Consider the following 72,089-nt stretch of genomic DNA (forward strand, 5'->3'; position numbering starts at 1 on the left):
TCTGCTTTCAAATTCTCCTCCGTGATCACTTCTGATAGTGGAAACGTATCCCTTTTCACGTTGGACCTTCTTACAGAAAACTTCAAAATTTCTTAGGGCTCTATCTTTATGACTTAGAAAAATAACCCATGTAAATCGAGAAAAATCATCCACAATAACAAAAGCGTATTTTCTACCACCTATACTAGCAGTTCTGGTTGGACCAAACAAATCCATATGCAATAGTTGAAGTGGTTTAGTAGTAGAAATAATGTTTTTGATTTTGAAAGATGAGCGAGTTTGTTTTCCTAGTTGACATGCATCACAAATATGATCTTTTGAAAAATCTAGCTTTGGAAGACCAATGACAAGATCATGTTTAGAAAGATTTTGGATAGTATGCATGCTAGCATGTCCAAGCTTTCTATGCCAAACCCAAGGGTCATCGATCACAGAAGCAAGACAAATTTGATTGCCAAGACTATCTATATTACTGATAGTGTAGACATTTCTGTCTCTGTTACCTGAAAGAATAACTTTACCTGATATATCTTCTATAAACCATCCATGTTTCTTAAAACGAACCTCATAGTCATTGTCACATAATTGACTGATACTGAGAAGATTGTAACTAAGTTCATCAACCAGGTTAGAGGAACTTTTCCAACTCCAATAACATTTCCTTTTGATTTATCTCCGAAGGTAACTGTTCCTCCATCTAGTTTGGTGACTATTTTGAATAATTGTTTGTCACCAGTCATATGTCTGGAACACGTGCTATCAAGATACCATTTTTCTTTTCGATTCTTCTTGCGGTGTTCCTGCAAAATAAGATTACTTATTTTTAGGTACCTAAGCCTGCTTGGGTCCTGAATGGTTAGATTTCTGAGTCTTAGCTTGAGTTGAGGATTTAGGTCGCCAGACCCATTTTCTGTTGTCCTTGAACCTGCAATGGTTAGAAGTGTGACCACGTTTTCCACAATAAAAACACGACGGTTTATTGGGATTTTCAGAGCCTTTTTCTGCTCTGATTCTGTTCCTGCATTGGTTAGTGTTGTGACCATTTTTACCACAGTAAGAGCATGCATGAAGGTTTCTAGTTCTAATCAAATAGTTATGAAGAGTGGTCGGATTTGATTTGACGGAACTATGACTAGTGGATTTTTGTAATCCATTCAGTTGAAGTTGAAGTTCATTTACTTCCTATTGAAGCATGTCACGCTCAATTTCACACACTTCCAGCTTCAAGGCCCAGTCCTTTTTTTCTCTTTGGATTTTTCTGAGATCATTTAGAACTCTTTCAATATCTGCAAGAGCAATATTAACAAATTCTTGAAGTTCATAACAGTTAGGACAAGTAGGAAGATGTACCTCACTAGTTTTCTAGTCTGCCATAAGACCAAGTTCACCTGAGTCCTCATTGCTATCTTCTTTTATGGCCATGAAACACATATTTGCAATTTCTTCAAGGTCAGATTCTTCTTCATCACTCCATGCTCCAAAAGACTTCTTCTTTTGAAAGTATTTGCTGAGTTTTGTTTTCAATATGGGACAATCAGCTTGAATGTGTCCAGGTTTTCCACATTCATAGCATCTTCCATTATTTTTATCATTTTTATTATTTGTCCTTCCTCTTCTAAAGTTTGATTCCCTCTTTTTCTATATCTGTTCTTCCTCATCATGCTAGCTACAACTTGAGAAAGCATGGCTATGTTTTCATCATGTTCTCCTTCTTCCTTTTCTTCTTCATTTTCTAGTTCAGCCATAGTTGCTTTAAAGTCTACTGCATTCTTCTTTTCTTGTTGAATTTGCATGTCCAGGTGAGTTTTCTCAAAGGCAATTAAATCACCTCTAAGTTCATCATAGGATATTTTGTCAAGGTCTTGACATTCCAGAACAATAACTTTGGGCTGCCAAATTGTGGGTAGACTTCTAAGGATTTTTCTGACCTGTTCTCCGCTTTTTATTGGTCTACCAAAGGATTTTAGATCTCCAATGATTTTGCTGAACCTGGAGAACATTTCTTCCACTGATTCTCCATCCTTCATTTGAAATAGCTCATAGTTACGAACTAGAAGATTGATCCTTATTTCTTTTACCTTGTTAGTTACTTCATATGTGATTTCTAATTTATCCCATATTTCCTTGGCAGTTTCACACCTTGAAATCTTTTCATACTCTTCTCCACTAATAGTTGTAATGACCAGACCGGTCATTTTGAGAATTTAAGTCTCGTCCGGCGGTATAAGGCCCTAAGCAGCTTCATATTATATGTATTGACTTGCGTGCGTGGTTGAATTCGGTTACCGGATTATCCGGAGTAATTTGGGACACTTAGTCCCTAAAATGGAAGCTTAAGTCTTAGGATTTTGACCGTAATCGGAACTGTATGAAGATAACTCCGGAATGGAATTTTGTTGGTTCCGTTAGCTCCGTTGGGTATTTTGGACTTAAGAGCATGTCCGGACTGTAAATTTGAAGTCTGTAGCTGATTTAGGCTTGAAATGGCAAAAACTAAATTTTTAGAGATTTTGACCGGAAGTTGACATTTTGATATCGGGGTCGGAATGTGATTCCGAGAGTTAGAACAGCTCCGTTATGTTATTTGGGACTTGTGTACCAAATTTGACGTCATTCCGGGTTGATTTGATAGGTTTCGACACGGGTTTTAGAAGTTGGAAGATTTGAAAATTTATAAGTTCGATTCGTGGTGCGTTTCGTAGTTTCAACGTTGTTTGATGTGATTTGAGACCTCAGCGGGTCCGTGTTAGTGTATAGAACTTGTTGGTACATTTGGATGGGGTCCCGAGGGCCCCGGGTGTTTTTCGGATGAGTTGTAGATGATTTCCATGGTTTTGGGGAGGTCTGAGATCTGGTGTAATCGCACCTGCAGACCTTGGGCGCAGGTGCGAAGATTGAAGCGCAGGTGCGAGAAGAGTTGGACTTGGCAGTCTCCGCAGGTGCGGAGAATTTGTGCGCATCAACGGACTCGCACGTGCGGAGATGGAAGCGCAGATGCTAGAATTGAGAGTTGGCCTTGGGTCGCAGGTGCGAGGAAGTTCCGCATCTGCGATGTCCGTGGATGTGCAGAAGGCTCGCAGGTGCAGAGACTGTGGGAGTTAGTGACTTCCGCAGGTGCAACGGGTTAGACCGTAGGTGCGGTAGACGCAGGTGCGAGAAATGATCGCAGGTGCGAGGATCACTGGGCAGAAAGGGGTTGAAATCGAGGGTTAGTTCATTTTCACTCCATTTTTTATTTTTAGCTCGGGAGAAGGCGATTCTTTGCGAGACTTTCAGAGGAATCTTGTGGGTAACGATTTCTTACTCGAATTTGGTTTTATTGCATTAATCTATAGTTGTTTCTCCATTTAATTTCGAATTTTCGGGGTTGAAATTGGAAAATATTGGAAGAACTTCTTCAATAAATATTTTGAGTTTTGAAGGGGGATTTGTGGTCGGATTTGAGTAATTCTTATATGGTTGGACTTGGAGTGAATAGGTGTTCGTATTTTGTGATTTTTACCCGATTCTGAGATGTTGGCCTTTTAGAGTTCTTAAGTCCTTATATTCACTGAGTATGAAATTATTATTGATATGATTAAGTTCCTATTTACTAGTTTCACCTCTACATGCTTTAATTTGAATTAATTGCTTCAGAATTCACTCTTATTGCTTATTTGACTCTTATTTGACTTAACTGAAGATTTTACCTCTTCTATTGTCGTGTTATCCTTTCATAACTGCTTATCTTTAATTGGAATTATTATTATCTCATCCTATAATTGTTCAGTCTTAATTGAGGTTATGATTATCTTTCCCCTGTTTATCCTTATTGAATTGTTGAATATCCTTCGTAATTTCTCAACCTTAAAAGAAGTTAGATATCCTACATCTTAGTCGACTTGCTTTATTTAGAATTATTTGACTCGTGTTAGCTTCCCTGTTGCTAAAATGTATATTGTGAGATCGTTGCTACATATTAGTTTTTCCTTTTTTGAGTTGTTCTCTTTACGCCTAGCATTCTTTACTGTGGTTATTTCTTATGAATTAGTTCTACCGTTTCTTTGCGAATTAAAGTTCTTGAGTTGATTTACTTGTCGTACTTTGTATTATTGTCATTGTTGTTGTTGTACTTGTTGTGATGATGCACGAGGTTTCTACCGTGCGGTTGTTATTATTGTGATGCACGAGATTTCTGTCGTGCGGTTGTTATTATGGGGTTGCACGAGGTTTCTTCCGTGCTATTTTTACCATTGTTATTTGCACGTGACAAGGCGGGATATATATATATATATATATATATATATATATATATATATATATATATATATGTGTGGGTTGCGCATGTGGCGAGATAAGGTGGGAATATTATTATGCACGTGTGGCGAGACAAGGCGGGCATTTATGTTACTATTGCACACGTGGCGAGACAAGGTGGGCTGTGTCACGGGTTGATTTGTGACGATTTGTGGCCTGGGGCATTCTTGTTGTTGATATTCGTATAGTGGTATACGTACCTGTGTGAGCATTATCTTGTGAAAGCTGTGAGAAAATATTCTACGTGATGTCCATTCTTTTTCCTTATGCCTAAATTATGGACTATGGTAGTACACTTGCACAAGCATACACATAGTTAAGCACTCTTATCGGATAAGAGGTGTTCTTGATATTGTTGAGCATAGATGCTCACCCTTGTTTACTTGCCTTCTATGTGAGAATGACTCTATTGGCACATGAGTCGTCAGTGCGATTATGAGATGTTATGAGGGCACATGATGCCAAGTGTTAGAGTTCAGGTATTGAGACCCGTAAGTTATGATTTGTCTGAGGTTCGGTACCTCGTGGAGTTGCGGACTAAAACTTGATGTAAAAGCGGCTGTAGTTGCGGAGTTATTTTTTTGTCCTTGCTGTATTTGTGATTCTGGATTTAGGTTGTGTTCCATTTACCTTTCTGTGTCATTTTCATGATATTCCACTGATACTTGTTGTTTCCTTCCTTATTGCCATTACTGTACTGTGAGCCATATTGCATAGTCTTTATGTAGACATCATACTTCTGATGTTCATGTACTTATATCTGTTCAGTTTATTAGACCAGTGGGTGTCTTGACTTGTACTACCAATTTTGGGAATTGTAAGAGTTTCTATTTAAATAATATTGTTTTAATTATTGTTAGGCTTACCTTGTCCCTAAGACTAGGTGCCATCACGATACCCAAATAGAGGGAAAATTGGATCGTGACAAGTTGGTATCAGAGCTCTAGGTTCATAGGTGCTATTAGTCATAAGCGAGTTTAGTAGAGTCTTGCAGGTCGGTACGGAGACGTATGTACTTATCTTAGAGGGGCTACGGAACTATTACGACAATCTCACTTCTTTCATTTCTATCGTGCGAGTTTGTTGATCTCAAAATTTGAACTTTTATCATTCCATTCTCTCGTAGATGGTGAGGACATGAGCTGCAGTTGCTGATAACGTTACCCCCGAAGTAGACGTCACTAGGGGCAGAGGCCGACGAGGAGTACGTGCTGCAGCTAGAGCACCTACCAGAGCAGCAGTTGAGGAGCCGCATGTAGTTCCAGTTGGGGGGCAGGTACCGGAGGCGCCTGTTGTTACCCCGGACTTCAGGAGACCTTAGCATAGTTCTTGAGCTTGTTTGGTACATTGGCTCAGGCGGGGTTAATTCCGGTTGCAGCAGCTACTTCACAGACCGGGGGAGGAACCCAGACTCCCGCCGCCAACACCCCAGAGCAGCGAGTTCATGTTGGTCACGTTCCAGGTGTCATGGCGATACAGACTGTGGTTCTAGTTCAGCCCGTGGTCAGGGCAGCAACATCTGAGGAAGAGCAGCTTAGACTTGCAAGGTTCAAGAAATATGACCCTCCTACATTCAGTGGTTTGGCTTCAGAGAGTGCACAGGATTTTCTGGAGGAGTGTCACCGCATTCTCCGTACCATGGGTATTGTAGAGACGAGCGGGATTGCTTTTACTATGTTCCAGCTCAGAGGAGCGGCTTACCAGTGGTGGCAGGCATATGAGTTGGGTAGCCCAGCCGAGTTAGCTTCACTTACATGGGTTCAGTTTTCAGATATATTCCTGAGAGAGTTTGTACCTCAGTCCCTTCGAGATGCATGGCGCGCGGAGTTTGAGCAGCTGCGCCAGGGCACTATGTCAGTGTATGAGTATGCCGTGAGATTCAATGATTTGGCCAGGCATGCGCCTGCTTTGGTCGCCACAGTTAGAGAGCGTGTCCGTAGATTCATTGAGGGACTCAGGCATGATATTCGGTTCAGCATGGCTCGGGAGTTAGAGTTAGATATTTCGTTTCAGTAGGTGGTAGGGATCGCTCGCCGAGTAGAGGGCATGTGGGACCAGGAGAGAGAAGACAGGTGAGGCCATGAGAGAGAGTACAAGCAAGATTAGGAGAGAGAGGACAGGGAGGTGAGGAGGCCTCGTAGACCAGAGAGATCTACTGGTCCTTATTTTGTAGGCAGGGTACGACATGGTAGAGGTTTTGTGGGTCAGCCAGTTCAGTTTGCACTTCAGGCTTCGCACACTGTTTCAGGTGCTCATGGGTCTCAGAGTACCCGTACCGCACAGTTCTCCCAGCCACGTCAGCAGAGAGGTTGCTTCGAGTGTGGAAACACCAGCCACAAGGTGAGAGATTATCCTAGACTCTGGACATGTGTGTCACAACGGAGTATTCAGGCGAGTAGAGGGCACCCAAGAGGGGAAGGCCCGACCCGTTGATGTGTTTCATATAGTAGGCTTGAGGCCACTGCACCAGATGATGTCATACAGGTATGCTTTTGATTGTTACAGAGGGGCACTATTCGTATTTTGATTCGGTTCTGCTTATCGGGGCGGGTTCCCCTATTTGTTGTCCCACCTATGGGTGAATTCATGACTTAGTATTATGTTTAGGTGTGTACCCCTGTTGGGAGACTGTATGAGTGGTAGCCCATGTCTATCGTTTGCTTCTATTCATTTTTGAAAGTTACGAGACTTGAAGTGAATTCATGTTGTCCATTATGGCGGGTTTGATGTGATTCCTGAGTAAATTGGTTACGATTTGTAATTTGATACTCTACCAGGGTGAGGGTTTAGTAAGTGTTGTAATTTTATTGGCATAATTGAATTAGTGAAAGATTTCCATTGGAATGATGTGTATTCGACTTGTGATTCAGAGTTGAGGGTGAGACCCTCGCGATTCCATGTGATTTGATATGTTTGAGTCGGGCTGTATGCCGCGGTGGAAGTTATATCAGGATGAGATTCTTATGATTTGTTCATGTACTTTGATTTTTCCTTTTGAATTGATTCGTAGTATGATACTGTTAGAGAGTTGTGCCTGTCGGGCTTGTTTGACATTTCCCTTATGTGTTTCTCTTTACATATTCAGTCATTTTCATTCTGTGCCTCTCGAGTTTTAGCTTACGGGGTGTGTGCCCAGTGGTGTTAGTTGTGACTTGTTGATTCGGGTGCATAGTTAAGAGGTATTCGTGTTTCTTGCATCATTGTCAGTGTTGTGGAGGTTTGAACAGGGTTCTAACGGATATGAGGCTAATTGCCGGTGATGGTTTTGATTACGGGCAGCTATTGTGATCAGAAATGTTATTATAGGCCTATGTGTGGTGTGTCTTGTTGTGCGGTCGTACCTTGTAGGTGTAGGCATGAGTTGTTATAACTGGTTGAGACTGATACCGGTTATGGATTTAGAATCGGGTCTTTTGAAGATAAATGGAAGGTGAGAATTTTTGACTTTAAAGCTTATCGGTGTTGGCAGAAAGGATGAACTACAGTTGGGATGGTGTCGTCAGGCTTATGTGGATTGGGGTGACGTGGAGTCGCCCGCGGGTGTATGTTGGATATGTACTTTTCGTGATTCGAAGACTTCGAGGCGATTCTTAGCACGTTCGAGGACGAACGTTTGTTTAAGAGGGGAGGGATATAACGATTCGGCCGGTAGTTTTGAGAATTTAAGTCCCGTCCGGCATCATAAGGCCCTAAGCAGCTTCATATTATGTGTATTGACTTGCGTGCGTGGTTGAATTCGGTTACCAGATGATCTGGAGTGATTTGGGACACTTAGTCCCTAAAACGGAAGCTTAAGTCTTAGGATTTTGATCGTAGTCGGAACTGTATGAAGACGACTCCGGAATGGAGTTCCGTCAGTTTCGTTAGCTCCGTTGGGTGATTTTGGATTTAGGAGCGTGTCCGGACTGTGAATTTGAGGTCTGTAACTGATTTAGGCTTGAAATGGCAAAAACTAAATTTTTGGAGATTTTGACCGGAAGTGAACTTTTTGATATCGGGGTCGGAATGCGATTTTATTTTTCTGGAGAATAAAATGTTAAAATCTAATTTTAATTTATCAAGATTTTAAAATAAATATCATTTGTTAAAAAGATAAAGTTAAGCTACTTTTATAACAAAAGAGACTTAAAATTTAAAAATGACCTCTGAATATTTTGATGTTTCTTTATTTTTTTCTCGGGTTTGAGTCTAATATTAAAACATTTCCGTTTGATATTTATATTTCTTTTTAAGGATGATGATGGAATTTGTTCTTTGTAACCTAATTACATAAGGTTTGTTTTCAAAGTTCATTATAATTATATGTAAGTTAAGTGGACCTCTTCTTGTAAAAAAATAAAAACTTTGTAGTTATTTTAAAATTTCAAATATATTAGTTTATCAAAATATTAAAATAACAATTGTAGTTATAATTTTACATAGTATGGTTGTAGCTCGATTTATTTTTAAATTAATATTACCATGTTAGTTTAAACTTCTAGAAATTTTTACTTGGAATTAAATTTAACTCTTAAAAAGTCAAAACGAAAAAGAACATGCATTGCTGATTTCTAATGATTTTAGGTATTCTATTATCAGTAATATTTGGGAAAAGAATCTAAGAACATGGAAAATTTTAAGTTCCACGTATTAAACTCAAAAAAAAGAAGAAACAATTAAATCCATGCATAAGGATATAAAGTTGGTCAAATAAGGAAAAATATTTTATAAAATAAAATTTATATTAAATTTAAAGTCCTGAATATTAGGAAGTTTTACATGCTCCAAATAAGGAAAGATTTAATAAGCAGAATATTAGTTGATTTTGAAGTCCTAAATATTAGAAAAATAATCAAATGACTAATTTTTTAGTATGAAATCTATTTTTAAAGGGTAAAAAAGGCGAACCGACATTTCGCTAAGGGCTTTCGTGCTTTTAATACAGTATATATTACTATGCAATAACAACAAAATCAATCTAGCTTTAGTGTACGTGCAACCGTTGCACGTGTGGTTAGCGTCAATCAGTAAATATGTGTATATGAAGAACATGTAAATCAAGTTATCAAATGCTAAATTCTAAAATGTCTACATTAAGTTAATATTTTAAAATAAGTAACTTTGTACAGAGAAAAGTATAAGGAGTTGTCATTTATTTGAACGTATACCATAAAGAAAATTAATTAATGACAACTAACTTAGAATATATTTTGTCTTCTAATGTTTCATTCTTATTGTTTTTAATGTTTGTACTTTTAACAGCTTGACTCTTACTACTATATTATAATCTATTTTATTATAAGTTTCGAAAAGAATGACTTGGATTTTTTGTAAATTATTTAAATCAAAGACTTTTTTGGTTAATTAGGATTGTTCTTAATGTTAAAGTAAATTTTTTGTTGTTGATTCAAATCTTAATAATAGCTCATCCCAAGTTTTAAATATTTAATTGTAATTGTAATTTTTGTCCAATAAGAATTTCTCGTTCAATATAATAAAAAATCGTTTAGAATACGCGCATCGCGCGTGTAACCTATCTCAATGAGTGTTTGAGTTATAAAATAAAAATATAAGTTCCTAACAATAGTCATTAATATTGGAATTGTACATATAACTAACTCAATTAAGAAAAAAATATCTCATTAATACCGGAAGTGGATTTTTTGATATCGGGGTCGGAATTTAAGGACTTTTTGATATCGGACTTTTTGGAGAAAGGTGCAGGTAAGAGAATATTCTATGGTCGATCATCTGAACAAAACCCTTGCTCAAATATCCATTTTATCACTGTTGCAAAACTCCGAGGCACATAGGAGTGCCTTGATGAAGGTGTTGAATGAAGCTTATGAACCAAATAACGTCACCAGCAGAGAGATGTACAACATGGTAGGGCAAGTGTTAGAAAGCCACAAGATCACTTTTCATGAAGACGAGCTGCCACCGGAAGGACTAAGTCACAACAGGGCACTACATATCACCGTGCAGTTTGAGGACAAATGCATTGCCAGGGTCCTGATAGATGGGGGTTCGAGTCTCAATATCTGTCCACTAACTACTTTGAAAAGGTTGGGTAAAGGTCTGCATGAGATACGAGCAGGGAGTATGAATGTGAAAGCATTTGATGGGTCTCAAAGGGCCACAATTGGGGAGACCAACCTCAGCTTACAGATGGTCCCGACCTGGTTCGATGTTGAGTTTCAAGTATTGGATATATCTGCTACATACAATCTGTTGTTGGGACGACCGTGGATACATGCCGCTAGGGCCGTGGCTTCTACACTACATCAGGCCGTGAAGTTTGAGTGGAACCATCAGGAAGTGATCATCCATGGGAACGGAAGTAATCCCATTTACACCAATCAAACTGTTCTGGTCGTCGATAATAGAAGGAAGTTGGGTGGAGAAACATACCATCGCATCGAGCGCGTCAACGCAATTGAAAAGGACTAATGGTGGAGCAATAAGATAGAAGGCATATTGGCATGGACAGGGTATGAACCTGGCAAGGGTCTCGGTAAGAATCTCCAGGGGATCACCAAACCAATACAACTAAAGCGTCACGGCCCAACTTTTGGACTTGGGTATGAATACACCTAGCACGAGTATCAGAATTGGTCACCACCGTGGCGTGGTCCTTATTACCCTTTAGAACAATTGGTACCACATTTGCACCAGTCATTTCATCAAGCTAACATGATGTGGGGGTTCGAAGAAGATGAAGTTTTGGTTGGCATAAGGAATTTGTTGCTGGATGATGAAGACATAGATTGCAGTGCAATAATTGAGGATGAGGAGGGCCTTATTATTCAGACCGTGGAGAAGGGAGCTGTTCTCAAGAACTAGACTGTCGCACCATCAAGGGCCCGTCGAGTTCCTGGGTAGCCTGGCAATTAGCATCATATATTTTGAAAGATATTTTATGAGCATCTAAGACATTTTCAGTATTTTGTTTTAAGCATATTTTGTTTTGAAATAATTGCTCGAGTCATCGAGCCGTACTTGTTTGACGTTTTCAAGATTTATCTAATGCATTGTTATTTTTAATATTTATTATTATTCTTTACAATTTTTTTCTCTACAACATTATTATTACCTATCCCGATAAACCTACAACTGTGACATGTAATGAGACAATGCAACATAAGGATAGTGATTCAGAGGATCTAGAGGAGGATGTAATACCCGAGGAAATTGTCAGAGAAGTGAAAAATTTTGAAAACAAGCCTAAATCCAATTTGGATGAGACCAAAATAGTTAATTTGGGAGACTCTGAAACAGTCAAGGAAACGTGTGTAAGCATTCACCTATCACCGTCAGATAAGGAAGAGTACATCCGGTTCTTGAAGGAGTATGAGGATATTTTTGCATGGTCCTATTATGATATGACCAGTTTGAGCACATCCATAATGGCTCATAAACTACCTATCAACCCTATGTGTCCGCCTGTAAAGCAGAAGCTCAGAAAGTTCAAACCAGATATGAATCTGAAAATAAAGGAGGAAGTCACCAAGCAGATCAAAGCCAAGGTTCTCAAAGTGGTTGAATATCCGACCTGGTTGGCTAACATTGTGCCGGTTCCAAAGAAATATGGGAAGGTCAGAGTGTGTGTCGACTATCGGGATTTAAACAGAGCAAGTCCCAAAGATGATTTCCCTTTGCCCAATATATACATACTGATTGACAATCGTGCCAAGCATGAACTTCAATCCTTTGTGGATTGCTTCGCGGGATATCATGAGATCTGGATGGATGAAGAGGATGCCGAAAAGACAGCCTTTATTACACCATGAGGAGTATATTGTTACAAGATGATGCCGTTTGGCCTAAAGAATGCCGGAGCCACCTATACGAGGGCCATGACAACCATTTTTCATGACATGATACACAAGGAGATAGAGGTGTACGTGGATGACATCATCATCAAATCCAAGAGAAGCACATATCATATAGCATATTTGAGGAAATTCTTTGATCGACTTCGAAGGTAAAACCTGAAACTGAATCCCGCAAAATGTGCCTTCGGAGTCCGTGCTGGAAAGTTGTTAGGGTTCATCGTCAGCCGCCGAGGAATTGAGCTAGACCCGTCAAAGGTCAAGGCTATCCAAGATTTACCACCTCCGAAGAACAAGAAAGATGTGATGAGTTTCTTGGGGCGTCTCAATTACATCAGCCGTTTTATAGCATAATCAATTGTGATCTGTAAACCGATTTTCAAAATATTGAAGAAAGACGTTGCAACAAGTTGGACTGAAGAATGCCAGAAAACCTTTGACAAGATCAAGGAATATTTATCCAAACCACCTGTTCTGGTCCCACCAGAACCTGGGAGACCTCTGCTACTCTATTTATTTATACTGGATGGGGCTTTCTGCTGTGTCTTGGGATAATACGATGAGATGGGAAGAAAATAACAGGACATATACTATCTGAGTAAGAAGTTCACACCCTACGAAGCACGGTATTCTTTGCTAGAACGGACTTGCTGCGCTTTGACGTGGATAGCTCAAATGTTGAGGCGCTACTTCTGTGCCTACACCATATATCTCATATCAAGAATGGATCCGCTAAAATACATCTTCCAGAAACCCATGCCTACGGGAAAGTTGGCAAAATGGCAGATACTACTGAGTGAGTTTGACATCATCTATATAACTCAGAACGCGGTCAAGGGACAGCGTTGGCGGATCATTTGGCAGAAAATCCTGTGGATGGAGAATACAAACCATTGAAAACGTATTTTCCCGATGAAGAGGTATCATTCGTAGGAGAAGATATCACCGAAACCTACGACGGTTGGAGAATGTTCTTCGATGGAGCTGCAAACTTCAAAGGAATAGGTATTGGAGTAGTTTTGGTATCAGAGACGGGTCAACACTATACGGTATCCGCAAAACTTAGATTTTTGGAAAATGTTCTTCGATGGAGCTGCAAACTTCAAAGGAGTAGGTATTGGAGTAGTTTTGGTATCAGAGACGGGTCAACACTATCCAGTATCCGCAAAACTTAGATTTCCGTGTACCAATAATATAGCAGAATACGAGGCTTGCATCTTAGGGCTCAAGTTGGCCATTGACATGAACATTCAGGAATTGCTGGTAATTGGTGACTCGTACCTTTTGGTACATCAGGTTCTAGGAGAATGGGCTACAAAGAATACCAAAATACTGTTGTATTTGTACTATGTACAAGAATTAATGAAGAGATTCACAAAGATAGAGTTTAAACATGTTCCGAGAATCCAGAATGAGTTCGCAGATGCATTGGCCACTCTATCTTCCATGATACAACACCCAGACAAGAATTTCATCAACCCTATCCCGGTAGGGATTCATAATCAGCCAGCTTATTATGCTCATGTTGAAGAAGAAGTTGATGGAAATTCGTGGTTTCATGACATCAAAGAATACTTGGCAAAAGGAGAATACTCGGAGCATGCAAATCATACTCAGAAACGCACACTCCGAAGATAATCTAACCACTTCTTCTAAAGCAGAGGAATTCTGTACAAAAGGACTCCAGATCTGGGGTTATTACGGTGTGTCGACGCCAAGGAAGCATCCAAATTGCTTGAAGAGATACATGTCGGAACTTGCGGACCACACATGAATGGCTTCGTCTTAGCTAAGAAGATATTAAGAGCGGGATATTTTTGGATGACTATGGAAACATACTGCATCAGATATGTCCAAAAGTGTCATCAATGCCAAGTACATGCTGATATGATACGAGTGCCACCCAATGAACTAAATGCAACAAGTTCACCTTGGCCTTTCTCCGCTTGGGGGATGGATGGCATCGGTCCAATCAAACCCGCCACTTCAAATGCGCACCGGTTCATTCTAGTAGCCATAGATTATTTCACAAAATGGGTTGAAGCCGCATCTTACAAGGTTGTAACTAAGAAGGTTGTAGCGGACTTCGTGAGAGATCATATTGTTTGTCGATTCAGGGTACCAGAATCAATCATCACCGACAACGCCGCCAACCTTAACAGTGATTTGATGAAATCCATGTGTGAAACCTTCAAGATCAAGCATAAGAATTCCACATCATACATGCCACAAATGAATGGAGTTGTGGAAGCCGCCAATAAGAACATCAAAAAGATATTAAGGAAGATGGTAGATAATCACAAACAATGGCATGAGAAGTTACCATTTGCCCTACTTGGATATCATACCACGGTTCGCACATCAATTGGGGCAACTCCTTATTTGCTGGTCTATGGCACTGAAGTCGTCATTCCCCACGAAGTAGAAATTCCTTCTTTGAGAATCATACAAGAGGATGAACTCAGTGATGCAGAATGGATACATAGTCGCTATGAACAACTGGCTCTCATTGACGGGAAAAGTATGAATGCAGTATGTCATGGGCAACTTTACCAGAACAGAATGTCCAGAGCTTTCAACAAAAGGGTCAGGCCTAGACAATTCACGTCAGGGCAGCTGGTGCTGAAGCGGATCTTCCCGCATCAAGATGAAGCCAAAGGAAAATTTTCACCCAATTGGCAAGGGCCCTACATGGTTCACAGAGTACTAACAGGAAGAGCACTCATACTCGCAGAGATGGACGGAGAATTTTGGCCAAAACCTATCAACTCAGATGCAGTCAAGAGATACTATGTTTAGATTGTTTACATTTCTTCATCTGATGTAACTGAACTATGCTTGGCCTAATTCCTATTTAAGAGGGGATACGTAGGCAGCCCTATGGTTTCGATCACATCTCAATAAAATCTTCATTTTTGCCATGGTCAGAAATTGGGGCAGAATTTTGATGAGAACCCTCAAAATTCTAAAGCAAATCCAGCCAATTTCGTCATACGCAGAACAATCAAAGAATTTCTTTTAAACTGGGGTAGAATTTTGAGAAAAACCCTAAAAATTCTAAAGCAGGGAGGTCGCAATATCTCTAAAATATGTCACGGTCATTGGTTCATCTAACTTAGTTGATATTTCATACTACTATATTTTAAATAACTACATTCATCAAATGCACGCATGTAAAGAGATAGATGTTACCCAGGGTGATTCAAACAGGATCTCAAGACAGGAGCACAAGCAAAGCAAAAGACAAAAGCGCGAACCAACCTTCCTCTACAAAACTCACAATTTTTCTTTGGATATAGGCATAGTAAGACAATAATATCTGCAGACACATCAAGTCACTACCTTCAAGATAGCAGATTATCTATCCCAAGCATCTCCAGCTAAGAAACACTCTACTATCACTCATCATTTTCTTTGCATGAGGCTAAGCCCTGACTCTCTAATTACGTAAGGCTAAGCGTTGCCTTTCCTTACATCGAGACTAAGCATTGTCTCCTATTTTGCAAGAGGCTAAGCCCTGCCTCCCTAATTGCATAAGGCTAAGCACTGCCTTTCCTTGCATGAGGCTAAGCCCTGCCTCCCTAATTACATAAGGCTAAGTATTGCCTTCCTTTGCATCGAGACTAAGCATTGTCTCCTATCTGCATGAGACTAAGCATTGTCTCCTATTTTGCACGAGGCTAAGCCCTGCCTCCCTAATTGCATAAGGCTAAGCACTGTCTTTCCTTGCATGAGGCTAAGCATTGCCTCCTTTGCAAAAAACTAAGCATTGTCTCCTATTTGCATGAGGCTAGTCCCTGCCTCCCCTTTTTGCATAAGGCTAAGCACTGCCTTTTCCTCAAGACTAAAATGCTATCTTCATTCTGCCATCTAAAACCTGGCATTATCCTCTACTCACCCAGGGCTAAGCACTGCCCTTACCTTACCCAAAACTAAGCTTTGTCTTGTCTTATCTTCTCATATGACCAAACATCATGTCTTTGCATTCCATGGGCTGAAACATTGCCATTTTATCCAAAGGCGTCATAGTCCGAAGGCATCATCCTCATAGATGGAAGACACCATTCCATGGCCTGAGGATCTCTCAGTATTACACATCATTATTCAAAGGCGTCATGGTTCAGAGGCACCACTTTCATGGCCCGAGGACATCATTTCATGGTCTGCGAATCCCTTATCACATGATTCATGACCCAGGACGTCATGGTCTAAGGACATCATCCTCACCGTCCAAAGACAACTTTCATGGTCCAAAGGAAATTTGCATCATGTTTAAATTCTCGCAATAATCCATATATACTTGCGTGCATTGTGTTTTAAGTTTTGCAGGTAATCTAGGAAGTAACCGTTCTCCTAACTGGAGCAATCTTCGCTTCGATTTCCGTTCAACGTTCATATCCTGCAACTATTTCAAACGTAACCAACCGCCATCAAATTACCCGCCTTTTACTCTACGACCGTTCAAATATTTGCTCAGTGATACATCCATAATGTTTCAAATTTGCATTCATGACTTCGCATAAATTCATCCGATACTATCCTACCCAAATGAACCATTCAAAGCATACTACCATTCCTACAACGACTCCCTCGGTTCAGTTCACCATTGGATCCAGAACAACACACGACATGATTCTCGTAATACTAGGAATATGTAGGCAACTCAGGAACCAGGGTTCGGTCTTCATTTTTTAAATCACCTCATTCGGTCAAAATCAATCATCGTTTTCTTTACCCCGACAACTGCTTCATCATTCCCGGGTAAATAGGGGCAGATGTTGATACCCAATTTTGCCCTCATATTTTTCAAATTGCATATACACTTTCAAAATAGTATATTTGCATCAATATTTAGTTTACAAGCCTATATAAGCATTTTATATAATTTTCCATTATGTTTTAGAGCTTTAAATTAATTTTCTTGCATTTAAATTATATAAATATTTAGTAATTATCCCTTTAAATTATTTTGTGATGACTTAGTTACCTAAAGTTATTATTTTTGCACATATAATATATGTTTCAAATATTTTATTTTATTTCATATAATTACATTAGCATTTTTAAGCTACTTATCTAATTTTACAATAATGGCTTATATTCATACATAAAGGCTCTTTATTCTATATTATTTATGTCAAAATAGCAAATTTATATTTTTATAATACAAAGTTATTATTTTAAGCATTTCAGTGTATAAATAATATTTGTATTCATTTATTAAGCATTTTTCATAAATTATTTTTATAAATTTGGGGTATTTAATTAATAACCCAATTTCTTATCTATTTTTCGGACCCAATATTACCCAGACCTTAGCCCAATTACCCTAAGCCCAAAACCAAAATACCCCTTTTAAAATACCCAACAACCCATTACCCATACCCGTTTAAATAACCCGCCCAACCCCATTCTCTCATCTTGACCGTTGATCTCACATGATCAACGGCCCCTAATAAACCAACCCCTTTTAATTAACCCTAACCCAAAAACCCTAACCCTATTTTCCCTGAGACGCCGCCCCTATTCTCTCTGCCTCTCTCATCTCTCTTCTTCTCTGATTAAACCCTAGCCGCCATAACCCTTAATCCTCTTCGATTCCGACTTAAACATGGAATCAATCCATGATCTATACCTATTTTGTGATACTCTATCATTATACACGTGTTTATGGTGTTACTTAGTTCTTGCCCTATTTTTGGCAACAACTACTTCTCAAGAACGGACCGATTTACTTTGATTCTGTGAAGATCTGGATGATATTTCGTCTATATACATGTTATATTGAACGATTCTTGCATTATTGGTTCGAATCAAGTCGTCAGTCCCAACTAGGGTTTGAGACTTTCCTTTTTTTTTTCTTTACTCATTTTTGATTGATACTCTTCCCTTTCTCATGTTTGACCGATGTTTTCCTTATTCTCTGTTCAATCTATTGTATTCCCTTATTTTAAGTGTTATTTGCATGTTATTTTTCCTTATTCTCCGTTTAATTTACTGAACCAATTCTATGTATTATTTTGTCCTAAATTGACTCTAATTGATTTTGGCATGCCATATTTTCCTTATTATGTGTTTAATTTACCGTGTTTCCTTATTTTATATGTTAAATCTGCTACTATATAAACCCCTCCCCTAAAATCCCTTGGGGAGACCGGGGGGAATCACCTAATCACTGCTATTATTCTCCTCTTTCACATACTCATTCACTCTGTTACACTCGAATATTTTGTGAAACTATTGAATTCTGGGCCGGCTGAAAGCCAAGGCTATTAAACGACCTCATCTGGTGCAAGCACTACTCGGAGCCCTTCTCGAGGCTCTTGTGAACTCTAAAGCATCGGAGATTTGGGGTTCTTGCTATTAAGCTCTTTATTATTCTTTTGCTCGTATAATTTTGCTACTGGTTAGTGCTTTTAACCCTTGCAATGTTAATCCTTCTGCGTGCCTATATGTGTTTGCACTATATGAGTATGATTTAGTTGTGAATCCCTGATATTGCACTGTTATGATAATTCTCAATACTCTTTTGTCATCATATGGTAGTTGAATGCATGAGATAGTTTACTGCTTTGTCCTTAGTTTGTGTTAGGCTGGTATGTGTTCTTCAATATGGTCTGCAATTCTATGTCGGTTCTTTGTTTTCTTGTGGAATCAGTTCTGTACCTCTAGCATCTGAATATGTTTCAGTTTTGAGTTTCAATGCATGCCTATTTTGATCTGAATCTGACTGTTGTGACTATATGTTGTTAGTTATAGAATTTCTTCATACCTTGCTTTGGATACTACTACAACTCTATGGAAACCTTTCTTTACTTTGAATGAATCATTTAATGCTGAGTCTTATGTCTGATTGACTGTTCTTTGTGTACTAGCCACAACTATATGGAGCACTGCTTTGAGGTTTACTCTAAACATGTTTTCCTTGTTATCCTCATCCCTAACATCACTTAGGATTTTAAGATAAACATTCCACTTTGCCTCAACTATGATCTTGCTTCCATGCTAATATGTTTTCTAGTCTATTTTTGTTCATTTGATATCTTGCCTCTTTCAGTGTTTATCACAATGTCTAAATACTGATTAGTATGACCCTATGATGCATGCGTAGCTTAATCCGAACCTCTTAGGTCTCAATTGGTTGAATGATAATCTATGGATATCTTGCAAACCTGTTGCTTCCCCAATTTCTTTTAATATGAGACTATCTATAAGGTGCTTTGCTGTCTTGCAGAACCTACTAGTCTGCATAGTTGCTATGTATGCTTAACTTGGTGTAGTACTTAATTTCTATCCCTCTATCACTATCCACTCTCCTTATTTGCTACTCATGCTATTCTGAATTCTCATTCTTAGCCGGCTAAAAGTCAAGGCTATCTAGGTTCTATTGTCGACCTCCCTAAAGTGAGCACTGCTCGGGGTCCAATTGAGGTCCTTGTGAACTCTGACACACTAGGGCTTGGTCCTAGTCATTCTCTCAACCTCCAAAACTATCCCTAATACTCTATTTCCCTGTCATGTACTGTATATCTATATCGGTTGTTCCAAGTGGTGCAAGACTTGGTGTTATGGCTCATTGAAAGGGGTCTGAACTCCCCTATGGACCTGTGATCGTGTGGTTTTTTGTTGAAGGCCTAAGTTTGCTATGCTAGAAGTTTTGAAGGCCCACTAAGGCTGGGCATTTAATTATTCTATTTGGGCCTGCTATAGGCCTATCTATTGTCATGTAATATTACTACTTTATTATTAATTTGGGTATGTAATAATAATCTTTGTATAAACGATTGGGGTGTTAGTAAAAGGGAATGGGGTAGATTCTAATACTAACATGCAAAATGGGTAGATAACATGCATATAGGACTTGGTAATATGTTTGCTATATGTGTTGTTCGACTACATGAGCACTGTAGGGATCATGATATTAAGGGGAGCACACACACACATTACTTGTTTACTATTAAACATGAGTTCAAATGCTATGTCTATTGCTATGTGTTTATAGACATCATGACTATAGGAAGTGAGCACTCTTTCAATTTGCATGACTGCCTTCAACCGCATTAGAAACCTGCCTATAGGAACAAATGAACTTTCCTGCAATTCACTTCAGTTATTCATTAGAAATCATGCCTATAGGATTTTGACCACTTCATTTGCTATTGTACCACATTGATCATTAGAAATCTTGTTTATAGGATTAAGTATAAACAAAACAAGCTCTGAAGTACTATGCATTAGAGATCCTGCCTATATGAAATAATTGCTCGTTATAATTGGTTAATGCTAGACCATTCAAACACTGCTTCATGCACGTCGTACGAATAATTCTGGGACTCTTTCCCTAGCAGATTCTGTTGTACCCAATTGCGTAGATCACTTAGGCATCGCACATATAGGATTGGTAACTTAAAACTCTCAACAATTAACTTATGATACCCGCATGATTATGTCTATAAGCTATATTCTGCATCCGAAATTACTTGCATACTTTGATCGCCTAAAAAATATGTCTATAGGATTCTGCCGATTCCTGATTGGCATATGTGTTTGTGTGCATTTACTGCTTAAGTGCGGAGGCAAACTTGAGCCCCCATTATTGCCATATTTGAAGTCCAATGTATTTTGTATGTCGCCTAGTTTTATCATTTTGAGCAGCCTAAGTTTAAGTCTAGAACCACCGTAAATAGAGGTCCAATTCCCTCCTGGACCATAGGTATGGGACGGGTAGTGCACGCATAAGGTATGACTTATAATTGAATTAGTGCGCTTTAGGTAACAACCTTAACATAGTAATCGGGTAGCAGGAGATGATAGTCTGTGCCCGCTGAATAATGCGAGTAACACCCCAACTTGAGGGAGTTAAGAAGTATTATTTATATTGCATGGGGTGATCCTTTAGGCTAAAAAACTTAGGACCCCCCCTCCTCTTTATATGTTGTTATTAGATCTAAATAGTTATATCCCTATACTCGCACTAAGATCTGATGTTGTAATAAAGTTCTTTGACTTCTAAGTTCCCTTTGTTTATTTGATCACTTTGCTTAATCGTAATCCATATAATCTTAAGTCCGGGACCCACAGTTGTGGACCTCGGGGAGTTTCTAACACCTTCTCTTTGAGGTAACTTGAGCCCTTACCCGATCTTTGGGGACGTTGATTAGTAAAACATAGTCATTTGCATAATAGGTGCCCTAACGCACCTAAAAAATCGTTAGGTGGCGACTATTCTCTTTTAGCATTCTATTTCCCATCCTAAAAAGGAGTTGTCACAACGTCGAAGCCCGCTCGCTTTCACAAAAGAGAAAATGGGGCGCGACAGTAGAGGCCGAGGACGTCCACGTGGTGCAGCCAGAGCACCCGCACGAGCTGCCACAGAGGAGCCCCCAGTAGCTCCAACTCGAGGGCAGACACCTAAGGCATCTATTTCTGCACCAGCCCTCCAGGAGACTCTAGCCCAGTTTCTGAGCATGTTCAGCACCTTAGCTCAGGCTGGATTGATTCCACTTGCTCCTGCCACATCTCAGGCCGGGGGAGGAGCACAGACTCCCGTCGTCGGTACTCCAGAGCAGCGGGTTCAGGTCGACCAGGTTCCAGAGATTGTACCAATGCAGCCGGTAGCTCCAGCTTTGCCCGAAGTTAGGGCAGCCACTTTTGAGGTGGAGCAACTCAGACTTGAGAGGTACAAGAAGTACCATCCACCTACATTCAGTGGATCGGCTACAGATGATGCTCAGGGTTTTCTGGAGGAGTGTCATCATATTCTCCATACTATGGGCGTAGCAGAGACGAGTGGGATTTCTTTTACTACATTCCAGCTTAGGGGAGCAGCCTATCAGTGGTGGCGTGCTTATGAGCTGAGTAGTCCGGATGAGGCAGCTTCACTTACATGGACTCAGTTCTCGGGCATGTTTTTGAGAGAGTATGTCCCTCAGAGCCTCATGGACTCATGGCGCGCGGAGTTTGAGCAACTGCGCCAGAGTGCTATGACTGTGTCAGAGTATGCAGTTAGCTTCAGTGATTTGGCCCAACATGCACCGGCCTTGGTTCCCACAGTTCGAAAGAGGGTTCGGCGGTTTATTGAGGGACTCCACCCCAGCATCCGGATTAGTATGGCCAGGGAGTTGGAGATGGATATTTTTTATCAGTAGGTTGTGAGTATTGCCAGGAGATTGGAGGGCATGCTTGTCCGGGACAGAGAGGAGAGAGAGGCCAAGAGGTCTCGAGAGACTAGTTATTATTCGGGTGCTCGTGCCTCATCAGCTCATCATGGTAGGGGTTATGTGAGTCGCCCCGTTCATTTAGCTCTTCCAGTCGCCAGTGGTGTTCCAGCCCCTTCTAGGCCCCAGGAGCCTTATTATGCGCCGCCAGTATCTAGTGTGCCTCCTGCACGGGGTGTTCCTAGCGGCCAGTCCAGCAGATATGTCCCGAGCCAACCACGCCCTCCCAGAGCTTGTTTTGAGTGTGGCGACACTCGCCATATGGTGAGGGATTGCCCCAGATTTAGGAGGGGTGCACCTCCACAGACTTCTCAGCCACAACGTGCTCCACCGGGTCCTCAGGCTATGATTCCAGCACCAGCTGCCACCCCACCTGCTCAGCCAGCCCGAGGTGGAGGTCGGGGAGGTAGAGGTCGCCCTAGAGGGGGAGGCCAGGCCAGATATTATGCCCTTCCTGCTTGTACAGAGGCAGTCGCTTCTGATTCTGTCATTACAGGTATTGTCCCGGTCTGTCATAGAGATGCGTCGGTATTATTTGACCCAAGCTCTACATATTCCTATGTGTCTTCTTATTTTGCCCCGTATTTGGGCGTATCATGGGATTCTTTGAGTTCCCCTGTTTATGTGTCTACTCCCGTGGGAGATTCTCTTGTTGTGGACCGCGTGTATCAGTCGTGTTTGATTGCTCTTAGTGGTTTTGAGACCAGAGTCGACTTATTATTGTTTCAGCATGGTAGATTTTGATGTTATCTTGGGCATGGACTGGTTGTCGCCCCATTATGCTATTCTTGATTGTCACGCTAAGACCGTGACGCTGGCTATGCCAGGTTTATCGCGATTAATTTTGGCCGACCGACTAATTTTGTATTTTACCTTTTTTGGAGTGTGTTATCTTCAATATTTCATATTTTCTGCTTGCTCTTTAGGTCTTGAATTTTATTTTTTCTCTTAAATCTCAGCAATATGTGGTTGCTATGATATACGAGATGAACCTTAGTTTAGTAAATTAAAGTTTGCTTTAGATATAATGAAATTCTGCTTTGGATAAATTTTGTAAGAAAACAATATTGTAAAAAAACTCTTAATGCTTGACTTTGTTTTAATAATTAATTAGATAGATTAGATTCAGAAGATAAGTTAAACTTTTATATTCAAGTCAAAACCGCTGGCAAGAAGGAAAAAGAAGAGAATTAACAAAGGAGAGGCAAGTGAAAACACGCTCTATTATTTGGCAGATCTTCCCAAAATACCCTCACCCCAATATTTATTCACTGATCTATCCCTTCTCCTCGACCCCCAAAATATATTTCAAAACCCTAGAACCGCAATGTCCAATTCTAATTTCTAAAAGCTTTGTGTTCTTGGGGAGCAATTACAATCCAGAATACTCACAAACGATTGTTCAATTAAATAGCTATTTCATCAATTCTTCGAGAAAGGTGCGTTTTCTTAGCTTATTACCTTGTAATTTTTGGGTTTTTGTAGTCCTAATTCTTCGATTTTTGAGAACGTATTGAATGTTTTACTTCATTTGGGGTTTTTATTTACCTTAAATTGAATAGATTATTTCTGTGCTTAACTGAATTTTCTTAAAATATTTGGGCGTTTAATGTTTTTTTTTTCTTTATTTGTTAAAAAGTTCCTCCCCCTCATTGTGTAGGGTGTTAATTTCCCCCCCCCCCCCACATTGTTTAGGTTGTTAATTTCTGCAAGATTCAACCGATTACTTCTGTTTGATCTTATCGAAATTTCTACTTATATAACTTTTAGGAATTTCATTGATTTTTTTTGCTAATCATGATCCGAATTTAATTAAATTTTTCGTTTATTTTGTATTTTTAGGGTTTGAAATTTCATAACTTCAGTTCATGACTTCTATGAGATTTCATCTGAATATTTTCATTTTTATTGTTCTAGGGAATTTCATCGAATTTGTTTATTGCTAATCACAACTTTAAGCCAATTACGAGAATTTTTTTTAATGAATTTATTGGGATCATTTTCCTTAATTGATAATCAATCCTAATTTCTTCGAGAAATAGCAATAAAAATCCAAAAATCTCGAAAATCCATAAAGATATTGAGCTAATGGTTTAATAGTTGTGCAACTTGGTTCAGTATTGCAATTAATTTGAAGGCGATTTGGCATATTAAATGGTTTTTTCAGGTAGTGGAGATGTTGTGAAGGCTTCTTTTTAGTTCGGGGTCTATGGTCAACTTTTTTGTCTATTTTAACTTATCCTTTTTGTATAATGAAGGAGGGTTGTATATGAGTTTTTTGAGATTAGGTTTTGAGATATTTAGCCTATCGGTTTGCTGAGTTTTTGGTACAATGTGTGAACAGTAAACATATTAGAGGGGTGTTGACTGGAACTCAAACACGTTCTCCTCTGTCTATTTGAACTTAATTTTCAGTGCCTATGTTGTATTAGAATCTATTTACAGAATTTTTCTTAGCGTTATAACTTTTTATCTTATCACAGGTTGTGGCTGTTGGAAAGAAATTTTGCTCAAATGAGGTTCAAAAAGGGTGATAAGGTGGAAGTAATGAACAGAGCTGAGGTGCCAATCTCATGGCGTGCTGCCGAGATAGTGTCTGGTAATGGCCACACTTGCAGTGTTAGATATGGTTCTGGTTCACCAATGCAAAGTGAAAATATCAAAGAAAGGGTATCAAGGAAAATGATAAGGCCCTGCCCCCCTGTAGTGCAGTGTGTGGAGACTTGGGCACCTGGGGACATTGTGGAGGTATATAATGACTGCTCTTGGAAAGTTGCCATCATGCTCAGTATTTTACCACGTGATCGTTATTTGGTGAGACTACTTGGTTGCTCTCTGGAACTTAGCATTCCTATATCAGGCATGAGAGATCGACAAAATTGGAAAGATGGCAAATGGATTTTTATCAGAAAGGTACATATTCTTTTTCATTTTATTATTATGTTTTGGCTTTACGGAGAAATTTAAGCTTGTTATAAAAAATTTGTAGTAACTTGGTGTTGCTCTCATCATTTATCTGCTCTTTTCCCTGCCTTTGTTTTTAATTAGAAAAAGTTCATTTGACAGGATTATTTTGTATTGCTGTCTACGTCAGATCCATTATGTTTTGTTTGAGTCCATATATGTTTTTAACTAGATCTTTTTATGAGAACTGTTTCATTTGTGTATATGTGTCTCTATGCGTTCGGTCTCTGGAGCAAAAATGGACTGGACATGGTATAGTCCGTGTAGCTTGAATAATATGGGAAGTGGGTTTGACCCTAGTGGTTAAGTGTTCTAGATTATACGCATCAAATCAAATTATAAATTATTATTCTAATTGATGGCAGTTTCGGTAGCGTCTATGCAACGAGGGAACACTTTTGTACGTCTGTTTAGTTGTCCTTACACAGTATTGTATTTGATGTGCTTATATGCTTATGGTAATAAGCAGGTGAATTTTATATATGATGCATATGGTGTATCTTTTAATAATTTGTATAAAAAATTCAGAATCTGTTTCTTCCTTGCCTTCCCTGATCTCACTATTGTTTTCTTTTTAGGGTTGTGATCAAGCTGGGACCCAGAGATCTAACAAAATTTCAGCTCAAGATTATAATCGGAAGATGAAGTCGCAGCCGCTGCAACTTGATGCACATACTAAAGTTCTTGGAGAAACTGATTGTTTAGCCACTGAAGGGAAAAATAGAGGACAAGAGTCTTGTTTAATCTCATCAAGATCCCTAAAGAGAATGTCTCCTTACTGCACATGTGGTGTTGATTCACTTTATGGGAATGCTCAGAAATTTCAAGCAATTGAGACAGATAATCGCAGGCAACGAGCAGCTCTGGTGACCTTACAGGAAAAGGTAGATGCTGTTGCTTACCCAAGAGGGACTCTGGGTGAAAAATACGTGCATACTTCCATTAACATTAGATCAAATGGATTTAATGAATTGAAGAGAGAAGATTTAGGTGGTGTCATTGGCTTTTCCCCTAGGAGAAGCTTGGAACCTAGTGATTCTGATAACGATGCCTGCTCTGTTGGTAGTTGTAGTGTCACTAGTGAGAGACCAAACGAATTATTAGGTCATCTTCCACGAGTTTCACGTCGAGTGTCAGGTGGCCTTTGTAGTGATGCAGAGTCGTTTTGTGGTTCAGGTCCTTCAGGATATAAGGAGAAAAGTCACAATAATCCTCCAGAAGAGGAATTGGCAACAAGTGTTCATAGATTAGAGTTGCATGCTTATCACTGCACCCTGGTGGCATTATATGCTTATGGACCATTAACTTGGGAAAAAGAAGCATTATTAACTGATCTTCGTATAACACTGCATATTTCAAATGATGAACATTTGATGGAGCTAAAGAACCTAATTTCTTCTAAAGGTTCATATTATATCAAATAGCAGCTGTAATGTTTTTCTTTCTTTTCTTCTCTATGTTAGGTTCCTGTTGCTAACAGAATCGTAAAAAGCCAGATGTCATGTTATGTTTTGTAACTTTGGAGGTTCAGTTTAATACAGTTTTTCTGACTGTTCACTTTTGTAGTATGGGATCTTGTATCTATTTTTTTGTATTGGAAATATGAATCAACATATCATGGTGAATGACTGTACTGATTCATGTCCTTGTGCGGTCAGGGTTTTCTTCAGTTCACTTTTATCTTGTGATTCCTATGCGCAGTATAGAACTACATTGCACACATTAGAAATATCTATTTTAGATCCAAAGCATCATGTAGCACAAAATATACGAGATGCGAATGATGTTTTAGCAACAGCGGGTATAGGAGTGATAGTGCACTGTATCCTTCATTGAAGTGTGTGTTAAAGTTCTTTCGTACCTCTTAAATGATTGTACGAGGAGCTTTTGCAGACTAGATGCCAAAATATTTGAAGGAGGGCACATGCCCATTATTGTAGGCTGTAGTTGAAGATTAACTGATGCAAATAGTTGAAGGATAAGCCTGGAAGTTTTTTATCTGAATATTTAGTTTGTACAGCCTTCAGGTGTAATTTGGAATTTTGCTTAGCTGTATGAAATGGTGGTTATAACTTGGGACTAGAAACTTTAAGTCTTATCTACTTTTCCTATGAATCTTTGTATATAAGCTCTAATTCTGCACAACTTCCCAATGTTACTAAATGGTTTTAACTATGTATTTATGGACAGAATTTTGCTGTCTATAAAATATTGGCAGCATATGAAGCTCCTTTTTGAGGATATTATTAATCAGTCCCATGCGTATTCCAGGGCCAAAAATTGAAGCATCATCCCTTGCTTCCATATGTATAAAAATGATGCTGTTTGCGGCCATTCAAGTGGGCATAAAATGGGGATACTGTAAGCAACTGCTTTCCCAGAAATCTTGGCAAATCTCTCGTATCACAGGTTTCCTATTTTGTTTGCAGTTTAACATTGTTTGTATCTGAGCTTCAAATCTGCATAAATTCCGTCTTTCCGATGGAAGTAAAAGAGTTGATGATATGTTCTTTGCAGTTCTTCATGGAAGATTTGTTGTTGGAAGATGTAGACATGTAGTGAATTTTGTTTGGTACATTCTATATAACTTTAGGTAAGCCCACATTTGCTATCAAATAATTTGGATTTCATTACCGTGGATGGTGGTTAGATTTAAGATCTGCTGGTGATTCTATAATGTGGTGTTTTTCTGTATCTGTTTCCCATGTTTCCCTATTATAAGTAGGTCAATTGCCATTGTTTCCTTTGCATTTTGAATTATTCCTTGAGCAGATATATACAACAACAACAACAACAACAACAACAACAACAAACCCAGTAGTTTCCCACAAGTGGGGCTTGAGCAGATATATAATCGTAGCAAATTTTAATTTCACGCTGATGGTGTATTCTTCTTCTTATTCTTTATTTGTCCATTTCAGGCTGTTTGTTGGTTTATGGAAAAATTTTTGGCATTTGGAAAATCTATAGCAATTTACTGTTTCATATTGGAATCTGTTCCAGGCAGGTTCTCATAATATGTTCCTTATAGAAAAAAGGGAGAATTCTTTTTTTTTTGTTCTCTTATGAATAATTATATTTACGCGTGTTGACCTTCTCCTAACCTTGCTTACCCTGGCTGCACTTTTCATAATGTTAGTTAAGGAATATTTCTTGATCTCAAATTTTTTTCTGGTTGTATTGGGTCAGGGAGGATGGGGCCGTGGCTGAAGGGGCGTTTCACCTGGCAGAGGTGCCAGTTGATACCTCAAGAGGTTATTCCAGATACCTGTTTGGTAGTCATCCTTGTCTTTTTCTTTATTTTCTATGTGATCTTATCATCCTCCCAATTTGATGATTCTCTCATCTACCAAATTACTCTAGGACATCTGCACTTTGGATATTTCTCCAAGCTAAAGTTATACATTTGCACTTTTGCAAAATCATGTATTTCAAAATGAGAATTTGCTCAAGTATGAATGCTTAAGATTGCTTAGTTTTAATGAATTGCACCCAGATTTCTATACTTCACGAATAATTTTTGGCAATTTCTCTATGTTCTCTGTTATGTGAATGGAAGAGACAACACAAAAGGTTGAGGGTGTTCAGAATTCCATTATTGCCGTTTGAGTTGTTGAGTTCCGGTTAGACCTTTTTTGAGTTTCTATCTTTTGAAAGGTGTTTACAGCAGGCCAAACCTGGCATGTGGAAGCATGATGAGGGGTTTTAGATAGTGGTGTTGCCTTTTTTACTTTGAGAAACCTGAGAATGCCTTGATCCACTATGTTGAGGTCAGATGCAAATTGTACAAGGAAAATAGGAAAAAGGAAAAAGGAAAATGATCTTGACTTATTATCTTAAAAAGCGAATCGTTGAGCATAATGAGTTGAGCTAAGGAGTCATTTGGGTGGTGCCTCAGGACGTGAGAAGCTTACGAGTTTAACCCATTATGCATCATGTGGACCATATGATTGGAAAAAAACAATAGATGCTTTGAAGGAAAGAGACAACCTACCTCTTTTGTGGAAAATAGATGTCAGCAGGCTATTTATGCTAGGGAGCAATATGCTGGATAGTCCATCTTTCTTTTGAATTTCTTGGAGGGTATGATGCTGTTATGATGCGCTTGATCCTCTCTTTTGTACTTCTATAGTACCTTCGTTGTACTTCTATAGTACCTTCTTTGTACTTATTATTATAAAATACCTTAGTTTACCACACAAAAGAAAGAGTTGACGTAAGGAGTTTGCAATCTTATTACTTCATTCTCAAAAAAAAGTTTGCAATCTTATTACTTTGCTCTGCAACCAATACAGGCCTTTTTGCTTTTTGCTTTGTCGGCCATGGATTGTTCAAGCTTGTAAACAAGTCATTAAAACTCGGTATGCATCAGCCCTGTTATCTTTGCAGCACCCTGAGACACTGAACTGTCTTATAGAAACCATTTTGTTTTCCTTTATGCAGTTAATTTCACTGCCTAGGAGTTGGGGACATGACAATGGCACCGAGATTGGGAATTAAATCCTAGAAGAGGCTTTAATGATTGGGAGATGGAAGTAGGGCAATTACTCCAATTACTTGGCACAACAGTGGTGGAGGAAGACAAGGAAGATCTTATGGTTTGGACAGCAAGCAATGATCTGTGATATTCTGTCAAAAGCTGTTATAATCTTCTCCAGGAACAAAATGATCAGTATGAATCTAATTGGCCATGGAAAATGTTATGGAGAACCAAAGCACCTACCAAAGTAGAGAAGCCAATTTAACTCAAGATAATTTACAAAAAAAGGGATTATGCCTAAGTAACAAATGCTACTTATGTGAAGAAGGGTTGGAAACTATTAATCATCTATTTATCCATTGTAAAATTGTTAAACAGTGCTGGGAGCTTTTTCTGAATCTGTGTGGCGTTTCGTGGACTATGCCTCCCGACATAAGATCCTTACTGGTCAGTTGGCAAGGGCAGAAGGTATCAAGGAATCAGAAGCAACTATGGTGGACCATCCCTCTATGCATTTTCTGAACCATCTGTGAAGAAAGGAACAATGTTTGCTTTGAGGACAAGAGGAATCACATTGCTAGAATAAAAATACTTGTCTTCAAAATTTATTTTTTTGGTGTAAGAAATGTTTAGTTGAAAGTCTAGATCAATATATGGAGTTTTTGGGTGTGCTAAGCAACTTGTAACCGGAAGTATGCTGTTATAGGTGTTGTCTGATTTTGGTGTAATCTTATGTACCATCTTGGTGCTTTTATCAATAAAATCTTGTGTGATAGTAGCTCAGATCTTGATTCTTTTTGCTATGTCACATACGACGTTTGTCATACTAACCTTTGCAGTATGACGTAGAGACAGAACCAAGACGTATATTTATTGTGTGGAGCAGGGGGTGTTGAATATATTGAAATGTAATAGTTGATGAGTGACAGAAAAAAAGAGTTTACAAATATTTATTTTGGAGTTTACATGAAACAGGAAAATACCAAAATATTATAGTTGTAATAGTACCAAAGTATAATTGAAAATTGGTAAGAAATAATCATTAGTATCCCGTACAATATCATATCTCATAAATAAAAATATGATATAGAGCTTCTGTTCTATGTATTTAATTATTTGCATATGACTTCCTGACATACCACTACAAAGGATTGGTATTTTTCTTGGGCAGGTAGAGAATATTTTTTTCTTGCATATATACTCTTTTAATTAATTGGTATTTCGTCCTAAGCCTTTGCATACTTAATTAATGTTGAAGATGAAGAGCACAGTTTTAAGAAAATATAGAGTTTGCGTGTATAGCGAGCGGACTTAAAGCTCTAAAGCATTTTCAGATACGTAACAACTTTCAGATAGGACAGCCATATAAACAAAGGATTCACTAATCTGATAGTTTGTCAATTAAACCTAACAGAAAAGCTTTCATTGCAAACCAAGCATCACAAAGAATTGTAAAGTTTAAGTGCTCAAAAATTATCTAAAAATACATCTAAGAAAATAATCTAATAGTCTCCACTGAAGTGCAGAGAAGAGATTTTCAACAAACAACTTGAACAAAGCTCGTTACACTCGAAAGAGACTATAAACAATGGCCTATTGATGTCCTTGATCCCCCGTGGCAATGGCGGAGGAGTAAGAAGAAAGAGAGAATTTATGCAGGATAGAAGCTACACATTACTCCTCCTTAGGTTTCAACATTTCACATGCACAATAGGATACATTCCTTCGATATCATTATCTTTCTTGGCTTTTGAGCAGTGTATCAGGGGATAGGATGAGAAAAACAAGCAAAGAAACAGCTGGTTTGAAGAGAAAAATGGGCAGACCTCGAGTTTCAGGTTTCAGTATGGACAATCTTATGAATTGACTTCTAGCAGGAAGAGCGAAATTATTTAAACAAGTGTCGTTAGCCGCTTGGCTTCCCCCGTAAATACATTCTACAGTAAAAATTCTTTTCACTTTACAGGATAGTTTGAGCAGGCAATATATATTTATTCATAATCAAGAAATCCCAAAGGGCCAGCTGGCGCAAGGTCGAAACTTGGTGCACAGTGGACCCTCCTCTCTACCCTTCTCCACTTAAATATCAGGCTTTTTTGTTCGTGGCATGGTTCGAACTCGTGAGTCTAATCATACAGCACGCGTTGCACTCCCACTACTAGCCCGAAGCACTGGGCAGTTTGAATAGGCACCTCACTAAAATAACCTTCACTCTCCCAGTTTTAGTTGCAGAGATGGTCGTGCGAAAGCCACAATGGTTTACACATCTGGTCAGAAGGTCTTAAACCAGACAGCCACTCCAAATGGTAGTTGAAGTCTCCCCATCTACGAATATAACATCGCCTACCCCCAAACCCTCTCCACTGCCCAGGTCCACCTCCTATAAATAGAAGAAACAAATCAAAACTGTATCTACCAGATTAAATTAATTGAGTAAGAATTTTAGAAAAGCAGGGCAATCTCATGCTCACAAAATGACCTTGAAAGAACTTTTTAGAAGGTAAAATAATTTCAATAAGAAGAGTACCACAGAGGTGGTGAAAAGCACAAAAGATGGTGCAAGAAGCATGAGTACATCAGTAGCTCATACAATTCATAAAGTCAAAGACGAGCTAATTCATTATTCATCCACCCAACTATCTCACACCAGAAGTATAAAAATGCCCTTAAAAAAATATACAGTTACTTAAATATGTGCATTTTAAACTCCCAAGCTTCTCCCTCTTATGCATAACTATCCCAGTTTTGGCACAAAATTGAATAATTCCCAGCACCTTCTTAAAAAATACATTTAACATTCCCAGCAATCGATCTCAACTACAAGAAGAGCAAAATAACTATGAGAAGATGTTATCGTCAGCAAATTCAATCAGACCCATTCTTATTACTCCATTATGAAATGAAGAATTCAGTGTAAAAACCTGCTACATACTGTTGACCAACACGGTCAAGGGCCTTGGAAGAGAATCTGGAGGGACAGGGCTATATATTAAGGGGCTTGCTTCTGTCAGGTGGTGTCTTATGAGGCAGCCCTGACTTGGTGAATTTCAAAGGGTGGGGAATCATACCTCTGTAGAATGGTGGCTTAAGATAGCAATCATCTGTTCCTATGCAAAGTGGCCTCAAAAATGTTGCTATCTCTTCCTCAATATATTTGGAGTAAGATTCGACTCTCTTATCAACTGAATCCAGTTGTTCACTTATTGATCAACATTTACCAGGCAGCTTTAACTTGTCGGTTCAATTTCAAGATTTTAGATGACCCAAGTTCATATCCAAAACAGATAAAACCATTCAATGAAATTATGAATCAGCAGAAAATTCAGTTTCTCTTTTGATTTCTCCCCAACCCCAACCCCAACCCCAACCCCTCTTTTATGAGTGCAACAGGTGACGATCTTAGAAAGATGAACTAGAATTAATACCTTCGAGCGACTCGATCGGACGAAGCAAAAGCATTTCATTGGGCCCCAACCATTAAAGCTGTCAACCTAAGAGATATAGAAATGAATGGTCATAGTGAAACCAAATCTCATCAGTATCTAACTCAATTCACTGTTAAAACTAGTTAGCAAGTTCAGTTTACCTTGCAGACAGCAGGAGCAGAGACATGTGACAAGAATGAAACCCAAGGGACAATATATCTCTTCAAGAAATTAAAACAGGCATGCTAGAGGGTATCTGGTTCATTGCGGCAATGAAGTACCAAGAGCGAAACTGTTTCCTCTGAATGATCCACTCACAAGAATATCATAGGTTGCATCATCGGGCTTAAGACCTTTGTCAAGCATTTCATCATGCAACCTAAATGCCTCATGCAAATTTCCCTCCTTGAAGTATCCAGCAATTAGTGTATTATAAATCAGAACATTAGGAGTCGTACTCTTTTTACACATCTCCTCTAAGACCTTGTGGGCATTCTCAACCTGACCTTTATTGCAAAGACCGTGTACAAGAACAGTATATGTGATGTCGTCAGGCATTATACCCTTTCCAAGCATCTCGGTGAACAAATCAGATGCCCTAACTATTTTTCCATCCTTTAGAAGCCCATCAATCAATGTGGTGTATGTTTCCAAATCACATGTAACGCCTTCATTGATCATCCTATCACGCAAGACTAGTGCTGCTTCCATATTATTTACATTTTTAAACCCACTTATCATGCTGTTATACACAAATAGGTTAGGAGATAGACCAACTTGAAGGATTTCATCAAAAAGTTCAGAAGCACTTTTCATGTCTCTTCTTTTGCAAAAGCCATCTATAAGGACAGCATACGCAATAACATCTAACTTAATTTCTCTATTTCTCATCTCATTCAGCATTTTTAAAGCTAGATCAATGTTATTGCTTTTGCAGAATCCATCAATCAAAGTTGTGTAAGTTACAACATCTGGGGAAATCCCGTTATCGCACAACTCTCTGTAAACATCCAATGCTGAGGTGACATCATCTTCCTTCAAAAATCCATCTAATAGGCTATTGTAAGACATGCATGTTGGAAGGAGACCTCCTGCAACAATCTTTTTAAGCAAATCTTTTGCCTCTGACATTTTGCCGGCTTTAGACAGACCACTTATTAGGGTATTGAATGTGTAGTCAGTAGGGGCAATTCCTGAAGTGACCATTTGATCAAACATGTTCCTCGCTTTATCAGTGTCACCTTTTCTAAAATATCCGTCAATCAAAATGCTATATGTTACAACATTAGCTTTCAACTGCCTTTCTGGCAACTGAGAGAACAAATCCAATGCTTTGTCCATATTCCCGTTTCTGCAATTTCCCAGAATCATATTGTTGTACGAAGCTATAGAAGGTACAACTCCATTATCAACCATCTTATCCCACACGTTTTGAGCGTCATCCATTCGACCCTTCTTACAAAACCAGGCTATTATACTATTGTAAGCGAAAACATTGGCCGTCCCCGAATTTATTGCCTCATCAAACACATTCAATGCTTCATCTAACAAGTTAACACTCAAAAATCCCTTTATTAATGAATTCTCAACATAAACATTGGGCTTGATACCAGCAAGTTTCATCTGCCTGTAAATTTCTACTGCTTTTTCAATATTCCCATTTTTACAGCATCCTTCTATTAAAACTGCATATGTCACCTTGTTTGGAGTGAGTCCATACTCGGCCAGTTTGTCAAACAAATCCAAAGCACTTGATAAATTGCCCTGCACATGATACCCTTTCATCAAACTTGTTGAAACCACCAAGTTCATTGGATGCCCATTACTAAGCATTTCATCCTTGAGCCTTAACGCCTCAACCATATTCCTTTGCTTCACACAAGTGGAAATCATGTTCACATAAGTGCCCTCAGAAGGAACCCAACCCCTGTCTTTCATCTCCCCCAACAACTCCAACGCAAAACCTAGATTCTGCTCCTTACAGGCGACATAAACACAAAGGCTATACAGCCCTGCGTCAAGCTTAATCCCACTCATCTTAGCCTCCTTAAAAAGCTTCACTGCCTCCTCCATTTTCCCTTCTCTCAGACAAGCAGACATCAAAATATGCACAGTTCGATAATCATAACAGATCCCTCTAGACACTACATCAGTATACAAATCTCGCACTACTCCAATCATGCCGTGCCTCACCAATGCCTTTAAAAGCTTGTTCGTAATCGGGATCCACGGTGTTATATCAAGTTCAACCATCTCATTAAAACAATCAATTGCATCATTCAATCGATTAACTTTCACACAACTATTTATCAAGAAATTAAAAACTCGAGGATTTAACTCGAAATCAAAAGCCTTGCAACAATTAACTAAACCATTAAAAATAACAGTAGCAGATGGACCAGAGTCACTAAAAGCATAATTATCAAGCAAGCGTCGAGCTTTATGTTGATGCATTGTACAACTTACTAATATGTGAAGCAAAACAAAGAAAGGGTCAGATTTAGTATGCAAAAAACCCCGTTGTAGCCTAGCAGTTTGAAAATACCTATAAGCTGAATCAGGGTCATCTCTGTGGCTCAAAAGCACATCAACTACATGATTCTTGGTAAACCCACCATCTTTTGAAAAGGGTCTGTCACAAGAATGGTCAATGTCATGTAAAGGTACAGGCTTTTCAGAATCTTGAGGGTTTAAGATGGGTTTTTCGAGAGAATCTGAAGGGGAAAGTTCAGAAATTTGTGGGTGTTGATTTGTTAGTGAGGATGAGATTGAAGAAGTGCAAAGATGGCGTCTGCAAAAGAGGATTAGCCATGGAGGAATCTGTGAGGAAGAAGAAGGGAGAACTAAAGATTTCATTTTTAGCTAGTTTTTTGTCAGCCCTAAACCCAGCGCAGCAGTTGCTGGTCGTTTTCATTCATCTCAGGAAATAAAGAATTTGCTTTTTAGCCCTCTTCATCACCTATTAGTCCTCAAACGACAAACATGATACATTTCCTTGCATTTTTAGTTGGTCCTTTTAACTCTGCCATTAACGTGTTTAGATAAGAAGAAGAATCTTTATCAAAATACTTTTTCTTGATGAAATTATCTTAATTGTTCAAAATATTTATTCTAGTTAAATTATTATTTTTAAGAGTAGTGATAAAATTACCTCCCTCGCTAATTGGCAAAAATCATTTTCTTTTATAATATTTCTACTTCGGCTACACATAACTTTTTTAAGTTCAATATTCGAACATAATAATTTAGTTCTAGTAATCTATATATATATATATATATATATATATATATATATATATATATATATATATATATATATATATATATATATATGTATATATATATATATGTATGTATCTATCTATCTATATCTATCTATCTATATCTATATTATTATAAAAGCACGAATGTTTAACATTAAATATTGAACGACTAAAATATACCTGAAATCTTGATCGACTTTTATGCCCTTAAATATTTATATAATTTATGAATATAATTATAATTACACAAAGTTGGAATTCTTTTCGGATTTAAACTGCACGTATACAAACCATACAAAGTGTATAGTTTATTTTCAATATGATTCATATTAGATACGATTTATACTATCCAATCAAAGTTAAACTTTCATTAGGACTCTTATAATTTATACACTTAGAATTTTTGTTAGTGCCACATAGTTGAAGGGAAATTCTATTATTTATAGGGTTATCATGGACAAACGGTGGGCTGGATTCTAGGAGGAAATTGAACGCTCCAAGGACGCTCTTTGTTAAGGTTGCGTTTGATGGAATTTTATTCTGTATCTTTTATTGTGAATATAAATATTTTGAATACAGATTATATTTTAGCAAGATTTTCAATATTTTTCTTTTTTATTGAAGGTTGGGTCGGATTAGTTTATTCTAATTTTCTATATAATTTTTACTCTCTATATATGTAAGTTTTACTTAGGTACAGAATCATGGAAGAGAAGATTATTTGGCAAAAGACACGAGAAGAAAAGTTAATATATATATGGGAAAAGCGTCTTTGTTTTCCTTATGAAGATGTGGGTTTTGCTTTTCTTTCTATGTCAAAATGATACTACCCTAATTCTGCTTTACTCAGGTACATATCTATTGATAGGTTTGATGCATGGAGTGTTTGTTTTCCTTTTTTGCTTTTAATATTTTTCGGTTTTATGAATAACGTATAGTGGAACTCGCTTGGCTTTTCTAATTGATATAGATCATGTATTGTTTAGTGTATCTTAATGTTAATGCACTTAAACTACTTTAGGAAGATGTCACGATCCGAAATTTTCCATCGACGGGACCGTGATAGCGCCTAATATTTCACTTGCTAAGCAAGCCAACGTTAGAGAATTATTAAACCAATTCCTTATTCTCATTCAGTAATTAACAATAATTAACTAAGATAAAATATAATAAATGCAGAATATCATAAAACTCTATTAATTGCTACCACCCGGATCTGGAGTTACAATTCACGAGCATTCTAGAATTTACTACAAGTAATAGTCTGAAAGAAATACAAATGTCTGAATGAAAGAAACAGTAGAACACAAAAGATAGACGGGGACTTCAAGGTCTGTGAATGCCGACAGATCTACCTTGAGTCTTCGGACAGCGGACCAATAGCAAAATCTCGATCAACCCGAGCCGGTATCAAAATCTGTACAGAAAGTACAGAGTGTGGTATCAGTACAACCGACCTCATGTACTGGTAAGTGTCGAGCCTAACCTCGATGAAGTAGTGACGAGGCTAAGGCAAGGCACCTACAAATCAACCTGTACAATTTAATAGTGTATATATAAATAACAGAAATGAAGAACTAAACAAGAAATGTCAGGAGGGGAACATACTAAGGGGAATACAAGATAAAGAACTACAACAGAATGATCACCGGAGCAGTCAATATACCATGAATTAACAGGAATAGTGAACACAGTAAAGGAAAAATGCACGTCATTACCCTTCGTACTTTTACTCTCAATCTTACCATAAAATTTATAGAAACGACATGGCATCACCTTTCGTGCATTAACTCTCATATCATGGCACGACATCACCCTTCGTGCTTTTACACTCACAATATGGCATGGCATCACCCTTCGTGCATTAACACTCATAATATGGCACGACATCACCCTTCGTGCATTAACACTCACAATATGGCACGACATCACCCTTCGTGCATTAACACTCTCCCTTACCATAATGCAATGCATAAATAACAACAGGGAGATAGAATAATAAGTACAAACCTTACTTCAACATTTGGTTCCACAATATAAATCTCAACTTTTAAATGAATACTCGATTACCAACAGAAAATTCGTAACCATGATAATGGCGATCAATTTAACAATACTAGTATAAACATGTAGCAATTAGGCATAGGAAAGAGACAATATAAGAAAATGGAAGAAACATGGAATACAGGTAAATTGGCGGCGCATAAGTACTCGTCACCTCACATATACGCCGCTCACATGAATTTCACTTAGCAAATAATCTAAGGTTCCTAATTCCCTCAAGTCAGGGTTAGACACAATACTTACCTTGCTCCGAAGGCCACTTAATTCTCAATCACAGCTTTTCCTTTGGAATTCACCTCCAAACCACTCATATCTATTCAAAAATGACTCAATAATATCAAATATTGCTAAAGGAATCAATTATATTTTCATAAATTAAATTTCCCAATTTTTTTTCCAAAAAGTCAAAAAATCGACCCCGGGCCCGCTTGATCAAAACTAGAGGTTAGGACCAAAATCCTTTTACTCATTCACCCCCGAGCCCGAATATGTAATTAGTTTTGGAAATCCGACCTCAAATTGAGGTCTAAATTTCCAAATGTTCGAAATCTCTAGTTTCTACCCAAACCCCTAATTCTACCATAAAAACTCTAGATTTTAGGTTGATGATTCATAAAATGTAATGGGTAATTGAAAGAAAATGGTTTAGAAGCACTTACCAATACTTTGGGCAAGAAAATGACTCTTGAAAATCACCTCTACCCGTTTGGTTCTTGAAAAATGTTGAAGAAATGGCTTAAACCCGTGTTTGATTCTGTTTTATGCACTTGGCGACAATATTCATCGCGATCGCGTGAACACTGCCGTGATTGCGAAGAGCAGCCTCCTAAGGACTTATGCAATCACGGGAGGCTTTACGCATTCGCGAAGGCTTAGCCCGCCTTACCTTCGCATTCGCGTGAAATGGCTCGCGTTCGTGTAGAGCTTCCCCAGGTCCCCTGCCCAGCATAGCTAGAGCTACGCGTTCGCGTTCGACCTGCCGAGTTCGCGTAGAGCAACTCCCCCCAATGCTCCGTATTTGCGACCATGGTCTCGCGTTCGCGTAGAGTAAATCCTCCCCCAGCCTAGTTTCCCCTTCGCGATCGCGAGAGTGACTACGCGATCGCGAAGCACAGTATTGCAGACATCAGATACAGCAAAAATACGAGATTTTTTAAGTTCAAAACATCCCGTGGCCTATCTAAAACTCACCCGAGCCCTCGGGGCTCTAAACCAAACATGCACACAAGTCTAAAAATATCATACGAACTTGCTCGCGCGATCAAATTACCAAAATAACACCTAAAACTATGAATTTAGCACCAAATCAAATAAAATTCTCAAGAACACTTTAAAATTTCTATTTTCTCAATTGGACGTCCGAATCACGTCAAAATCAACTCCGTTTCTCACCAAATTTCACAGACTGCGCACGCAAATCGATGAGGGTAAAAATGAGATTTTTAAGGCTTAAAAGCGCAGATTCGAGTTCTAAAACATAAGATGACCTTTTGAGTCATCACATTCTCCACATCTAAAATAACCGTTTGTCCTCAAACGGACATAGAAAAGTACCTGGGCTGGTGAAAAGGTAGGGATATCTATTCCGCATATCAGACTCGGACTCCTAAGTAGCTGCCTCAATAGGCTGACCTCTCCACTGCACTCGAACTGAAGGGTAACTCTTTGATCTCAACTGGCGAACTTGTCGGGCTAGAATTGCCACCGACTCCTCCTCGTAAGTCAAATCCTTGTCCAACTGGACAAAGCTAAAATCTAACACATGGGACGGATCACCGTGATACTTTCGAAGCATGGATAAATGGAATACCGAATGAACAACTGCTAAACTAGGTGGCAACACAAGCCTGTAAGCCACCTCTCCCACTCTCTCCAGAATCTCAAAAAGTCTGATATACCTAGGGCTCAACTTGCCCTTCTTTCCGAACCTCATTACACCCTTCATGGGTGATGCCCGAAGTAACACTCTCTCTCCAACCATGAATGCAATATCACGAACTCTACGGTCGGCATACCTCTTCTACCTGGACTGAGCTGTGCGAAGTCGATCCTGAATAATCTTGACCTTATCCAAGGCATTATGTACTGTAACGACTCGGCCGATCGTTTTGAGAATTTGAGCCCCGATCCCCTAATATCTGCTTTCCCCATATTTGTTTCTGCTTTTGGTACTTGCCGGAGTGATTGATTATGGAATTCAGAGAGTTTTGGGACACTTAGTCCCTAGTTGTGAGTTTAAGCCTTAAAGTTTGGACCGTAGTTAGAACTGTATGAAGACGGATCCGGAATGGAATTCCATTGACTCCGTTAGCTTCGTTGAGTGATTTTGGGGTTAGGAGCACATTCGGAATGTGTTTTGGAGGTCTGTAGTAGATTTAGGCTTGAATTGGCGAAAGTTAGTTTTTCGGCAATTTCGGCCGATAGTGGAAATTTTGATATCGAGCTTGGAATGGAATTCCGAAAGTGGCTGCAGATTCGTAATGTCATTTGTGACATGTGTGTAAAATTTGAGGTCATTCGGACTAGATTTGATGTGGTTCAGCGTCGTTTGTAGAATTTGGAAAATTTTAAATTCTTAGGCTTGAATCCGTGCTTAATTCATGATTTTGGTATTGTTCGACGTGGTTTGAAGGCTCGACTAAGTTCGTATGGTGTTTTAGGATTGGTTGTTATGTTTGGTTGAGATTCCGGGGGCCTCGGGTGTGTTTTAGATGCTTAACGGAATGAACTTGGACTTATAGGAATTTTTGGAGTTGCTAGTTCTGGTGTTTTCGCAACTGCGGTGGGGAGTCCGCAGGTGCGGCCTCGTAGAAGCGAGGCTGGGATTGCAGGTGCACTTTTAGGCCAGGGAGTCAGTGGTTGCAGATGCGGCGAGTGAGCCACAGGAGCGGAGCCGCATCTGCGGAAGGGCAGTCGCAGATGCAGAGGTGTGAAGGACCCAAGGTTCCGCAAAAGCGGACGATTGAGCGCAGAAGCACATCCGCATGTGCGGACTCATGCGCGCAGGTGCGGACCCAGCCCAAGTAAGTGGACTTCGCACCTGCGATGGATTGTCCGCAGGTGCGTGACCATAGGTGCGGTCCTAGGTCCGCATGTGCGGAAATCACTGGGCAGAAAAGAGGATTTCGAGGGTTTGAAATTTCATAACGCAAAATTTGATTTAGAGCTCGGTGGGAGACAATTTCTCGAGGGATTTTGAAGGAGAACTATTGGGTAACTAATTCTAACTCTATTTTGATCATAATACATTTATCTATTATTGTTTTCCTCGTCTAATTAAGGTAATTTAGGGTAGAAGTTTGGAAATGGGAGTAAAGGGTTCCCCAATTGAAAATCTGAGATTTGAATAGGAATTTGACGTCAGATTTAGATGATTTTTGTTCGAGTGAACTCGTGAATGAATGGGTGTTCATAATTTGTAATTTTTACCCGATTCCGAGACGTGGGCCCGGGGAAACTTTTTGGGCCTTTTTCCTAATGTCACTCTTTAACTTCGAATTAATTAGCTAAATTAGTTACTTGTAGTTATATTTACATTATGCAATTTATTTGAATAGATTCAGGCCATTTGGAGTCGGATACTCGTGGCAAGAACGTGTTATCGAGGTGATTTGAGCAGTTCGAGATAAGTGGCTTGCCTAACCTTGTGTTGGGGACTTTCCTTTAAGATGTTTGATATTAATTGATGTGTGGATGCCGTGTACGTACACGGGCTATTATTGCAAAAAACAAAATCCCATTTTCCCTTCTAAATCATAAATTGTTTTTTTTCTTATTAAATTGCACTAATACGTTTAATTGTTAAACTTAGGCTAGAGAAGCATGCTTATGTGTTTTAATTACCTATTTGACATTTTGTGTGCCCTGCTTAGTTAAGTCCCTACTTTCCTTATATGTGTTCATTATAAACTGTATAACTCGATGTCATACCTGCCATTTTATCTTGCGTTGCATATTTAAATTGGGACTACATACGTATTCCGAGAGATCCCCCTGTACTACATATTTACTTTGGAACTACGGACGTATTCCGGGAGATCCCCCAGCACTGCATATTTTTTTTGGGACTACGGACGTATTTCGAGAGATCCCTCAGCACTGCATATTTACTTTGGGACTACGGACGTATTCCGGGAGATCCCCCTATACTGCATATTCATTTGGAACTAGGGGATGATATCTCGGGAGATTTCCCACTGTGTTTACCTTGTTCTGAGTCGAGGACTCCCTTAACTGTTAAATTTTTCGAGAGTTTCTTTAACTGTGTTACCGTAAATTTTACTTATACCTTTTACTGTTTAATTTATTATATTTACTCCGATAGGGCCTTGACCTGACCTCGTCACTACTCGACCGAGGTTAAGCTTTGCACTTACTGAGTACCATTGTGGTGTACTCATGCCCTTTCATGCACATGTTTTCGTGTGCAGATCCAGGTACGAGCTATCAGCCTTGGGGTTAGTGCGTGCTGCTGATTCTAGGAGACTTCAAGGTACTTCTGCTTGCGTCCGCATATCTTCGGAGTGCCCTACTACTCTCTCGCCTAGAGACTTTCTTTATTATCTTCAGACTTTTGTATAGAGCTATATAGATTATAGCAGTTTGTGACTTAGTGATATTCCGGGTCTTGGGAAAATATTTTGTATATGCCGAGTGGTACTACTCTTGGCTATTCACAATATGCTGGTTATCTTTAAAATGTTGTGCTTTCTTTATATTTTTCGTAATATTAGGCTTACCTAGTCGTAAAGACTAGGTGCCATCACGATAACTTACAGAGGGTTAGTTTGGGTCATGACAATTTGGTATCAGAGCACTAGGTTCATAGGAGTCGCGAGTCACAAGCCGGTTTATTAGAGTCTCGCGGATCGGTGCGAAAATGTCCGTACTTATCTTCGGGAGGCTATGTAACTGTTAAGAACAATCATATTTCTTTGATTTCCTTGTCGTGCGAGTTATTGACACCAAAAATTCTAAGATTCTATTCTATTCTTTCTCACAGATGGTGAGGACCCGTACTGGGAGGACCGACGATCAGACACCTGATCCCCCTTCCAGAGCCGCCAAAGGCCAGGGTCGGGGTAGAGGACGACCACGCGGTGTAGCCCGAGCAACTACGAGAGCTGCGTCAGAAGAGCCCCTAGCAGCTCTAGCTAGAGGGCCAGCGCCGGAGATCCCTATTGCTACTCCAGCCCTCCAGGAGACTTTAGCTCAGTTCTTGAGCATGTTCAGAAATCTGGCTGAGGCTGGACTATTTCTGATAGCTCCCGCTACATCTCAGGCCAGGGGAGGGGCACAGACTCCTACAGACCGCACTCCTGAGCAGAGGGTCCAGGTTGATCAGGCCATAGAGTATATTCCTATGCCCCTAGTGGCTCCGGTTCAACATGAGATCAGGGTAGCTGCTTCTGATGCAGAGCAGCTCAGACTTGAGAGGTACAAGAAGTACCACCCACCTAATTTCAGCGGACTAGCTTCAGATGATGCTCTAGCTTTTCTTGAGGAGTGTCATCGTATTCTACGCACTATGGGCATTGTGGAGACGAGTGGGGTTTCTTTCATTGCTTTCCAACTAAGGGGAGCGGCATATCAGTGGTGGCATGCCTATGAGATGAGTAGTCCGGACGAGGCAGCCTCACTCACTTGGACTCAACTTTTAGAGATGTTCTTGCGTGAGTATGTTCCTCAGAGCCTCAGGGATGCTTGGCGCGCAGAGTTTGAGCAGTTGCGTCAGGGTGCTATGACTGTGTCAGAGTATGCAGTCCATTTTAGTGAGTTAGCTCGCCATGCACCGGCTCTGGTTGTTACAGTCAGAGAGAGGGTTCGTCTCTTTATTGAGGGACTCCACCCCAGTATTCGGACCAGTATGACCAGGGAGTTGGAGATGGACATCACTTATCAGTAGGCATTGAGCATTGCCAGGAGGGTGGAGGGCATGTTATGCCCGGGACAGAGAGGAGAGAGAGGCTAAGAGGTCTCGAGAGACTGGTCATTATTCAGGAGCTCGTGCACCAGCAGCACGCTATGGTAGGGGTTTTATGAGTCGCCTTGTTCATTTAGCTCTTCCAGCAGCCATCGATGTTCCAGCTCCTCCTAGACCTCAGGAGCCCTATTATGCACCGCCAGTATCCAGTATGCCTCCTACTCGAGGTGCTATTACCGGCCAGTCCAGCAGGCTAGGTTTGAGTTAGTCTCAACCGCCGCATCCTCCGAGGGGTTGTTTTGAGTGTGGTGACACTCGTCACATGGTTATAGATTGCCCCAGATCCATGAGTGGTGCACCTCCACAGACTTATCAGCCTCCACGTGCTCCATCGGGTCCTCCGGTCATTCTTCCAGCCCCAGCTGCCACCCCAACCTCCTCAGCCAGCTCGAGGTGGAGGTCGGAGAGGTTGAGGTCACCCTAGAAGGGGAGGCCAGGCCAGGTACTATGCTCTTCCAGCCCATTCAGAGGCCGTTGCTTCAAATTCAGTCATCAGAGGTATCGTCCCTGTCTGTCATAGGGATGCATCAGTATTATTTGACCTAGGCTCTACGTATTCATATGTGTCTTCTTATTTTGCTCCACATTTGGGGATATCTCGGGATTCTTTGAGTTCCCCTGTTTATGTATCTACTCCTGTGGGAGATTCTCTCATTGTGGACCGCATATATCGGTCGTGTTTGATTGCTCTTAGTGGTTTTGAGACCAGAGCTGATTTGTTATTACTCAGTATGGTAGATTTTGATGTTATCTTGGGCATGGATTGGCTGTCGCCTCATTATGCTATTCTTGATTGTCACGCTAAGACCGTGACGTTGGCTATGCCAGGCTTGCCGAGATTAGAGTGGAAAGGTACCTTAGAGTATACTCCCCGTAGGGTCATTTCATTTCTTAAGGCTCGGCGAATGGTTGAGAAGGGGTGTGATGCGTATTTGGCCTATGTGAGATATGTCAGTATTGATACCCCTACAGTTGAGTTAGTTCCAGTAGTGAGGGACTTTCCAAATGTGTTTCCAGCTGATCTTCCGGGCATGCCACCCGACAGAGATATTGATTTCGACATTGATTTGTTGCGGGGCACTCAACCCATATCTATTCCTCCTTACTGTATGGCTCCTTCTAAGTTGAAGGAGTTGAATGAGCAGTTGCAGGAGTTGCTTGATAAGGGTTTCATCAGGCCCAGTGTATCACCTTGGGGTGTTTCGGCCTTATTTGTGAAGAAGAAGGATGGTTCTATGCGTATATGTATTGATTATCTGCAGTTGAACAAGGTTACAGTGAAGAACATGTATCCTTTGCCTCGCATCGATGATTTATTTGATTAGTTACAGGGTGCCAGGGTGTTTTCCAAGATTAACTTGCGTTCTAGCTATCATCAGCTGAAGATTCGGGAGCCGGACATCCAGAAGACTGCTTTTAGGACAAGATATGGTCACTATGAGTTTTTTGTCATGTCATTTGGGCTGACCAATGCCCCAGCAGCCTTTATGCATTTGATGCACAGTGTGTTCCGGACTTATCTTGATTCCTTCGTCATTGTGTTTATTGACGACATCCTGGTATATTCCTGGTCTCGGGAAGATCATGAGCAGCACCTGAGAACCGTGCTTCAGACTTTGAGGGAGAAGAAATTGTATGCAAAATTTTCTAAATGTGAATTCTGGCTTGATTCAGTGGTATTCTTGGGCCACATAGTGTCTTGTGATGGGATCAAGGTAGATCTGAAGAAGGTGGAGGCAGGGCAGAGTTAGCTCAGACCATCATCAGCTACGGAGATCCGCAGTTTCCTTGGTTTGGCGGGGTATTACCGTCGCTTTATGGGGGGATTTTCATCCATTGCAGCACCTATGACCAGGCTGACCCAGAAGGGTGCTCCGTTCAGGTGGACCGAGGAGTGTGAGGAGAGCTTTCAGAAGCTCAAGACAGCCTTGACTACAGCCCTAGTATTAGTATTGCCTACAGGTTCGGGGTCCTACACTGTCTATTGTGATGCCTCGAGTATTGGCCTTGGAGCGGTATTGATGCAGGATGGTAGGGTGATTGCCTACGCGTCTAGACAGTTAAAGGTGCATGAAAAGAATTATCTGGTCCATGATCTTGAGTTAGCAGCTATTGTTCACGCCCTGAAGATCTGGCGTCATTATTTGTACGGTGTTCCTTGTGAGATCAACACTGATCACCGAAGTTTACAGTACTTATCTAGATAGAAGGACCTTAATTTGCGTCAACGGAGGTGGTTGGAGCTACTTAAAAACTATGATATCACTATATATTAACACCCGGGGAAGGCCAATGTAGTGACCGACGCCTTGAGTCGCCGAGCAGAGAGTTTGGGGAATTTGGCATATCTTCCGGCACCTGAGAAGCCCTTAGCCTTAGATGTTCAGGCCTTAGCCAACCAGTTCGTGAGATTGGATATTTCAGAGCCTAGCCGGGTATTAGCTTGTGTGGTTGCTCGGTCTTCTCTTTATGACCATATCAGGGAGCGCCTGTATGATGATCCTCATCTTCTAGTTCTTCAGGATAGGGTTCGGCAAGGTGATGCCATAGATGCGACTATTGGTAATGACGGTGTGATGATGATGCAGGGTCGAATCTGTGTGCCCAATGTAGATGGGCTTCTGGAGTTGATTCTCGAGGAGGCCCACAGCTCGCGGTACTCCATTCATCCCGGTGCCACGAAGATGTATCAGGATTTGACACGACACTACTGGGGGAGGAGGATGAAGAAGGATATAGTTGGGGTTTGTGGCCAAGTGTCTCAAATGTCAGCAGGTCAAATATGAGCACCAGAGGCCGGGTGGATTACTTCAGAGGTTAGAGATCCCAGAGTGGAAGTGGGAACGGATCACAATAGACTTTGTAGTTGGACTTCCACGGACTCTGAGAAGGTTCGATGCTATTTGGGTGATCGTGGATCGGTTGACCAAGTCAGCTCATTTTATTCCAGTGTTGACCACTTATTCTTCTGAGAGGTTGGTTGAGATTTATATCAGAGAGATTGTCTACTTTCATAGTATTACAGTATCCATCATTTCAGACAGAGGTACACAGTTCATATCATAATTTTGGAGAGCCGTACAGTAGGAGTTGGGTACTAGGGTGGAGTTGAGCACAACCTTTCACCCTCAGACGGACGGGCAGTCCGAGCGCACGATTCAGATTCTTGAGGATATGCTCCGTGCCTGTGTGATGGAGTTCGGAGGGTCATGGGATCAATACTTGCCACTTGTAGAGTTCGCTTACAACAACGGTTACCAGTCCAACATTCAGATGGCACCGTACGAGGCTTTGTATGGTAGGCGGTGCCAGTCCCCTGTGGGATGGTTTGAGATGGGCGAGGCCTGATTATTGGGTACAGATTTGGTCCAGGATGCCCTGGATAAGGTGAAGGTGATTTAGGAGAGACTTCACATAGCCCAGTCCAGGTAGAAGAGTTATACGGACCGGAAGGTTCGTGACTTGGCATTTATGATTGGTGAGCGGGTCTTGCTTTGGGTATTGCCTATGAAGGGCGTCATGAGGTTCGGGAAGAAGGGCAAGCTGATCCCGAGGTTCATTGGTCCTTTTGAGATATTGCGGTGAGTTGGGGAGGTTGCTTATGAGCTTGCCTTGCTTCCCAGCCTAGTAGGAGTTCACCCGGTATTCCACGTGTCTATGCTCCGGAAGTATCACGGTGATCCAACTCATGTATTGGATTTTAGCTCAGTCCAGTAGGACAAAGATCTATCTTATGTTGAGGAGCCAGTAGCCATTTTGGACAGGCAAATCAGAAAGCTCAGGTCAAAGAATATTGCTTCAGTAAAGGTCCAGTGAAGGGGTCAGCCGGTCGAGAAATTAACTTGGGAGACCGAGCAGGATATGCGCAGCCAGTACCCTCATCTTTTCACAGTTTCAGGTATGTCTTTATACTCGTTCGAAAACGAACGATTATTTTAAGAAGGGGAGGATGTAACGACCCGGCCGGTCATTTTGAGAATTTGAGCCCCGATCCCCTAATATCTTCTTTCCCTATATTTGTTTCAGCTTTTGGGACTTGCCGGAGTGATTGGTTATGGAATTCAGAGAGTTTTGGGACACTTAGTCCCTAGTTGTGAGTTTAAGCCTTAGAGTTTGGACCGTAGTCGGAACTGTATGAAAATGGATCCATAATGGAATTCCGTCGACTCAGTTAGCTCCGTTGAGTGATTTTGGGGTTAGGAGCATGTCCGGAATGTGTTTTGGAGGTGTGTAGTAGATTTAGGCTTGAATTGGCGAAAGTTAGTTTTTCGGCGATTTCGGCCGATAGTGGAAATTTAGATATCGAGCTCGGAATGGAATTCCAAAAGAGGCTGTAGGTTCGTAATATTATTTGTGACCTGTGTGTAAAATTTGAGGTCATTCGGACTAGATTTGATATGTTTCGGTGTCGTTTGTAGAATTTGGAAAATTTTAAATTCTTAGGCTTGAATCTGTGCTTAATTCATGATTTTGGTGTTGTTCGACGTGGTTTGAAGGCTCGACTAAGTTCGTATGGTATTTTAGGATTGGTTGGTATGTTTGGTTGAGGTCCCGGGGGCCTCGGGTGTGTTTCGGGTGCTTAACAGAATGAACTTGGACTTAGAGGAATATTTGGAGTTGCTGGTTCTGGTGTTTTCGCACCTGCGGTGGGGAGTCCGCAGGTGCGGCCTCGCAGAAGCGAGGCTGGGATTGCAGGTGCGCTTTTAGGCCGGGAGTCAGTGGTCACAGATGCGACGAGTGAGCCGCATCTGCGGAAGGGCAGTCGCAGATGCAGAGGTGTGAAGGACCCAAGGTTCCGCAGAAGCGGACGATTGAGCGCAGAAGCGCATCCGCATGTGCGCACTCATGCGCGCAGGTGCGGACCCAGCCCAAGTAAGTGGACTTCGCACCTGCGATGGATTGTCCGCAAGTGCGGTCCTAGGTCCGCAGGTGCGGAAATCGCTGGGCAGAAAAGAGGATTTCGAGGATTTGAAATTTCATAACACAAAATTCAATTTAGAGCTCGGTGGGAGACGATTTCTTGAGGGATTTTGAAGAAGAACTATTGGGTAACTAATTCTAACTCTATTTTGATCATAATACATTTATATATTATTGTTTTCTTCGTCTAAATAAGGAAATTGAGGGTAGAAGTTTGGAAATGGGGGAAAAGGGTTCCCCAATTGAAAATCTGAGATTTGAATGGGAATTTGATATCGGATTTAGATGACTTTTGTTCGAGTGAACTCGTGAATGAATGGGTGTTCATAATTTATAATTTTTACCCGATTCCGAGACATGGTCCCGGGGAGACGTTTTGGGCGTTTTTCCTAATTCACGCTTTAGCTTCGAATTAATTAGCTAAATAAGTTACTTATAGTTAATATTTACATTATGCGATTTATTTGAATAGATTCGGGCCATTTGGAGTCGGATACTCATGGCAAGAACGTGTTATCGAAGTGATTTGAGTGATTTGAGGTAAGTGGCTTGCCTAACCTTGTGTTGAGGACTTTCCTTTAAGATGTTTGATATTAATTGATATGTGGGCGCCGTGTACGTGAGGTGACGAATATGTACACGGGCTATTATTGCAAAAACAAAAAACCCATTTTTCCCTTCTAAATCATAAACTGTTTCTTTCTTTATTAAATTGCACTAATACGTTTAATTGTTAAACTTAGGCTAGAGAAGCATGCTTACGTGTTTTAATTGCCTATTTGACATTCTGTGTGCCATGCTTAGTTAAGTCCCTACTTTCCTTATATGTGTTCTAGTATAAACTGTATAACTCGATGCCATACCTGCCATTTTATCTTGCGTTGCATATTTAAATTGGGACTACGGACGTATTCCGGGAGATCCTCTTGTACTGCATATTTACTTTGGGACTACAGACGTATTCTGGGAGATCCCCCAGCACTGCATATTTACTTTGGGACTACAGACGTATTTCGGGAGATCCCCCAGCACTGTATATTTACTTTGGGACTACAGACGTATTTCAGGAGATCCCTATGTACTGCATATTCATTTGGAACTACGGGACGGTATCCCAGGAGATTCCCCACTGTGTTTACCTTGTTCTGAGTCGAGGACTCCCTTAACTGTTAAATTTTTTGAGAGTTTCTTTAATCGTGTTACCGTAAATTTTACTTATACCTTTTACTGTTTAATTTATTATATTTACTCCAGTAAGGCCTTGACCTGACCTCATCACTACTCGACCGAGGTTAGGCTTGGCACTTACTGGGTACCATTGTGGTGTACTCATGCCCTTTCCTGCACATGTTTTCGTGTGCAGATCCAGGTACGAGCTATCAGCCTTGGGGTTCGTGCATGCTGCTGATTCTAGGAGACTTCAAGGTACTTCTGCTTGCATCCGCAGATCATCAGAGTTCCCTTCTATTCCCTCGCCTAGAGACTTTCTTTATTATCTTTAGACTTTTGTATAGAGCTACATAGATTATAGCAGCTTGTGACTTAGTGATATTCCGGGTCTTGAAAAAATATTTTGTATATGCCGAGTGGTACTACTCTTGGCTATTCACAATATGTTGGTTATCTTTAAAATGCTGTGTTTTCTTTATATTTTTCATAATATTAGGCTTACCTAGTCGTAAAGACTAGGTGCCATCACGACAACTTACAGAGGGTTAGTTTGGGTCGTGACAAGTACTAAGTCTGTGCCCAACAACCGAGCCTCTCCCGGCTCGAACCACCCAACTGGCGACTGGCACCGCCTACCATATAATGCCTCATAGGGAGCCATCTGAATGCTCAACTGGTAGCTGTTGTTGTAGGCAAACTCTGCAAAGTGCAAGAATTGATCCCACGTTCCTCCGAAGTCTATAACACATGCGCAGAGCATATCCTCCAAGATCTAAATAGTGCACTTAGACTGCCCGTCTGTCTGAGGATGGAATGATGTGCTCAACTCAACCCGCGTATCCAACTCACACTGTACTGCCCTCCAGAAGTGCAAGGTGAACTGCGTACCTCGATCAGAAATGATAGACACGGGCACCCCGTGAAGACGGATGATCTCACGAATGCACATCTCTACCAACCGCTCCGAGGAATAGGTAACTGCCACATGAATGAAATGCGCTGACTTAGTCAGCCTGTCTACAATGACCCAAACTACATCGAACTTCCTCTGAGTCCGTGGAAGTCCAACCGCAAAATCCATGGTGATACGCTCCCACTTCCACTCAGGAATCTCTATCTTCTGAAGCAAACCACTAGGTCTCTGATGCTTGTACTTTACTTGCTGACAATTTAAACACCAAGCTACATATGCAACTATGTCTTTCTTCATCCTCCTCCACCAATAATGCTGCCGCAAGTCCTGATACATCTTGGCGGCGCCCGGATGAATAGAATACCAGGAATTGTGGGCCTCCTCAAGAATCAACTCACTAAGTCCATCCACATTAGGCACACAAATACGACCCTGCATCCTCAAAATTTCGTCAACTCCAACAGTAACCTGCTTGGCACCACCGTGCCGCAATGTGTCTCTAAGGACAAGTAAATGAGGATCGTCATCCTGCCGATCTCTAATGAGCTCAAACAAAGAAGGCCGAGCAACTGTACACGCTTGAACACGGCTGGGCTCAGAAACATCCAACCTCATGAACTAGTTGGCCAAGGCCTGAGCATCCAATGCAAGCGGTCTCTCACCAACTGGAATATATGCAAGGCTACCCATACTGACTAACTTTCTACTCAAAGCATCGGCCACCACATTGGCCTTCTCGGGATGATACAATATGGTGATATCATAGTCTTTCAATAGCTCCAACCACCTTCTCCGCCTCAAATTGAGTTCCTTCTGCTTGAACAAATACTGCAAGCTCCGATGATCCGTGAATACCTCACATGGCACGCCGTAAAGATAGTGCCTCCAAATCTTCAATGCGTGAACAATGGCTGCCAGCTCTAGATCATGAAAAGGGTAATTATTCTCGTGAACCTTCAACTGCCGTGAAGCATATGCAATAACCTTGCCACCCTACATCAATACCGCACCCAAACCAATACGGGATGCGTCACAATATACTGTATAAGGTCCTGACCAATACCAGTGTCGTAGTCAAAGATGTCTTGCGCTTCTGAAAGCTCACTTCACACTCGTCTGACCACCTGAACGGGGCACCCTTCTGGGTCAATCTGATCAACGGGGTTGCTATGGATGAAAACCCCTCCATAAATCGACGGTAATAGCCTGCCAAACCCATGAAACTACGGATCTCTATAGCTGATGTGGGTCTAGGCTAGTTCTGAACTGCCTTAATCTTCTTAGGATCCACATGAATACCCTCTGCTGATACAACGTGACCTAAGAAAGTAACTGAACTCAACCAAAACTCGTATTTTGAGAACTTAGCATATAACTGGCTGTCTTTCAGAGTCTGAAGAACGATCCGATGTTGCTGCTCATGCTCCTCTCGACTGTGGGAGTAGATCAAGATATCATCAATAAAGACAACCACAAAGGAATCCAAGTAGGGTTTGAACACCTGGTTCATCAAATCCATGAATGCTGCTGGGGAATTTGACAGCCCAAATGACATCACTAGAAACTCATAATACCTATACTGAGTCCGAAAAGCTGTCTTAGGAACATTGGATGCCCTAATCATCAACTGATTGTAGCCAGATCTCAAATCAATCTTTGAAAACACCTTGGCACCCTGAAGCTGATCTAATAAATCATCAATCCTCGGCAATGGATACTTCTTCTTGATGGTGACTTTGTTCAACTACGGATAATCTATACACATTCTCATCGATCCATATTTCTTCTTCACAAAAAATACGGGTGCACCCTAGGGCAAGACACTAGGTCTAATGAAGCCCTTATCAAGCAAATCTTGTAACTATTCCTTCAATTATTTCAACTCTGGCGGGGCCATGCGGTATGATGGAATGGAAATGGGCTGACTGCCCGGAGCCAAATCAATGCAGAAATCAATATCCCTGTCGGGTGGCATCCCCGACAGGCCTGCAGGAAACACCTCTGGAAACTCACGAACAACGGTACTAAATCCATGGAAGGAACCTCCGCACTAGAATCGCGGACATAAGCCAAATAAGCTAGACACCCCTTCTCGACCATATGCCGAGCCTTCATATAAGAGATAACCCTACTGGTAGAATGGCCAAGAGTCCCTTTCCACTCTAATCGAGGCAATCCCTGCAAGGCTAAGGTCACCGTCTTAGCATGACAATCTAATATAGCATGATAAGGCGACAGCCAATCCATACCCAGTATGATATCAAAATCAACCATATCGAGAAATAGAAGATCTACATGAGTTTCAAGACTCCCAATGGTGACCGCACATGAACGATAAATACAATCTACAATAATAGCATCCCCCACTGGTGTGGACACATACACATGAGCACTTATGTAATCATGGGGCACAACCAAATATGAAGCAAAATAGGATAACACATAGGAGTAAGTAGACCCCGAATCAAATAGAACTGAAGCATCTCTACTGCAAACTTAAACAGTACCTGTGATAACAGCGTCAGATGACTCAGCCTCAAGCCTGGCTGGGAAAGCATAACATTGGGGCTGGGCCCCACCACCCTAAACTATGTCCCTGGGATGACCTCTAACTGGCTAGTCTCCACCTCCAACGGCCTGACCTCCATCTCTAACAGTTTGGCCTCTACCTCTGGCTGCTTGACCCCTGCCTCTGGCTGGCTGAGCAAGTGGTTCAGCAACTGGTGCCGGAACCATGGCACGAGAACTCTGATGCTGTGAGCTGCCCGTTGCCCGAGGGCAAAATCTAGCAATGTGCCTCAGTTCACCATAATTATAACATAACTTCGGCTGTTGTGACTGCTGACCCTGAAACTGACCCTGTCAACCTGAATAACCACCCTGATAACTCTGGAGTGGAGGTGCACTAATTGGAGCTAGTGGTGTACTGTAGGCTAGCTAGTCGGAATAATGCATCTGAGGGCCACGACCACCTGAGGCACCGTGGGATGCCTGGAGCGCTGAATGAAATGGCCTGAGAGGATGGCCTCTACCAAAAGTACTCCTGCCTCTAGATGAGTCACCACTGAACTCACCGGAATAACGAGGTCTCTTATCAGACCCCTGACCTCCCTGAGTAAGAACCATATCGACTCGTCTAGCGACATTAGCAGCCGCCTGAAAAGAAATCTCACTCCCAGTCTCCTTAGCCATCTGCAATCTGATAGGCTGAGCAAGTCCATCAATAAACCTCCTCACCCTCTCTCTCTCTCTCGGTGGGAAGCAGAAGAATAGCATGACGGGCCAAATCCACAAAATGGGTCTCATACTGAGTAACAGTCATACTGCCCTGCTGGAGACGCTCAAACTGACGGCGACGCTCCTCTCTCAATGTGATAGGTAGAAACTTCTCTATGAAGAGCTGAGAGAACTGGTCCCAAGTAAGAGCAGGCGACCCAGTTGGTCTGGTCAACAAGTAATCTCTCCACTATTTCTTGGCGGAACCAGTCATCTAAAATGCAGCAAAATCGACCCTATTGGTCTTCACAATACCCATGTTTCGTAGGACCTCGTGACAACTGTCAAGATATTCCTGGGGTTCCTCTGAAGGAGCACCACTGAAGTGAACATGCAAGATTTTGGTACACCTGTCCAATCTCCATAAAGCCTCAGAAGACATAGATGGCCCATCTCCGACCTGTGCTGCAATAACCGGCTGGACTAATTTGACTGGCTGAGCTGCTGGAGCCTGATACTGGGGAGCTATCTGCTCCGGAGTGGGAGTGGTGGGAGTCTGGGCTCCTCCTCCAGCCTGAGAGAATGCTGGTGCCATGGGAAATGCGCCAGTCTGGGCCACACTCTCCATAAGTCCCACCAAACAGACCAAAGCGTCCTGAAGTACTGGGGTAGCAATGAACCCCTCCAGAACCTGAGCTGGTCCGGCAGGAACAGTTTGGGCTGGAACCTCCTCGTCAAGCTCTATCTGAGGCTCCACTGCTGGGGCTGCTGCTCGGGCTCTAGGCTGAGCCCTGCCCCTGCCTAGGCCTCTGGCATGGCCTCGGCCTCGACCTCTGCCCCTCGTAGGAGTGGCCACTAGAGGCTCTGGCTGTTGCTCAGCTGAGGAAGCGGTACGTGTTCTCGCCATCTGCGAGAGAATAAGAGTAGAAGAGTTCAATCAGTATTGAGAAAACAACATCGCACGACAGAGGAGAATAAAAATGAAATTTTTCCCTAAACTTCATAGCCTCTGGAAATTTCCCACCGACGGGACCGTGATGATGCCTAACATTTCACTTGCTAGGGAAGCCAACGTTAGAGAATCATTAAACTAATTCCTTATTCCTATTCAGTAATTAACAATAATTAACTAAGATAAAATATAATAAGTGCAGAATAATATAAAACTGTATTAATTACTACCACCCGGATCTGGAGTCACAATTCATGAGCATTCTAGAATTTACTACAAGTAATAGTCTGAAAGAAATACAACTGTCTGAATGAAAGAAACAGTAGAACAGAAAAGATAGACGGGGACTTCAAGGTCTGTGAATGCCGACAGATCTACCTTGAGTCTTCGGACAGCGGACCAATAGCAAAATCTCGATCAACCCGAGCCGGTATCAAAATTTGCACAGAAAGTGCAAAGTGCGATATCAGTACAACCGACCCCATGTACTGGTAAGTGTCGAGCCTAACCTCGACGAAGTGTGACGAGGCTAAGGCAAGGCACCTACAAATCAACCTGTACAATTTAACAGTGTATATACAAATAACAGAAATGAAGAACTAAACAGGAAATATCGGGAGGGGAACATACTGAGGGGGATACAAGATAAAGAACTACAACAGAATGATCACCGAAGCAGTCAATAAACCATGAATCAACAGGACTAGTGAATACAGTAAAGGAAATAGCACGGCATCACCCTTCGTGCATTAACTCTCATATCATGGCACGACATCACCCTTTGTGATTTTATACTCACAATATGGCACGTCATCACCTTTCGTGCATTAACACTCACAATATGGCACGACATCACCATTCGTGTATTAACACTAACAATATAGTACGACATCACCCTTCGTGCATTAACATTCTCCCTTACCATAATGTAATGCATAAATAACAACAGGGAGATAGAATAACAAGTTCAAACCTTACTTCAACATTTGGTTCCACAATATAAATCTCAACTTTTAAATGAATACTCGATTACCAACAGAAAATTCGTAACCATGATAATGACGATCAATTTAACAACACTAGTATAAATATGTAGCAATTAGGCATAAGAAAGAGACAATATAAGAAAATGAAAGAAACATGGAATACAGGTAAATTGACGGCACATAAGTACTCGTCACCTCACATATACGCCGCACACATAAATTTCACTTAGCAAATAATCTAAGGTTCCTAATTTCCTCAAGTCAGGGTTAGACACAACACTTACCTTGCTTCGAAGGCCACTTAATTCTCAATCACAGCTTTTCCTTTGGAATTCACCTCCAAACCACTCGCATCTATTAAAAAATGACTCAATAATATCAAATATTGCTAAAGGAATCAATTATATTTCATAAATTAAATTTCCCAAATTTTTCTCCAAAAAATCGAAAAATCGACCCCGGGCCCGCTTGGTCAAAACTCGAGGTTCGGACCAAAATTCTTTTACCTATTCACCCCCGAACCCGAATATGTAATTAGTTTTGGAAATCCGACCTCAAATTGAGGTCTAAATTCCCAAATTTCTGAAATTCCTAGTTTCTACCCAAACCCCTAATTCTACCACGAAAACTCTAGATTTTAGGTTGATGATTCATAAAATGTAATGGGTAATTGAAAGAAAATAGTTTAGAAGCACTTACCAATACTTTGGGCAAGAAAATGACTCTTGACAATCGCCTCTACCCGTTTGGTTCTTGAAAAATGTTGAAGAAATGGCTTAAACCCGTATTTGCTTCTGTTTTATGCACTCGGCAATAGTGTTCATCGCGATCGCGTGAACACTGCCGCGTTCGCGAAGAGCAGCCGCCTAAGGACTTACGCAATCGTGGGAGGCTTTCCGCGTTCGCGAAGGCTTAGCCCGCCTTACCTTCGCGTTCGCGTGAAATGGCTCTCGTTCGCGTAGAGCTTCCCCAGGTCCCCTGCCCAGCATAGCTAGAGCTACGCGTTCGCGTTCAACCTGTCGCATTCGCGTAGAGCAACTCCTCCCAATGCTCCGCGTTCGCGACCATGGTCTCGCATTCGCGTAGAGTAAATCCTCCCCCAGCCCAATTTCCTCTTCGCGATCTCGAGAGTGACTACGCGATCGCGAAGCACAGTTTTGCAGACATCAGATAGAGCAAAAATACCAGATTTTTCTAAGTTCAAAACATCTTGTGGCCTATCCGAAACTCACCCGAGCCCTCGGGGCTCTAAACCAAACATGCACACAAGTATAAAAATATCATACGAACTTGCTCGCGCGATCAAATCGCCAAAATAACACCTAGAACTACGAATTTAGCACCAAATCAAATGAAATTCTCAAGAACACTTTAAAATTTCTATTTTCTCAACTGGACGTCCGAATCACGTCAAATCAACTCCGTTTCTCACCAAATTTCACAGACAAGTCTTAAATATCATAATGAACCTATACTGGGCTCCGGAATCAAAATACGGACCCGGTACTAATAATGCCACACATCAATCAATTCTTAAAAACAAATAATTTTTAGACTTTTAATTTTCATAAAAAATTCATAACTCAAGCTAGGGACCTCCGAATTCGATTCCGGGTATACGCTCAGGTCCCATAATTCGATATGAACCCACTGGGATCGTCAAAATATGAATCCGAGCCCGTTTACTAAAATATTGACAGAAATCAACTAAAATCAACTTTTAAGGCATAAATTCTTATTTTCATCAATTTTCAACATAAAAGCTTTCCGAAAACATGCTCGGACTGCGCACGCAAATCAAAAAGGGTAAAAATGAGATTTTGAAGGCTTAAGATTGCAGATTCATATTTTAAAACATAAGATGACCTTTTGGGTCATCACATAAGATTTCTGAGATCACTAAAAATAATTGTGTAATAAATAGTTACTTTTATAGAAGATATAATTAATCACTTTTATCTTTTGATTAAAAATATTCTTTGGTGTGTAGGAAATTAGCCAAGTCACAAGCGTTATTTGCTCTTTAATTACACAATACAGTTCTCTGTAGGAGTGTCAAACGCACGCTATTGCATTGCTATAACAATTTTTTTTCCTGAGCTTGGTAACCTTTATAAGTTCTCCTCTCTTATTGTTTCTTTATTCATGTGCGTATTGCTTCGGAGCTTGATAAGTTTTATATATTCTCCTTAGTCCTCTCTCATTATTTCTTTACCTGCATGTGCGATTTTTTTGATGAGATACTTCTTCTTGTACCGGCTAACTTCTAAGTTTGTACTACGTGATCTGTCAATTGAATTTATAGCATAATGAGAAAAATAATTTTTCACCTTTATTTTTATGGTACTATTCAAATATAATAACCTTCAACATATATACTATTAGCTTTTGATCATTTTAGCTACTTTTTATCGTTTTACTGCCTAAAGTTGATTTTGATGCTTTCTCCATCATTAATGCGAGAAGAAACTATATGAAATAAGTTAGAATAAAGTGTTGTAATAAGGACAGATTATTAAAAAGAAGTATAACGTTGTGTAGAAAATACTTGAGCTTAGAGAAGGCAGTATACATAAATGAGATATTTCTTATTCTTAGGCAGTAGATTTAAAATGTGGACCTGATATAAACGAGTAGCCAAACCAAATAGCCTCAAAATAGCATGTAACTAATGGAGGAAAAAAGAAGGCATGTTTTACTTTTTTAAAAGTAGGAATCAAAATCAACCAGAAGAGAAAAAAGATTAGACAAAAAAAAAAGGTGACGATTGTGACGATTTAGAAAGGAATAGAGGTTAGGTTGATTGCTTTAAAGGATATTTTTATATTTTAGTTTTTTAATTCTATATATAATATATATCATTGGTGATTGATACTTTTTGAAATTTAAGTGATTTTTATGGATTGTAATTATTCATCCAAATTTTAGTAATTTTAAATTATTCACATGAATTAGTTATAAGCTTAAATTTGCGTAAATTGAAATGTCTTATAGTGTATTTGATACCAAATTAAATTGAAAGACAATTTAAAAGTTAAAAAATTACTCTAATACTTAGTAATGTATTTTTACAATATCATTTGTATGAAACTCTATACAGACTAGATGCTAATTGATAATATAGAACATAAAATGTTGGTAACTTCCATATTAGAATTAAAACTATAAATAGAGTGGAATCAACAATTAAGCTCTCTTTAACTACTTAATACAAGCTCGCTCTTTTGTTGACAAAAAAAAAAAATAATTAAGCACAAAAATTTAGGTTGTAAAATTTTACTATAGATTTGAAAATCACAAGTACATATTTTAATGTTAAAAAATTTATTCTATATAAAATTTTGTTTCATATGATACGAATATGATTCTTTGGAAGAAAATTAGGTGGAATGATTTCTTTGAGTGTGTTTGCTATGTTATATACTGTTTTAACGATTTTCAATAGTTTATAAGTTAGGATGAAGATATTTAAAAAATATTGTGATGATTCTAAAAATAAAATTGAGGTTACGAAAGACCGACATTTTTACTGTTGAGTAACTGAACAATTTTTCTCAGACGATGATTTTCCTCCTTCTATTATGCCAACAAATAGTTAGTGATATTTAGGTACTTAGCGTATAGAGTGTCGTTTAATTTATATTTTTATACAAGTAATAGTATGTTACGATCTAAAATTCTAACCTGTCGTGATGGCGCCTATCTCGAAACTAGGCAAGCCGACAATCTCAAGAAATCATAATTTCTTTTAAGTCTGAAAATATAATATAAAAATCTCGCAAATACCGATACGAACACTCCCAAAATCTAGTGTCATTGAGTATATGGGCATCTAATATGAATACAAGTATGAAAAATACGGTCTATAATAGTTTGAGACCAAATACAGTAAATGAGGAGATAGGGAAGGAGAGGCAAGGTCTGCGAAATACGGCACCTACCTTAGAATCTCCAGAATAATCAGTTGGGCGAAAGAATCAACACTCGCTATGTCCGAGAACCAACTCAACAAGTAACAATATGAGTACAGGGTGTAGTATGAGTACAACCAACTCAACAAGTAACAATAATAAATAAGGAACTGAAGATAATAACGAGCTACACAGTTATAGTTCATTTTCAGTAATTCTAGCAGAGAGTAGACATGCTATCAATTCCAACAATTTAAGTCAAATCAGTTTTATACAGTTCAAGTTCATGTAATCCGGATATAAAATCTTTCAGAGAATTTTATAATAATGACAGATAGCAACTAAGTGCAACAACAAATGAAAAGCAAGTACAACCTCTTAGGACAACAATTACTCACTAGGCTCCCAGCCCTCATCACTCACACTCAATGGGTACCCGCGCTCACTGGGGGTGTAACAGACTCCGAAGGGCTCCTACAGCCCAAGCACCATAATTCGCACGGACAACTCACGTGCTGCACGGACAACTCACGTACTATAATATGCTGCACGGACAACTCACGTGCTATAGTATCCTTACCTCACCGACAGGCCCTCGGCCTTACTCAGCCCTCAACCTCTTTAGTCTCTCGGCTCTCAAAAATCACAAAGATCAATCCAAACAAAGATAACATAGTGTATCAACACAATCAAGAAAGACTAAGGTATGATACGCAAGTGAAATCATGACTGAGTACAAGATAGCAATTAGCAAATAATTCAACAAGTACGCGACCTCTGCGGGTCCCAACAATACTATCACATAGCCTAAGCATGATTTCTAATATGATTTACAGTCAAATTTCTTCAATACATAGAGATCAAATAGCTAATAACAAGTTATTCAACTTTACAGTTTCACGGGACGGACCAAGTCACAATTTTCTTGGTGCACGCCCACATGCCCGTCACCCGGCATGTACGTCACCTCCAAAATAATCACATGATACAAAATCTGAGGTTTCATACCCTCAGGACCAAATTTATAGTTGTTACTTACCTCAATCCAAGCAATTCTTTATTCCAATAAGCCTTTGCCTCACGAATTGGCCTCTAAACGCCTCGAATCTAGCCATAAATAATTCGATTAAATCAATAAAATTTATTGGAATTAATTTCATATGAAAATATAATTTTTTCACAAAAATCCAAAATTTAACTAAAAAATCTCCCGTGGGGCTCACGTCTCGGACCCCGACAAAAGTTACAAAATCTGAAAGCCCATTATCTACCCATAGTAATTTTACCAAAATCCGACTTCAACTCGACCTCTAAATCATCAAATCTTATTTCCAAATTTCTATGTTCAAATCTTCGATTTACACCTCAAAAACATATAAACTAGTCGGATTATTCGATGATAATTCAATATTATGAAGTAGAAATGATCACAAGGGATTTACTTTAAGTTTTCCTTGAAGATCTATCAAATACCGCCTCTCCTCAAGCTCCAATTTGTCAAAAATGGTGAATGAGACGAAGTCCCCTGCTTTATAATTCATCCCAGATAGCCCTCGGTCCTGCCTCAATCTTGGCCTTCGATCGTGGTCCTCGATCCTGAGCCTCGATCCTGAGCCTCGATCCTGGGTTTGAAGATTTGAGGCTCGAGTTAATGTCGAATATTGGTGAAATTTGTATGGTTGGACTCGTAGTTGGATGGGCGTTCATATTCTGTAACTTTTATCGAGTTCCGAGACGTGGGGCCCACGGGCAATTTTGAGTTAATTTCGGAATTTTCGTTAAAATGTTGATTTCGTTAATTAGATGAGTCCATTATTATTGTATTTATGATATGTAATTGCTTTTGGCTAGATTTGGGCCATTCGGAGCCGGATATTCGTGGGAAAGGCATTGTGACCGATTGATTGAGCTTGGTTCGAGGTAAGTGGCTTGCCTAACTTTGTGTGGGGGAAATACCCTTAAGATTTGATACTATTGTGCTATGCGAGCGTCGTGTACGTGAGGTGACGAGTACGTACACGGGCTAGTTGTAGTAAAACCCGATTTTTTTACTTAGCAGCAACATGTTTTACTGTTATTTTGAGTTATACCATTTTAAATGAATACTAATCTATTTTTATTCTTAATTGAGTTATTTTAATATGTGTAGCTATCACGTTTAGTCTAATACAACATGTCTACGTGTCTTAATTGTTTATGTGAATTATGTGCATCATGCTTAGTGAATTGCATGCTTCTTCCTTGACTGGTACTTAGTCTAAATTGTAAGAATTTCGTGATGTAATTGTATTTCTATCATTCGCGCAACATATTTACTTTGGGACTACGGAACGGTATTCCGGGAGATCCCCCCGCATATTTACTTTGGGACTATGGAACGGTATTCTGGGAGACCCCCCTGCACATTCACTTTGGGACTACGGAACGGTATTCCGGGAGATCCCCCTGTTCATTTACGTTTGGGACTACGAGACGATATCTTGGGAGATCTCCTGTTGTGTTTCTGTGTATTGAGTTGTTACCTTCTATGATTCCATTGTTGTTAAATTTCAGCCTTTATTTTATTGCGGTATTACACTCTATATTATTTTATTATATATTTACCAGTAGGGCCCTGACCTGACCTCGTTACTACTCGACCGAGGTTAGGCTTGGCATTTACTGGGTACCGATTGTGGTGTACTCATGATACTCTCTACACATGTTTTCGTGTGCAGATCTAGGTGCACCTTATCAGCCGCACTATCAGTGAGCCGGGATAGCTTTGGAGACTTCAAGGTATATCTGCCGCGTCCGCAGACCTCGGAGTCCCCTTCTACTCTTTCTCATGTCCATCATCTTCTGTATTTTTCCTTGTTAGACTCTGATGTATAGAGACACTAGATTTTTCCTTCTGTAGTTTGTGATTCACGATGTTCCCGGTTTTGGGATTTGTTGTGTATTTTTGAATAGTTGGTTAAATTATATTTTTAATTCATTATTCTGCAAAAATGTTAGGCTTACCTAGTTGTAGAGACTAGATGCTGTCGCGACATCACACGGAGTGAAAATTAGGTCATGACAGATCGTGGCTTCGATCATGGCCCTCGATCTTGCCTTCGATCCTGGCTTCGATCATGGCCCTCGACCTTGGGATCAATTCTGGGCTCCCCCAATTTCCAGCAGAAGGAATTCCCAGCAGAAGGAAATTGCAGCAGCTGTTTTAGTCTAACTTTTGATCCGTTAACTATCCGAAACTCACCCGAGGCCCTTGGGACCTCAACCAAATATACCAACAAGTCCTAAAATATCATACAAACTTAGTCGAGTCTTCAAATCACATCTAACAACACTAAAAATACAAATCACATAAAGATTCAAGCCTAATGAACTTTGAAACTTTTCATTTCTACAAACAACACCGAAACCTATCAAATCACGTCCGATTGACCTCAAATTTTGCATACAAGTCATAAATGATATAATAGACCTATTAAAACTTTCAAAATCAGATTTTGACCCTGATATCAAAAAGTCAACCCCCCGATCAAACTGCCCAACAATTCAACTTTCGGCATTTCAAGCCTAATTCCTCTACGGACCTCCAAATAATTTTTCGGACACGCTCCTAAGTCCAAAATCACCATATGGAGCTATTGAAATCATAAAAATTCATATCTGAGCTCTTTTACACATAAGTCCACATCCGGTCAACTTTTCTAACTTAAAATTTCAATTATGAGACTAAGTGTCTCGTTTCACTCCGAATTCTTTCCGGACCCGAACGAACTAACCCGGTAAGTCATAAAATAACTGTAAAGTATAAATTGAGCAGTAAATGGGGAAATGAGATTATAATACTCAAAATGACTGGCCGGGTCGTTACATTCTCCCCCTCTTAAACAAACGTTCGTCCTCGAACGGGTTTAGAATAATACCTGGAGTCTCAAATAAGTGTGAATATTTGCTCCGCATATCCTGCTCAATCTCCCAAGTAGCTTCTCCGACTGGCTGGCCTCTCCACTGCACCTTCACTGATGCTATGCTCTTTGACCTCAGCTTTCGAACCTGCCGGTCTAAAATAGCCACCGGCCCCTCATCATAAATCAAATTACCGTCCAGTTGTACCGTACTGAAATCCAGAATGTGAGACAGATCCCCGACATACTTTTGGAGCATGGATACATGGAACACTGGATGAACACCTGATAGATTAGGTGTCATGACCCAATTTTCCCTCCGTTGGGTATCGTGATGGTACCTAGTCTTAGGGACTAGGTAAGCCTAATAATAATTAAAACAACAACATTATTTAAATAGAATTTCTTAAAATTCCCAAAACCGGTAGTACAAGTAATAAGCTCTACAAGGTGTTTGCTAGAAAACTTCTAAATACAACTGTCCAGAAATAAGAATAAACAGTGCAAAATAAAAAGGTTTAAGGTGACTCCGAAGCCTACGAACGCAGCAACAGGTTTACCTTGAGTCTCCACATCAACAGTCCACACAGCTAGCTAACAAACAAGTACCTGGATCTGCACAAAAATGTACAGAAGAATAGCATGAGCACATCACAGCGGTGCCCAGTAAGTATCAAGACTAACCTCAGCGGAGTAGTGACGAGAAACAGTCAAGACACCCACTGGTCTAATAAACTGAACAGATATAAGTACATGAACAACACAAGTATGATGTCACATAAAGACTATGCAATATGGCTCACAGTACAGTGATGGAAATAAGGAAGGAAACAACAAGTATCAACGGAATATCATGAAAATGACACAATAAGGTGAATGGAACACAACCTAAATCCGAAATCACAAATACAGCAAGGACAAGTAATAACTCAGCAACTACAACCGCTTTTACAACAAGTTTTAGTCAACAACTCCACGAGGTACCGAACCTCGGACAAATCACAACTCACGAGTCTCAATACCTAACACTTAGCATCCCGTGCCCTCATAACATCTCATAACCGCACTGACGATTCACGTGCCAATAGAGCCATTCTCACATAGAAGGAAAGTAAATAAGGGTGAGCATCTATGCTCAACAATATCAAGAACACATCTTATCCGATAAGAGTGCTTAACTACGTGTATGCTTGTGCAAGTGTCCTACCATAGTCCATATCAGCAAATAAGCATAAGGAAAAAGAACGGACAACACGTATAATATTTTCTCACAGCTTTCACAAGATAAAGCTCACACATGTATGTATACCACTTCACAAATATCAACAACAAGAATGCCTCCAGGCCATAAATCATCACAAATCAATCCTTGACACAGCCCACCTTGTCTCGCCACATGTGCAATAGTAACATAAATGCTCGCCTTGTCTCGCCACACGTGCATAATAATGTTCCAACCTTATCTCTCCACATGCGCAACCCCCCCCCACACACACTCGCCACATGCGCAACCCACACACATATATATCCCACCTTGTCACGCCGCATGTGCAAATATCAATTGTAACAATAGCACGGCAGAAACCTCGTGCAATCCCATAACAACAACCGCACAGCAAAAACCTCGTGCATCACAATAATAACAACCGCACGGCAGAAACCTCGTGCATCACCACAACAAATACAACAACAACAATGGCAATAATACAAAGTACGACAAGTAAATCAACTCAAGAACTTTTAAATCACAAGAAAATGTGGAACCAATTCACAAGGAATAACCACAGTCTGAAATGCTAGGCATAAAGAGAACAACTCAACAAGGGAAAACTAATGTGTAGCAACGATCCCACAATATACACCTCAACAATAGGGAAGCTAACACGAGTCAAATAATTCCAAATAAAATAAGTCGGCTGAGATATAGGATATCTAAACTTCTTTTAAGGTTGAGGAAATTACGAAGGATATTCAACAATTCAATTAAGGATAAGCAGCGAAAAAATAATCATAATCTCAATTAAGACTGAATAATTATAGGATGAAATAATATTGATTCCAAATAAAGATAAGCAGTTATGAAAAGATAGCATGGCTATAAAAGAGTTAACAGTTTCAGTTAAGGCACGTATGAATCAAGTAACAATAACAGTGGATCATGAAGTAATTGATTCTAATTAAGCAGGTAGATGTGAATCTAGTAATTAAGATATATAATCATTACCCTAAAGCTTCCTCTAAAAATCCCTCGAAAAATCGCCAAATTCCGAGCTCTCAAGTCCAAAAACAAAGAATGAAACCAAACCCTCGAATTTCTCTTTTCTGCGTAGGCCTGACCACACATGCGACATAATTAGCCGCATCTGCGCGACCGTAGGTGCGCACATCCAAACCGCACCTGCACTTCCTCTCGCTTCTGCGCGCCAAAATCCGCTTCTGCAAAGCCGCTGATGCGCACAAATTCTCCGCACCTGCGGAGACTGTCAAGTCCAGCTCTTCTCGCAACTGCGCCTCATTCTTCGCTTCTGCGGGCATAGCAGATGCAGAATTTTCCTCGCACCTGTGACCCCTAGCACTCCTCCACTTTTCAGCTTCTGCGCTTGCCTCTCCGCACGTGTGCTCCCGCACCTGCGGTCTCTTCACCGCAGGTGCGAAAATACCAGAAGCCTGAAGACTTAGCAGTAACACAAATCAAACTTTTAATCCGTTAAGCACCCGAAACTCACCCGAGCCCCCCGGGACCTCAACCAAACAAAACAATCAATCCTAAAATACCATACGAACTTAGTCGAGCCCTCAAATCACATCAACTAACGTTGAAACTATGAATCGCACCATGAATCGAACTTATAAATTTTCAAATCTTTCAACTTCTAAAACCCATGCCGAAACCTATCAAATCAAACCGGAATGATGTCAAATTTTGCAGGCAAGTCCTAATTAACATAACGGAGCTGTTCCAACTCTCGGAATTACATTCCGACCCCGATATTAAAAATTTCACTTTAGGTCCAAATCTCCAAAAATTCGACTTTCGCCATTTCAAACCTAAATCAGCTACGGACCTCGGATTTATAGTCCGGACACGCTCCTAAGTCCAAAATCACCGAACAGAGCTAATGGAACCGACAGAACTCCATTCCGGAGTCGTCTTCACATAGTTCCGACTACAGTCAAAATCCTAAGACTTAAGCTTCCGTTTTAGGGACTAAGTGTCCCAATCACTCTGAAACATCCGGTAACCGAATTCAACTACGCACGCAAGTCAACACACATAATATGAAGCTGCTCAGGGCCTTATGCCACTGGACGGGACTTAAATTCTCAAAACGACCGGTCGGGTCATTATATCCTTCCCCTCTTAAATAAACGTTCGTCCTCGAACGTGCTAAGAATCGACTCGAAGTCTTCGAATCACTGAAAGTACAGATCCAACATACACTCGCGAGCGACTCCACATCACCCCAATCCACATAAGCCTGACGACACCATCCCAACTGTAATTCATCCTTTCTGCCAACACCGATAAGCCTTAGAGTCAAAATTTCTCACCTCCATTTATCTTCAAAAGACCCGATTCTAAATCCATAACCGGTATCAGTCTCAACTAGATGTAACAACTCATGCCTATACTCACAAGGTACGACCACACAACAAGACACACCACACATAGGCCTATAATAACATTTCTGATCACAATAGCTACTCGAAATCAAAACCATCACCAGCAATTAGCCTCATATCCGTTAGAACCCTGTTCAAACCTCCAAAACACGATCAACGATACAAGAAACACGAAGTCCTCTTAACTATACACCCGAATCAACAAGTCACAACTAACACCCCCGGGCACATACCCCACAAGCTAAAACTCAAGAAGCACATAACGAGAATGACTGAATACATAAAGAGAAACACATAAGAGAAATATCAAATAAGCCCGACAGGCACAACTCTCTAACAGTACCATATTACAAATCAATTTAAATAGGAAAAATTAAGGTATATGAACAAATCACAAGAATCTCATCCTGATATAACTTCCACCGCGGCACGCAGCCCGGCTCAAACATATCAAATCACATGGAATCGCGAGGGTCTCACCCTCAACTCTGAATCACAAGTCGAATACACATCATACCAATGGAAATCTTCCACTAATTCAATTCTGCCAATAAAATCACAACACTTACTAAACCCTCACCCCGGTAGAGTATCAAATTACAAATCGTAACCAATTTACTCAGGAATCACATCAAACCTGCCATAATGGACAACATGAATTCACTTCTAGTCTCGTAACTTTCAAAAATGAATAAAAACAAACGATAGACACGGGCTACCACTCATAGAGTCTCCCAACAGGGTAAACACCTAAACATAATACTAAGTCATGAACTCACCCATAGGTGGACAACAAATAGGGGAACCCGCCCCGATAAGCAGATTCGAATCAAAATACGAATGGTGCCCCTCTATAACAAATCAAAAGCATACCTGTATGACATCATCTGGTGCAGTGGCCTTAAGCCTATATATGAAGTACATCAACGGGTCGGGCCTTCCCCTCTTGGGCGCCCTCTACTAGCCAGAATACTCCGCTCTGACACACCTATCCGGAGTCTAGGATAATCTCTCACCCTATGGCTAGTATCTCCACACTCAAAACAACTTTTCTGCTGATGTGGTTATGGGAACTATGTGGTACTGATACTTTGAGACCCATGAGCACCTGAAACACTGTGCGAAGCCTAAAGTGCAAACTGAACTGGCTGACCCACAAAACCTCTACTATGTCGTACCCTGCCTCTAAAGTAAGGACCAGTAGATCTCTCCAGTCTACGAGGACTCCTCACCTCCTTGTCCTCTCTCTCCTGATCTCGTCTGTGCTCTCTCTCGTGGCCTTGCCTATCTTCTCTCTCCTGGTCCCATATGCCCTCTACTCGGCGGGCGATCCCTACCACCTGCCGAAACGAAACATCTGACTCTAACTCACAAGCCATGCTGAACCGAATATCATGCCTGAGTCCCTCAATGAATCTGCGAACACGCTCTCTATCTGTGGCGACCAAAGCAGGCACATGCCTGGCCAAATCACTGAATCTCACGGCATACTCTGACACTGACATAGTGCCCTGGTGTAGCTGCTCAAACTCCGCGTGCCATGCATCTCGAAGGGACTGAGGTACAAACTCTCTTAGGAACATCTCTAAAAACTGAACCCATGTAAGTGAAGCTAACTCGGCTGGGCTACCCAACTCATATGCTCGCCACCACTGGTAAGCCGCTCCCCTGAGCTGGAACATAGTAAAAGCAACCCCGCTTGTCTCCACAATACCCATAGTAGGGAGAATACGGTGACACTCTTCCAGAAAACCATGTGCACTCTCTGAAGCCAAACCATTGAATGTAGGAGGGTCATATTTCTTGAACCTTGCAAGTCTAAGCTGCTCTTCCTCAGATGCTGCTGCCCTGACCACGGACTGAACTGGAACCACTGGCTGTGTCGCCACGACATCTGGAACCTGCCCAACATAAACTCACTGCTCTGGGGTGTGGGCTGCGGGAGTCTGGGTTCCTCTCTCGGTCTGTGAAGTAGCTGGTGCAACCGGAATCAACCCCGCCTGAGCCAATGTACCAAACATACTCAGGAACTGTGCTAAGGTCTCCTGAAGTCCGGGGGTAATAACAGGAGCCTTCGGTACTTGCTCCCTAACTAGAACTACTGGCGGCTCCTCAGCTGCTGCTCTGGTAGGTGCTCTGGCTACGACACTTACTCCTCATCGGCCTCTGCCTCTAGCGATACTTGCTCCAAGAGAAGCGTCGTCTATAACTGTAGCTCGTGTCCTCACCATCTGTGAGAGAATGGATTGATAAAAGTTCAAACTCCGAGATCAATAAGCTCGCACGATAGGAATGAAAGAAGTGAGATTGTCCTAATAGTTCTGTAGCCTCTCGAAGATAAGTACAGACGTCACCGTACCGATCCGCAAGACTCTACCAAACTCGCTTATGACTCGTAGCACCTATGAACCTAGAGCTCTGATACCAACTGTCACGAACCAATTTTCCCTCCGTTGGGTATCGTGATGACACCTAGTCTTAGGGACTAGGTAAGCCTAACAATAATTAAAACAACAACATTATTTAAATAGAATCTCTTAAAATTCCCAAAATCGGTAGTACAAGTCATAAGCTCTATAGAGTGTTTTCTAGTAAACTTCTAAATACAACTGTCCATAAATAAGAATAAACAGTGCAAAACGAAAAGGTTGAAGGTGACTCCGAAGCCTGCGAACACAACAACAGGTTTACCTTGAGTCTCCACAGCAACAGTCCACACAGCTAGCTAACGAACAAGTACCTGGGTCTGCAAAACAATGTGCAGAAGAATAGCATGAGCACACCACAGCGGTGCCCAGTAAGTGTCAAGACTAACCTCAGCGGAGTAGTGACGAGAAACAGTCAAGACACCCACTGGTCTAATAAACTGAACAGATATAAGTACATGAACAATAGAAGTATGATGTCACATAAAGACTATGCAATATGGCTCACAGTTCAGTGATGGCAATAAGGAAGGAAACAACACGTATCAGCGAAATATCATGAAAATGACACAGTAAGGTGAATGGAACACAACCTAAATCCGAAATCACAAATACATCAAGGACAAGTAATAACTCAGTAACTACAACCGCTTTTACATCAAGTTTTAGTCAACAACTCCACGAGGTACCGAATCTCGGACAAATCACAACTCACGGGTCTCAATACCTAAACTCTAAAACTTAGCATCCTGTGCCCTCATAACATCTCATAACAGCACTGACGACTCACGTGCCAATAGAGCTATTCTCACATAGAAGGCAAGTAAACAAGGGTGAGCATCTATGCTCAACAATATCAAGAACACCTCTTATCCGATAAGAGTGCTTAACTACGTGTATGCTTGTGCAAATGTCCTACCATAGTCCATATCAGCAAATAAGCATAAGGAAAAAGAAGGGACGACACGTAGAATATTTTCTCACAGCTTTCACAAGATAAAACTCACACAGGTACGTATACCACTACGCAAATATCAACAACAAGAATGCCCCCAGGCCATAAATCATCACAAATCAATCCCTGACACAGCCCACCTTGTCTCGCCACATGTGCAATAGTAACATAAATGCCCGCCTTGTCTCGCCACACGTGCATAATAATATTTTCGCCCACACACACACACACACACACACACACACACACACACACACACACACACACACACACACACACATATATATATATATATATATATATATATATATATATATATATATATATATATATATATATACCTTGCCATGCCGCATGTGCAAATATCAATAGTAACAATAGCACGACAGAAACCTCGTGCAACCCCATAACAACAACCGCACGACAGAAACCTCGTGCATCATAATAATAACAACCGCACGGCAGAAACCTCTTGCATCACCACAACAAATACAACAACAACAATGGCAATAATACAAAGTACGACAAGTAAATCAACTCAAGAACTTTTAAATCACAAGAAAATGTGGAACCAATTCACAAGGAATAACCACAGTCTGAAATGCTAGGCGTAA

General features: G+C 40.5%; 3 protein-coding genes across 3 annotated transcripts; 2 read left to right on the forward strand and 1 right to left on the reverse strand.

The window, feature by feature from the left end:
• Window positions 1-23,488: 23,488 nt before the first annotated feature.
• Window positions 23,489-27,553, forward strand: LOC142161704 (uncharacterized). Its single transcript, XM_075222091.1, has 3 exons — window positions 23,489-23,763; window positions 24,808-25,237; window positions 25,867-27,553. The coding sequence occupies exons 2-3, from the start codon at window positions 24,839-24,841 to the stop codon at window positions 26,710-26,712; spliced, it is 1,245 nt and encodes a 414-aa protein (XP_075078192.1). The 5' UTR covers window positions 23,489-23,763; window positions 24,808-24,838; the 3' UTR covers window positions 26,713-27,553.
• Window positions 27,554-27,603: 50 nt separating this feature from the next.
• On the forward strand, window positions 27,604-30,546 carry LOC107777251 (uncharacterized). Its single transcript, XM_016597243.2, has 5 exons — window positions 27,604-27,697; window positions 27,806-27,881; window positions 28,478-28,563; window positions 29,584-29,649; window positions 29,732-30,546. The coding sequence occupies exons 1-5, from the start codon at window positions 27,604-27,606 to the stop codon at window positions 29,746-29,748; spliced, it is 339 nt and encodes a 112-aa protein (XP_016452729.1). The 3' UTR covers window positions 29,749-30,546.
• A 588-nt stretch (window positions 30,547-31,134) lies between these two features.
• On the reverse strand, window positions 31,135-36,192 carry LOC107777250 (uncharacterized). The gene is made up of 3 exons (XM_016597235.2): window positions 33,355-36,192; window positions 33,194-33,259; window positions 31,135-32,148 (listed from the first exon to the last, which is right to left on the reverse strand). The coding sequence occupies exon 1, from the start codon at window positions 36,047-36,049 to the stop codon at window positions 33,455-33,457; it is 2,595 nt and encodes an 864-aa protein (XP_016452721.1). The 5' UTR covers window positions 36,050-36,192; the 3' UTR covers window positions 31,135-32,148; window positions 33,194-33,259; window positions 33,355-33,454.
• Between the last annotated feature and the right edge of the window lie 35,897 nt (window positions 36,193-72,089).

Source organism: Nicotiana tabacum, chromosome 9 (assembly GCF_000715075.1).
Source record: "Nicotiana tabacum cultivar K326 chromosome 9, ASM71507v2, whole genome shotgun sequence".
NCBI classification, from domain to species: domain Eukaryota; kingdom Viridiplantae; phylum Streptophyta; class Magnoliopsida; order Solanales; family Solanaceae; genus Nicotiana; species Nicotiana tabacum.

Bases quoted from the DNA above. Each gene is read 5' to 3' on its own strand.
- LOC142161704 (XM_075222091.1), top strand. From the start codon at position 24,839: ATGAGGTTCAAAAAGGGTGATAAGGTGGAAGTAATGAACAGAGCTGAG. The intron at 25,238-25,866 runs GTACATATTCTT...TTTTCTTTTTAG, and splicing joins AATGGATTTTTATCAGAAAG to GGTTGTGATCAAGCTGGGAC.
- LOC107777251 (XM_016597243.2), top strand. From the start codon at position 27,604: ATGATGCTGTTTGCGGCCATTCAAGTGGGCATAAAATGGGGATACTGT. The intron at 27,698-27,805 runs GTTTCCTATTTT...TGTTCTTTGCAG, and splicing joins GCAAATCTCTCGTATCACAG to TTCTTCATGGAAGATTTGTT. The intron at 28,564-29,583 runs GTAGTCATCCTT...CAACCAATACAG, and splicing joins TTATTCCAGATACCTGTTTG to GCCTTTTTGCTTTTTGCTTT.
- LOC107777250 (XM_016597235.2), bottom strand. From the start codon at position 36,049: ATGAAATCTTTAGTTCTCCCTTCTTCTTCCTCACAGATTCCTCCATGG.